Here is a 72089-nt window from a genome sequence, read left to right on the forward strand (position 1 = left end):
CCATAAGGGCAAATTGAGTCCGAGGTTCATCGGTCCGTATGAAGTATCTCGAACGAGTTGGGCCATGGCGCATCGATTAATTTTACCCCCGAGCTCGAAAAGATTCACAACGTTTTCCATGTTTCGATGCTTGACGATATAGGTCGACCGACGCACGTAATTACTCCATCCGAGGTCGAGGTTCACCTAATTTGAGTTATGAAGAAGAGAGCGGTTCGCATTCGATGAATGCGTGAAGTAAAAGAGCTACGAAACAAGAAAATCCCATTAGTGAAGGTGTTGTGGCATAAACACGTAATTGAAGAAGCCACTTGGGAACTTGAGGACTCTATGAGAGAGCAATACCGAGCCTATTTACAGTAAGATTTTCTGGGACGAAAATTTCTAAGTGGGGAGAGTTGTGACATCCCAAAATTTACCCTAGTCGGGATGTGGTTTGGGACCACAAAACCGAGGCATAAAAATAATTTATAATTTATTTTGATGCCTATAATATGTGTTAATTCATGTGTGACATTTTGATGTTTCGATTTAGAGTTATAAATGTGAATTTCACTAGAAAGGGCCTAGTAGTAAACATTGAAAGTATGATGGGGAAATGTGGGATGACTAGTTGATAATACATGCAAAAATAAGGATTTGCATGTCAAATTTCCCCTAACATGAAGTGGCCGGCCATGACAAGGAATCATGGGCTAAACATGTCATGAAACATGTTTTGTTGGTGCACTAGGAGAAACAATAAACAAATGAGTATGGGTAATAAAGAAAGAAAAAAAAAATGTGTGTGTGTGAGTGAAACCCCCCCTTGCCGTGCATTGTGGAAGAGAAAAGAAAAATTTTGTTCATCCATTTTCTCTTCTTTGGCCGAAAATACTAAGGAAAAGGGAGGATTTTTGCTTCATGCTTGGTTTAGAAGAGAACTAGAAGGATTTGGCTATACTTGCATCAAGATTAAGGTATGTTTGAGGTTGTGTCATGAGATTCATGCTTGTTTTGGTTGCTAACTTGATGTGCATGTTAGCCATGGTTCAAATCCTTATTATGCCATGGAAATGGTATTTGGCCAAGGTGGATTTTGTGTTAATGCCATTGCATGTTAAATATGAAGCTTGTTAATGGTGTACGTGATGGGGATTGATGGCTCTTGGACTTTCTTTTTAGTATTTTGAGTGAGACATTAAGTTCTTTGCTTAATCATGACCAAAATGATGGTGTTGTGATGTATTCGGTCATGGTATATCCACAAGTATGATTCATGCATGTTGCATGGTAGGTAAGATTTGAGCTTTGAATATGTGTTTGCACATGATGAATTGGTATGACATATATACTATTTCAAGGTATATATTTGCTTGGGATGATGTTTTCGGTTATGTAGTACATGAGAGATGTGTATTGAGCTACAATATGTAATGCGTTAGTTAGTAAAATGCATGCTGTTTTGTGTGGTATTAAGTGCATAATCGGCCTCAACATGGACATGCATATTCGGCCACATGAGGGGAAATTGGTGTGCATGCATTCAGTTAGAGGCAAGCATATTGATGCCTATTCTTGGCTTAGAAAATTCGCTAAGAGGAATACTAACTAAGGTGTTGAGTTCGATTCATGATTTTGTACATATGCGACTTTGATGCCTAATGAGTAGATATTTATATATTGGCTAGGCATCTTGAATTCCTCTTCCGATGCTCAAATGATAAAACCAATTTATTTGTTAAATTTAGCTCAAGAAGCTAGAGGTGGAGAATCAAGCAAAGGCAAAGGAAAGATAATCGAGTAGTCGATTGGAAATCGTTTCATCCAATATAAGGTAAGTCATTAAGCATATATTTGGTGTTGATGTAAATGACCATAATATATACACAATTGTGTTTAAATGAATTGATGTGTAAATGGAAATGTATGTGTATGGAATGATGCCATTGTTGAATGTATAAAGGCAGCAAAATGCATAAGGTATTGGTCTCGGCACTAAGTGTGCGGGTATAAATGGACACGGTGACAAGATTGGCACTAAGTGTGCGGGTTTAAATTGTACAGCACTAAGTGTGCGAGTTTGATTATATAGCACTAAGTGTGGGAGCTGAAAATTATATAGCACTAAGTGTGCGAGCTGAAAATATATAGCACTAAGTGTGCGGATTCACTATATGCTCTTGTATTACAATTGGCACTGAGTGTGCGACATTATCGAGTTAATCCCGGACAGCGGATCGGGTAAGTACCTCGAGCTCATGATGAATAGAGAATACGTTCATGCTTGGGGTTGAATTGGTAAGCCTTAAATCTATGTGATGATTGAAATTGTATGGTTGTGCTGGAAAATGAGTTAATGTGTAAAAATGCTTGATTATCTTGTTGTGTAGAATATGAAATGTGGATGTATGACTTGGTGCGAGATTGGACCGAAAGGTCCGAGGTATTATGGTATAGATTCGATATGGATGAGTACCTAGCCTCGCTTGTTGTACATGTTGTAGTGATGTAGGTGGATTGATGAATGCTTATGACTTACTGAGTTGTAAACTCACTCGGTGTTTTTTTCTTGTCACCCATTTTAGGTCTCTCGGATTCGTATTGCTTGCGTGATCGGGACCGTCGTTGAAGTCATCACACCGGCTGAAATCTTGTGGTATTGTTTTCGTTGTTGAAGAACATTTGGCATGTATAGGCTATTATATTTTGTCGAATTGTGGGTTGTAAACTTTAAGCCATGTGAAAATGGCCTATGTGGTCGTCGAGTGGGATGCTAGAACCTATAGCCACGAGTCTTAGAAACTCTAATTTTGATAAGGTGGCCACAATTTGTGTCATGTATGATGGATGATTAAGGCCAAGGAAAGATTCATGAAATTGGCATAGTCTACTGCAGTAACTGTTGCGGACAGCAGCAGTGAGATGAGATTGAAAAATCACTAAAAATAGTAGAAGTATAATTAAATAGTGAATAAATTATGAAATTGAACCTTGATGAATCTATTTTCATATGGATGAAACGAAACGACCATATGAGCAGTATACTGAGAAATATTAAAGTTCTCGTGAGACAGGGCCAGAACGGTTTCTGGGTCCCCTGACGCGACTTTGAAAATTTACCATAAATTATCCAGAAAGAATTAGGAGTCATGCCTTATATGTACAGATTCCATTTTGAGTCTAGTTTCATTAGAAACAAATGGCACCAGTATTAAAGCCCTGTACAGAGAGATATTCAAGTTGTAACGCGCAAAGGTCAGAGCAGTCGATCCCTGTAACATGGGTGACTTTAACTAATAAACTGTACCAATTGGCCCGACCAAAAATTCTAGAAATAAATCCATGGATGGGTATGTGAGTCTAAATTCAGGTAAAATTTACGAAACCAGTTTCCGAGTTTTGAAACTCGAGATATGATTTTTAAGGCGACGGTGACGCAGTTTTCCAGCCTGACTGGAAATGACAAATTGGTTGGTACCTTGAGAGGATTTGGCCGTTAACCTCTCGTGTCCGACACCGGCGACGGTCACGAGTTAGGGGTGTTACAGTGTGAGTCTAGCTATACATGCCAAATTGTTAGTGCTTAATAATGTGATGACTTCTGACGGTTGAAATTTTTGTTTTGATTAGCAATGGAACCCGGGGTAGAGAGACCCTTGGCGGATGACGTTGAAAGTGTAGCGGCTGCTCCCGCGCAAGGGACACCGCCCGTTGAGCCTCAGTCATCCACGAATAATCAAAATGAAGGGGCGAAACAAGCCTTCTTCACCATGATGAATGAGTGGGTCGCGCAATATGCCCGAACCAATCCGGCTGTCCAACCATTCCCGAATTTAAATACTCCACCCCAAGAGCTCGTAATGCCTCCAGCACGGATCCGTGAAGTGAGTAAACCACCGTGGACTTGATTAGGAAGCGTGGGGCGAGGAGTTCAAGGCCATAGTTACTTGATGATGCCGAAAAGGCCGAGTTCGGCTCGATAACACCATTAGAGTGTTAGATGAACTATCATGCACACCGATGAATGTCTTAAGTGTGCTATATCCTTGTTGAGACTCACTTACTATTGGTGGAGGACTTTAATTTCCATAGTCCCAAATGAACGAGTTACTTGGGATTTCTTTCAATCCAATTTGAAAGAAATACATTAGTCAACGGTTCATCGATCGAAGTGTAAGGAATTCTTGGAACTCAAGCAAGGCCGGATGATCAGATCGAATACGAACATGAGTTCGTAAGACTTAGTCGGTATGCTCTGGAGTGTGTGGTGATGAGGTTGCGATGTGCAAAAGATTTGAAGAAGGATTGAATGAAGAGTTAAAGTTACTAGTGGGAATTTTGGAGATAAAGGAGTTCGTGACACTAGTCGAACGAGCTCGCAAGGCGGAAGAACTTGGGAAGGAGAAGAAGAAGGCTGAATTTGAAGCAAGAGATTACCGTAAAAGATCGACGAGTAAAGCTCCGTTCTCTATCAGTAAAGAGGTTCGTGGAGGACACCAAGAAGTCGAGGACGATCGCGGGAATTTCCATTAGAGCCCGACCATTGACGGACTCGAGCTACTTGGTAGCTAGTGTGGGCAATAATCGTCAAGAGAGACTGAATGCCCCCAATGTGGAAGACGACACCTAGGTGAATGTTGGGGTAAGTCTCGTTAATAGGGCATGTTATGGATGCGGTTCAAGGACCACTTCATTAGAGATTGCACGGAGCTATATGAGAGGAATAAGACGCAAGGTGCAAGACCTAGTGGAACGACATTTGGAGGTAGGCCCCGAGAATCTCTGGAGGTAGGGGTGGTAATCGAGAGGAGCCTCTAATACGATTGTCCGATCCGAGACCCTTGCTCTGCTAGAGCATATGCCATCCGCGCACGAGAGGAGGCATCCTCCCCGACGTTATCTTTGGTACTTTTACTCTCTTTGATACTAGTGTGATTGCATTGATTGACCCGGCTCTACTCACTCATATGTATGTGAAACCTTAGCATCCAAAGAAGACTCTACCGTTGAGTCTATCGAGTTCGTAATTCGAGTGTCAAACCCTTTGGGTCAATACATGCTCGTTGATAAAGTGTGCAAGAGATGCCCCTAATAATTCGAGAATCTGTTTTCCTACCGATCCGATGCTTCTACCATTTAATGAATTCGATGTTATTCTTGGTATGGATTGGTGACCGTACATGATGCGGTGGTGGATCGCAAAGGAAAACCATTGATTTGAGGAGTGCAAATAATGAGGTAGTCCGAGTCGAGTCTCATCGATTTAAAAGGAGCGCCAATGATAATATCTTCTATGACCGCCGGAGGTATGTGAAAAGGCGTGTGAAACATACCTTGCGTATGTGTTTGAAAGTAAAGAGACGTAAAGGAAACTCGAATCGGTACCGATGGTTTGTGAGTATTCAGATGTTTTTCCGAGGAGTTACCGGATTGCCATTGGTTCGAGAAGTTGAATTCGACATCGGTTGTACCGGTACTACGCCGATTTCAATAGCCCGCATCGTATGGCATTAACGGAATTAAAGGAATTGAAGGTTCAATTGCAAGAATTGACGGATAGAGGTTTCGCTCGACCGAGTTTTTCTCCATGGGGCGACTGTATTGTTTGTGAAAAGAAGGACGGAACCATGAGGTTGTGCATCGACTATCGTCAACTCAATAAAGTGACGATAAAGAATAAATATCCATTGCCACGAATTGACGATTTGTTTGATCAATTAAAGGGAGCCTCAGTGTTTTCAAAGATAGATTTGAGGTCGGGGTACTATCAGTTGAGGGTCCGAGAATCGGACATACCCAAAACCGCTTTTAGAATGAGGTACGGTCACTACGAATTCTTGGTGATGCCGTTTGGGCTTACTAATGCCCCTGCGGTATTTATGGATTTAATGAATAGAATTTTCAGGCCATACTTGGATCGGTTCGTAGTTGTATTTATCAATGACATTTTGGTCTATTTCGAGAGATGAAACCGAACATGCTGAGCACCTGAGGCTAATGTTGCAAATTTTACGAGATAAGCAGTTATACGCAAAGTTCAGTAAATGTGAATTTTGGTTGAAAGAGGTTAGCTTTTTGGGGCACGTGGTGTCCGCATCGGGTGTCAGGGTGGACCCGAACAAAATTTCGGCCATAGTCGATTGGAAACCTCCAAGGAATGTTATCGAGGTTAGGAGCTTTTTGGGGCTTGCCGGATACTATCGACGATTTGTGAAAGGTTTTTCGATGATAGTTGCACCGATGACAAAACTACTTCAAAAAGATGTTAAGTTCGAGTGGTGAACAATTGTCAAGAAAGTTTTGATCGACTAAAAACCCATCAAAAAGGTTGTGTGTTGATGCAAGAAGGTCGAGTTGTGGCTTACGGCGTCGAGACAACTAAAGCCGCATGAGAGAAACTATCCCACCCATGACCTTGAACTAGCGACCATAGTGTTCGCCTTGAAGATATGGAGGCATTACTTGTTTGGAGAAAGGTGTCACATTTATTCGGACCACAAGAGTCTAAAATATTTGATGACTCAGAGAGATTTAAACCTGCGACAAAGACGTTGGCTTGAGTTGTTGAAAGACTATGAACTCATCATTGATTATCACCCGGGAAAGGCCAACGTGGTGGCCGATGCTTTAAGTCGCAAGGCTTTGTTTGCTTTGAGAGCGATGGATGCTCATCTATCCGTTTCACTCGATGAGGTGCTAGTAGTCGAATTAGAGACCAAACCAATGGTCAATCCGAACGGATAATTCAAATACTCGAGGATATGTTGAGATGTTGCATCCTTGAGTTTAGTGGTTCATGGAAGCAGTATTTACCCTTGATTGAATTCGCCTACAACAATAGTTTTCAATCAAGCATTAAGATGGCGCCTTACGAGGCTTTATATCGTCGTAAATGCCGTACCCCATTATTTTGGACTGAACTTAGTGAAAGTAAAATCTTGAGGTTGATTTGATTAAGGATGCCGGCGAAAGTTCGAGTAATCCGTGAAAGTTTGAAAGCTACTTGGATCGCCAAAAGTTGTATGCGGATTTGAGAAGAAAAGACATTGAATATCGTGGGAGACAAGGTATTTCTCAAAGTCTCACCGAAGAAGGTGTTTAGATTTGGTCGTAAGGGCAAATTGGGTCCAAGGTTCATCGGGCAGATGAAGTATCCGAACGAGTCGGACCGATCGCATACCGATTAATCACCTTCGAGCTCGAAAAGATTCTAACGTTTTCCATGTCTCGATGCTTGACGATATAGATCCGACCGTCGCCGCACGTAATCGCTCCATCCGAGATTGAGATTTAGCCTAATTTGAGCTATGAAGAGGAGCCAGTTAGATTCGATGCATGAAGTAAAAGAGTTGCGAAATAAGAAAATCCCACTAGTGAAGGTGATGTGGCATAAACACGAATTGAAGAAGCCACTTGGGAACCCGAGAACTCTATGAAAGAGCGATACCCAAACCTATTTACGGTAAGATTTTCGGGACGAAAATTTCTTAAGTGGGGAGAGTTGTGACATCCCTAAAGTGACCCTAGTCGGAAAGCGGTTTGGAGCGCTAAACCGAGTCACTAAATTATTTGAGTATGATAGTTCTTGTCTAAATATGTGAAAATGCATGTGTGAATTTTTTTAATTCTTTTATTTAGTTAATTTGAAGGTGAATTGAAAGAAAAAGGACTCATGTGAAAGGATTTAATTATATGTGGCTAATTTTAAGAGGTTAATAAAGGAATGATGTAAAATAAATGGAGTTGCATGTCAAATAACCCATTTGACAAGGTTAGTGGCCGGCCATGACAAAATTATGGGCAAGGGAACATGTTTCCAACATGTTATGCTAGTGGTGTATGTAGGAAGCCATAAAATAATAGCTAGCATTAAAGAAATGAACAAAAAAATGAGCATGGATGCCCCCCCATTGTACCGTAACTAGAGAGAAAAAACAAAAAAAAAAGAAGGAAAATGCTCATTCTATTCTCCATTGCCGTGGCTTGAAGGAGGAAGAAGAAGGAATTCTTTTGTGCATGATTTGGCTTGGTTGATGCTTAGGAAGAGGTAAGCACTTTGAAACCCTTGGAAATTTAGATGTAAATGAGGTGATTAGTTCAAGTTCTATTCATTCCATGGATTAAATTTGGTTGTTTGGAGGTTTGGTATTTGGCCAAGTAGTTGAAGCTCTTGGTACATATATTTTTCATGAAAGTTGAAATTGGTTTGTTCATAAGGGAGGGTGCGAATGTGGCCAATGAAAGGCCTTGATGAACTATATATGTGGCTTGGGTTTATGATATTCGGTTAAGGGATATTGTGCTAGCAAGGTTGGTTTTATATATACATGTAAGTTACTTTGTATATGATGTTTAAAAAAAAAAATAGTGAAGGGCAAGTTAATGATGTTGGATAAATTTTTAGTAGAGTTGTGCTTAGGCATTCGGTCATTGATGAGCATTGTGGTAACCTAGTTGTAGTTGCAACTCCTAATTTTGAGATGGAATTTGTACACATCGTTAAGTAAATGGTTAGGGCGAATGGGGACTATGTGTTTGAAAGAATAAAATCGATACTATAATTGATAGTATAAGTATTCGCCATTCAATCAAGGGTATAGGTGATGTTAGATCAATTTTAGCACATTCGCTATTTAGGTATACCCAATCATGATATTGCCTTTGATTGTATAAAATCAACTAAAATGGGTGGTTAGTGAGGGTGGCTATTTAATATACGAATATGTATATGTGTATGTGTGATAGGATTATTGATAGAATAGTAAATTGCATAAGGCTATTGGCCGAATAGCCAAGAACATAAGGTAGCAAGATAAAAATTTTACCATGTCGTTCCGTATGTTATATGATCATTAGAATGTGGATACCAACATATGTACCAAAGCGATTGAATGAGTTAATTTGTTTGTTTAAGCTCAAGATCCTAATGGAGGCGTCCAACAAGGGGAAATCGAAGGTCAACGAGTAGCCGACTTAGAATTATTTGCCCAACACAAGGTAAGTCATTAAGCACATATGTTTGATATTGCTTAAATGATTGTAAAATCTATGCAATTGTGTTTAATGGGATGCTATATATATATAAATGAAATTGTATGTGTATGGAGTGATGACAATTGTTGAATGTAAAAGAAATAGTGAAATGTGTAGAAAGTTTGCTTTCGGCACTAAGTGTCTTGGGCAATACGTGTGTACGGTGCGAGATTGGCACTAAGTGTGCGTGTTGGAAATATATGGCACTAAGTGTGCATGCTGGAAATATATGGCACTAAGTGTGCGAGCTCAAGGGTATGGCACTATGTGTGCGGGCTTAAATCGCATGGCACTAAGTGTGCGAAATCGAGTACTAAGCACTGTGTGCGTATCTCTCTATATATATAAATATCTCCGATCGAACAATTATATGGAGGGTGTGTCTCCATCGAGTTGAGTATGGACAGTGGATCGGGTAAGTACCTTGAGCTCATGACGAATAGGTAATATGTTCATGCTCGGGGTTGAGCTTGGTAAGCTTTAAATCTATGTGATGATTGCAATTGTATGATTGTGGTGAGAATGAGTTGGTGTGTAAAATGCCTCAAATATCTTATTGTATAGAATATGAAATGTGGATGTATGACTTGGTATGAGATTGAACCGAAGGTCCAAGGAACTATGATATAGTTCGATATGGATGGAGTACTTAGCCTCGTTCATTATTTCATGTTGTAATAATTTTGTTAATGGATGGTTGTGGAATGCTTATGGCTTCTTGAGTTATAAACTCACTCGGTGTTTTCTTGTCACCCATTTTAGGTCTCTTGGACTCGTCTCTTGTGTACTCGGAACCGTCGTCAAGTCATCACACCGGCGAACAATCTTTTGGTATTGTCTCCTTAGTCGATCTAGGAGAACATTTGGCATGTATAGGCTATTTTGTTTTGTTGAATTTTGGGTTGTAAACCTTAAGCCATCTGAAAATGGCCTATGTGGTCGGTTGAGTGTGATTCTAAAACCTATAGTCACAAGTCTTAGAAACCTTAATTTTGATAAGGTGGCCATAGCTTGTGTTATGTATGATGAATTATAGTTGGCCATGGAAGAATTATGAAATAGTCATTGTTTGCTTTAGTAACAGATGCTGCCAGCAGCAGTGAGGTGAGATTGAAAAATCACTAAAAATAGTAGAAGTAGAATTAAATAGTGAATAAATTATGAAATTTAACCTTGATGAATCTACTTTCATATGGAAGAAACGAAACGGTCATATGAGTCAGATTTTAAGAGATATTCAGGTTTTCGTGAAACAGGGCCAGAACGGTTTCTGGATCCCCTGCTCCAAATTTGAAAATTTACCATAAATTATCCAGAAACAATTAGAAGTCATGCCTTATATTCATAGATTCCCCTTTTAGTCTAGTTTCATTAGAAACAAACGGTATGAGCATTGGAGCTCTGTACGAGATGATATCCAGGTCGTAATGTGCAAAGGTCAGTGTAGTCGAACCCTGAAACAGGGGTGCCTTTAACTAATAAACTGTACCAATTGCCCCGACCAAAAATTCTAGAAAAAAATGTGTAGATGGAATTATGAGTCTAGTTTCAGGGAAAATTTACAGAACTGGTTTTTGAGTTCGGGAACTCGAGGTATGATTTTTAAGGTAACAGTGACGCAGTTAGCTAGCCTGCCTGGAACAGAAATTCATAATTTCCAAGAGAGAAATAAGGGAAGTAAGCCCGGTAACACCTCGTGGTCAAATCCGGTGACGGTCACAGGTTTGGGGTGTTACACTATACATGCCATTTCAAAGTTCAACCAAAATTATACCAAAATGGAGGCTTTGATAGTGTGGATGACTTCGACTTCAATGATCCCGTATCCGATCGCTAACGAACAAAATCTATAAAGCAGAGAGCCAAAGCAACGGGGTAAGCATTTTTATGCTTAGTAAGTCTCAAGCAATAAAATCAGCTTTAACTAAAGCATTACATTCACATAGCCAAATGAATCATTTCATTAATACACATTCACATAATCATACTTACTTCACACTTCATCATTGTATACTTTCACAAGATATCAACCAATTCAATAGCTGAAAATTCGTTAGTCGATTGAACGAATGTTACTCAAACATATCGACTTTTCCAATGCACATATAAACATACCTTATCCTTTGGGCTTTTCGAGCGTACTAATTAAATTTATTACAGCAACCAACGCTCACCTTCAGCCCAAGCTTCTTCGGAATACAACCGGATATAACCACATGCACGAATGCCTTCGGGTCTTAGCCCGGATAGAACGACTTGCACAAATGCCTTCGGGTATTAGTCCGGATTTAACAACTTGCACGAATGCCTTGGTCTTAGCCCGGATTTAGTCACTAGCATAATTGCCTTCGGTCTTAACCGGATTTAACTACTAGCATAAATGTCTTGGGACTTAGCCGGATATCATTTAATTGCTCATGCACACACATACATCAATAGTCATTACACATCCATGTTTCGTTTTCGTTACTAAGGCTCAAACACAAACATATCACTAGCATAATTGCCTTCGGGACTTAGCCCGGGTATCATTCAAATACTCATACACACATAAATCAATAATCATTACACATCCATATTTCATTTCACATAATTCGAGTAGGGTCATTTCTTGAGGACTTACCTCGGATGTTGTCGAACGGCTTCAACGGCTATTCGATCATTTTTTCCTTCCCTTTATCGGATTTAGCTCCCCTTTGCTCTTGAGCTTAATCTTGATGCAAGTTTAGCCAAATCTCCTTCTAGATCTCTTCTAAACAAAGAAAATGAAGCAAAAATCTCTTCTTCCTCTTAGAATTTTCGGCCAAAAGAAGGAGAGAACAAGGATGAACAATTTTTTTTTTGTTTTTCTTTCACTTGCACGGCAATGGGGGATTGCTACACTCTCACACACATTTTTTTTATTTCTCTTCCCACATCTAATTATTTTATCACTTAATACATCATGTCTTAACAAAACATGTCATAACATGTTTTCTTTGCCCATAATTCCTTGCCATGGCCGGCCACCACCTATAAAAAGGGGAATTTGACATGCAAGTCCATTGTTTTGCATACATGCTTTAATTAGTCATCACACAATTCCCTATCGTACTTTCAAAGTTCACTACTAAGTCCTTTCTAGTGAAATTCACCTTTATAACACTAAATCAATCACCAAAAAATGTCACACATGAGCACACACATATTATAGGCATCAAAATAAATTTTAAATTATTTTTATGCCTCGCTTTGTGGTCCCGAAACCACATTCCGACTAGGGTCAATTTTGGGCTGTCACAACTCTCCCCACTTAAGAAATTTTCGTCCCGAAAATCTTACCGTAAATAGGGTTGGGTATCGCTCTTTCATATAGTTCTCGGTTTCCCAAGTAGCTTCTTCTATCCGTGTTTGAGCCATAACACTTTCACTAGCGGAACCCGCTTGTTTCGCAACTCTTTCACTTCACGTGATAGGATACGAATCGGTTCTTCCTCATAACTCATATTGGCTTGAATTTCAACCTCCGATGGACTAATCACGTCGATGGATCGATCTATAGCGTCAAGCATCGAAACATGAAATACATCGTGAATCTTTTCGAGTTCGGGGGCAAAATTAGACGATATGCCACCGACCGACTCGCTCGGATATCTCATATGGCCCAATGAACCTCAGCTCAACTTGCCCTTACTACCGAATCGAGTATCTTTATCCAAGGTGAAACCTTGAGAAACACTTTATCTCCCACCGATGCTCGATGTCTTTACGCTTCAGATCCGCGTCGACTCGACGATCGGAGGCTATCTTCGAACTTTCACGGATTACTTTCACTTTCATTCAAGATCTCTAATCAAATCCACCCCAAAATTTTGCTTTCACCGAGCTCACCAAAACAATGGTGTACGGCATTTACGACCGCACAAAGCCTCGTAAGGTGCCATCCTAATACTTGATTGAAAACTATTGTTATAAGCGAATTCAATCAAAGGCAAATACCGCTCCCATGAACCATCGAACTCGAGGATGCAACATCTCAACATATCCTCAAGTATCCGAATTATCCGCCGGATTGACCATCGGTTTGGGGGTGAAAGGCGGTCTGAAATGCAACTTGGTACCCAAAGCTTCTTGCAACTTCTTCCAAAATTGCGAGGAAAATCTCGGATCTCTATCCGACACGATAGAAATAGGCACCCGTGTAATCTCACAACTCGAGAACGTACAATTCGGCTAATTTGTCCATTGAAAATCCGACGACGGGACAAAGTGAGCCAACTTAGTCACCTATCTACCACGACCCAAATCGCATCCTTCTTGCTTGTCGACAATGGCGGTCCGGATACAAAGTCCATTGTGACTCGATCCCATTTCCACTCGGGTATCATGATCGGTCAAGTAATCTCGAAGGCACTTGATGTTCCGCTTTCACTTGTTGACATATTAAACATCTCAAACAAAGTCGGAGATGTCTCGTTTCATACCATGCCACCAAAACCGACGTTTCAAATCGTTGTACATCTTCGTACTCCCCGGGTGGATTGCCATTCGGCTACAATGGGCTTCGTTCAGAATTATCGAAATAAGTTTCGAATTCTTTGGAACACACAGACGAATCCTGAACCTCAAACAATCGTCATCATCGATCTGAAACTCCGATTCCCTGTTCGGAACACACTCAGCCCGTTTTGCAACCAACTCATCGTCGACCTTCTGAGCTTCACAAATTTGATGTATCAATAATGGTTTGGCTTTCAATTCAGCTACTAACACGTTGTCGGATCAAACGGACAAGTGCACATTCATTGCTCGTAAAGCGAATAATGATTTACGACTCAAGGCATCCGCAACCACATTCGCCTTTCCCGGGTGATAGTTAATGACCAGCTCATAATCCTTTAACAGCTCGAGCCAACGTCTTTGTCGCAGATTTAAGTCTCTTTGAGTCATCAAATATTTGAGACATTTGTGATCCGAATACACATGGCACTTCTCACCAAATAAGTAATGTCGCCAAATCTTTAAGGCGAATACGATAGCAGCCAATTCGAGATCATGGGTCGGATAATTTTTCTCATGTGGCTTTAATTGCCTCGACGATAGGCCACAACTCGACCTTCTTGCATCAATACGCAACCTAACCCAAGTAGGGAGGCGTCACTATAGGTGACAAACTCTTTGCCAGATTCGGGTTGCACTAGAATTGGGGCTTCGGTCAAATAAGTTTTAGTTGATCGAAACTTTTCGACATTTCTCCGACCATTCAAACCTTACGTCCTTTTGGAGAAGCCGTCATTGGCGTGGCTATCGTTGAGAAGCCTTTTACAAATCGTCGGTAATAACCGCCAGCCCAAAAGCTCGAACCTCGGTAATATTCCCTGAGGCTTCCAGTTAAGTATGGCTGAAATTTTGTTCGGGTCGACTCGAATGCCCGATGCCGATATCACATGCCCCAAGAAGCTAACCTCTCTTAACCAGAACTCACACTTGCTGAACTTAGCATATAATTGCTTATCCCGTAGAATTTGCAAAGACTAACCTCGGTGTTCAGCATGTTCGGTCTCATTTCTTGAATAGACCAAGATGTCATCAATGAACACGACTACGAACCGATCCAAATATGGTCTGAAGATCCGATTCATTAAATCCATAAATACCGCAGGGGCATTAGTAAGTCCAAACGGCATCACTAGGAACTCGTAGTGACCATATCTCGCTCAAGGCGTCTTGGGTATGTCCGAATCTCGAATTCAGAATCGATAATAGCCCGATCTCAAATCTATTTTCGAGAACACCGAGGTTCTTCGCTTGATCGAACAAATCGTCGATACGTGTAACGGATATTTGTTCTTTATCGTCGCTTTATTGTCGACGATAGTCGATGTCTGACCTCATGGTTCCATCCTTCTTTTCACAAACAACACCGGCGCACCCTAAGGCGAAAAACTCCAAGGCAAAACCTCTATCCACCAATTCTTGCAATCGAGCTTTCAACTCCTTTAATTCCGTCGATTGCCATATGATACGGAGCTATCGAAATTGGAGTGGTACCGGTACCAATTCGACGCCAAACTCTATTTCCGAACAGTGGTAAACCCGCAATTCTTCGTGGAAAACATCCGGTATTCACAAACCACTAGCATGATTCGGGTTTCTTTTTCGACTCCTTGTCATCGAGCACATACGCAAGGTACGCCGCACCCTTTTCTTACATATTTCCGGCCAACATTGCGATATTACGGTGGCAACCCTTTAAGTCCGTAGACTCAACCCGAATTATCTCGTTATTCGCGCACCTCAGATCGATAGTCTTGCTTTTGCAATTTACAACCGCATCGTGAATGGTCAACCAATCCAAACCAAGAATAGCGTCGAATTCATCGAACGGCAAAAGCATCAAGTCCACCGGAAAACAAGAACCTCGGAATACTAGGGGACTTTTCTTGCACACTTTGTTGACAAGCACGTAATGACCCAAGGGTTTGACACCGAATTACAAACTCAGAGACTCAATAGGCAAAGTCTTTTTGGATGCTAAGGTTTCACATATATAAGAATGAGTAGAACCAGGTCAATCAAAGCAATCACATTAGTATCGAAAAGAGTGAAAGTACGGTAATAACATCCGGTGAGGCAAGATCCTCGCGTGCCAGATGGCATAAGTCCTAGCAGAGCACGAGCCTCGAGTCTTGTTGTAGCATCTCTCGGCCTCTCTCGATCGCCACTAGCATTGTTCGCATTTGGATGGCCTACCTCGAGCAAATGGTGGCTTTCGGGTTTCCACTTTGACTTACATTTTGTTCAAGCAACCTCTGACATCCTTGATAAAGTGGTCACCGATCCACACTTATAACAGAGCGATCACGGAACCTACAGACTCCTCGAATGCCATTTGCCACAATGCGAGACACTCCGCTCTCTCGGCGATCATTTCCACCACTGGCGATCAAAGTGACTCGTGTGGTCACAGGGGGTCGATCGCGATCTCGTCTAGAAAAGCCCGAAGCGCCTCTAGACCGGCTCACATCATCTCGAGATCTCTTCGATGCCTGTTGAAGAGACTTTCCCGAGGACCTCTTTTGAAATTCTCCAGTTCCCACATCAACTTTTTGTTTCTCCTTTCTAAGCTCTTCGGCTTTACAAGCTCGCTCAACAAGTACTACGAACTCTCATATTTTGAGAATGCCAACGAACATCCTTATATCATCATTCAGCCCATCCTCGAAGCGCTTACACATAATAGCTTCGGACGAAATGCATTCTCGCGCGTACCGGCTAAGCCTCACAAATTTTCGTTCGTAGTCGGTAACTGACATAGAGCCTTGCTTAAGATCAAGAAATTCCCTTCACTTTTGGTCGATGAATCTCTGACTGATATACTTTTTTCGGAACTCGGTTTGAAAGAATTCCCAAGTCACTTGCTCTCTAGGCACCACAGAAGTCAGAGTACTCCACCAATAGTAGGCGGAATCGCGTAGCAAGGAGATGGTACACTTTAAGCACTCATCGGGTGTACAAGATAGCTCATCGAGCACCCGGATAGTGTTGTCCAACCAAAATTCAGCTTGCTCGGCATCGTCGCTATCCGTAGCCTTGAATTCAGTGGCCCCATGTTTACGAATTCTGTCGACTGGGGGCTTACTTGACCTTATTTGGTCAGTTACCGGAGGTATTGTAGGTGCGGGGGTTGCATTAGTCGGAAAAGGAGGTTGTGGAACAGCCATGTTAGTTCGAATGTATTGGTTGAACCAATCATTCATCACGCTATAAAAGGCTTGCCTAGCCCCATCATTCGGGTTGCTGGCCATAGGTTGAGAGTCTGCCGGCGCTGTCCCTTGCGCGAGAGCAGGCGCTACACTCTCCACATCATCAGCTATTGCTCGGTTGGGATCGGGATCCATTGCTATAAACAAACACAAAGTCAAATTGTCAGAAATCACCACACTATCAATTCATCATTTAATGGCATGTATAGCTAGACCCCAAACATATCACGGTAGTCCTAGAATCGACTAAACTGTAGCTCTGATACCAATAAAATTGTAACACCCGGAACCCGAGACCGTTTCCGGTGTCGGACACGAGGGGTTAACAAGCCAAAACCACTTATGGCACCGACCAATTTGACATTCCAGGCAAGCTGGAAAACTGCATTGCTGTCGCCTTAAAAAGAATATCTCGAGTTTCACAACTCGGAAACTGATTCCGTAAATTTTCTCTGAATTTAGACTCATATATCCATCCATGGATTTATTTTTAGAATTTTTAGTCGGGCCAATTGGTACAGTTTATTAGTTAAAGTCACCCATGTTACAGGGGTCGACTACACTGACCTTTGTGCGATACAACTTGAATATCTCTCTGTACAGGGTTTCAATACTGATACCGTTTGTTTCTAATGAAACTAGACTCAGAAAGGAATCTTAACATATTAGGCATGACTTCTAATTCATTCTGTATAATTTATGGTAAATTTTCAAAGTCGCGACAGGGGACCCAGAAACCGTTCTGGCCCTGTCTCACGATAACTTTAATATCTCTTAACACGTAACTCCCATGACCGTTTCGTTTCTTCCATATGAAAGTAGACTCATCAAGGTTCATTTACATAATTCTTTCACTATTTAATACCATCCCTACAATTTTTGGTGATTTTTCACATTCCCGTCACTGCAGCTGGCAGCACCTGTTTTTAAGGTAGGTCTTACCTATTTTGTAGTCTCCATGAACCAACTAGTCTTGCCATACATAGGTTCACCTATGATCATTTTTCGCCATTCCAATGGCTGATCATGTGACCAACACTCCCATTTCCAATCCATAATCACATCATGAAACCATATATATATATATACAAATCACGAATGGTCTAAGTTCGTACTTTACTTCACGAGCCATTTTCGCATGGCCGTACACATGTACATCACAACACATTTGAACCAACAAGGGGTAGTCCTATACATGCCATTTCAAAGTTCAACCAAAATTATACCAAAATGGAGGCTTTGATAGTGTGGATGACTTCGACTTCAATGATCCCGTATCCGATCGCTAACGAACAAAATCTATAAAGCAGAGAGCCAAAGCAACGGGGTAAGCATTTTTATGCTTAGTAAGTCTCAAGCAATAAAATCAGCTTTGACTAAAGCATTACATTCACATAGCCAAATGAATCATTTCATTAATACACATTCACATAATCATACTTACTTCACACTTCATCATTGTATACTTTCACAAGATATCAACCAATTCAATGGCTGAAAATTCGTTAGTCGATTGAACGAATGTTACTCAAACATATCGACTTTTCCAATGCACATATAAACATACCTTATCCTTTGGGCTTTTCGAGCGTACTAATTAAATTTATTACAGCAACCAACGCCACCTTCAGCCCAAGCTTCTTCGAATACAACCGGATATAACCACATGCACGAATGCCTTGGTCTTAGCCCGTATAGAACGACTTGCACAAATGCCTTTGGTATTAGCCCGGATTTAACAACTTGCACGAATGCCTTCGGGTCTTAGCCCGGATTTAGTCACTAGCATAATTGCCTTCGGGTCTTAATCCGGATTTAACTACTAGCATAAATGTCTTCGGGACTTAGCCCGGATATCATTTAATTGCTCATGCACACACATACATCAATAGTCATTACACATCCATGTTTCGTTTTCGTTACTAAGGCTCAAACACAAACATATCACTAGCATAATCGCTTGGGACTTAGCCCGGTATCATTCAAATACTCATACACACATAAATCAATAATCATTACACATCCATATTTCATTTCACATAATCCGAGTAGGGTCATTTCTTGAGGACTTACCTCGGATGTTGTCGAACGGCTTCAACGGCTATTCGATCACTTTTTCCTTCCCTTTATCGGATTTAGCTCCCCTTTGCTCTTGAGCTTAATCTTGATGCAAGTTTAGCCAAATCTCCTTCTAGATCTCTTCTAAACAAAGAAAATGAAGCAAAAATCTCTTCTTCCTCTTAGAATTTTCGACCAAAAGAAGGAGAGAACAAGGATGAACAATTTTTTTTTTGTTTTTCTTTCACTTGCACGGCAATGGGGGATTGCTACACTCTCACACACATTTTTTTTATTTCTCTTCCCACATCTAATTATTTTATCACTTAATACATCATGTATTAACAAAACATGTCATAACATGTTTTTTTTGCCCATAATTCCTTGCCATGGCCGGCCACCACCTATAAAAAGGGGAATTTGACATGCAAGTCCATTGTTTTGCATGCATGCTTTAATTAGTCATCACACAATTCCCTATCGTACTTTCAAAGTTCACTACTAAGTCCTTTCTAGTGAAATTCACCTTTATAACACTAAATCAATCACCAAAAAATGTCACACATGAGCACACACATATTATAGGCATCAAAATAAATTTTAAATTATTTTTATGCCTCGGTTTTGTGGTCCCGAAACCACATTCCGACTAGGGTCAATTTTGGGCTGTCACACCACACCTATTTACCGGTAAGATTTTCGAGGACGAAAATCCTTAAAAGCGGGGGAGAGTTGTAATATCCTGAATTAGGGCTTAATCAGAATAGTGGTTTCGTGACCACAAATCCGAGATAGAAATAATTATTTTATAATTATTTTGATGATAGATATGATTGCATGATTGTGTGAAAATTTCGTGATGAAATTCTATGTCTAAAGTGTTTAAATTGAAAGTAAGGACTAAATCGAATAAGTTACAAAATTTGCATTCTAGAAGTTTTTAGTATGAAATTGCATTGAAATATTAATTAGGAGGTCTTAAATAGAAATTTTACCAATTTTAAGTTCATGGACAAAATTATGACATGGAAGGAATTTTTGAAAGTTTAGTAAGGAGGGGCATTTTGGTCATTTGGATATTAAATGAAATAAAATGGTAAAAATAACACAAAATTGGTCATCATCCTCCTTAGTTGCTGCCGAATTCTCCCTCTCTCCATAGCTAGGGTTTCTTCAACTTTCAAGCTCCATAGTAAGTGATTCCAAGCCCCGTTTTTAATGTTCTTTACGTTTTTAGAATCCCGGAAGCTCGATTAAGCTTATACTAGCAATAATTCAACCTAGGGTTTATATTTGGAAAAATACCCATAGGTGAAATTTTTGTATTTTTATGTTTTATGATAGAATATGGGGTTTTAAATTATGTTAGACAACTTGTGCTACTCAGTTTTGAGTGAAAACGAGTAAAAGGGCTTAATCGGCAAAAATACGTAATAGTCACAAGTATATGTTAGAGTGAGAATTTGATGTTGCCATAGAAGGGAAAAGTGATCAGCATGTTATAAAACATAAGAATAAGGAATAAAGTTTAATTCCCGAGCCTAGGGGCAAAAGTGTAATTATGCAAAACTTTAGGGGCAAAAGTGTAATTTTCCAAAGTTCATATTAAATGCTGTTTTGATGAATGTATGTATTAAATAAGATTAATTTGGTATTATAGATCAAGAGAAATGAGATTCAAGTCGCGATCGAGGAAAAGAAAAGATTGTGGACTAAATTGCAAAATCTTTATATTTTGGTACCAAGGTATGTTCATGTGTAAATAATCTAGCATAATTGTTATTTTTAAGTTATTGATGTTAATTATATGATATGCTGATTTTTAATCGTGAAATATTATGCTTTGTGGTTAATGTTGAGTAATATGCAAATTATGTTTACTACTTGATAAATATGAATTGCTACCGAGTATTATTCCATGGAAGACGGCAAATGTGAGATCGAGGGAAAAAGCCCGTTTGAACCTTAAGAATAGATTAGGATACAAGTGACATGTCACTAGGATGGTTGAGCATCCGAACTCGTTGAGTTGAGTCCGAGTTCACTCATGGATGCAAATGTCCGAACTCGTTGAGTTGAGTCCGAGTTCGTGAGATGTAACTTGTAACACCCCGAACCCGAGACCATCGCCGGTGTCGGACACGAGGGGTTAACAAGCCAAGTCCACATATTTTGCCCACCAATTTGACATTTCCAGTCAGGCTGGAAAACTGCGTCACCGTCGCCTTAAAAATCATATCTCGAGTTTCAAAACTCGGAAACTGGTTTCGTAAATTTTCCCTGAATTTAGACTCATATATCCATCCATGGATTTATTTCTAGAATTTTTGGTCGGGCCAATTGGTACAGTTTATTAGTTAAAGTCACCCATGTTACAGGGATCGACTGCTCTGACCTTCGCGCGTTACAACTTGAATATCTCTCTGTACAGGGCTTTAATACTGGTGCCATTTGTTTCTAATGAAACTAGACTCAAAATGGAATCTGTACATATAAGGCATGACTCCTAATTCTTTCTGGATAATTTATAGTAAATTTTTAAAGTTGCGACAGGGGACCCAGAAACCGTTCTGGCCCTGTCTCACAATAGCTTTAATATCTCTTAACATGTAACTCCTATGACCGTTTCGTTTCTTCCATATGAAAATAGACTCATCAAGGTTCATTTACATAGCTTATTCACTATTTAATACCATTCCTACAAATTTTGGTGGTTTTTCACGTTCACATCACTGCAGCTGGCAGCATCTATTTTTAAGGTAGGTCTTACCTAGTTTGTAGTCTCCATGAACCAACTAGTCTTGCCATACATAGGTTCACATATGATCATTTTAACCATACCAATGGCTGATCATGTGACCAACATTCCCATTTCAATCCATAATCACATCATGACACCATATATATATATACAAACCGCAAATAGTCTAAGTTCAGACTTCACTTTTACGAGCCATTTTCGCATGGCCGCATACATATACATCACAACATATTTAAACCAGCAAGGGTAGTCCTATACATGCCATTTCAAAGTTCAACCAAAATTTATACCAAAATGGAGGCTTTGATAGTGTGGATGACTTGACTTTAATGATCCCGAATCCGATTGCTATCGAGCAAAATCTATAAGACAGAGAGCCAAAGCAACGGGTAAGCATTTTTATGCTTAGTAAGTCTCAAGGAATAAAATCAGCTTTAATTAAAGTAATACATTCACATAGCCAAATGCATCATTTCATTAACACACATTCACAAAATCATTCTTACTTCTCACTTCATCATTATATACTTTCACAAGGTATCAACCAATTCAATAGCTGAATTTCGTTAGTCGATTGAGCGAATGTTGCTCAAACATGTCGACTTTCCAATGCACATATAAACATACCTTATTCTTTGGGCCTTTCGAGCGTACTAATTGAATTCATTACAGCAACCAACACTCACCTCCAGCCCAAGCTTCTTGAATACAACCGGATATAACCACGTGCACGAATGCCTTGGTCTTAGCCCGGATAGAACGACTCGCACGAATGCCTTGGTCTTAGCCGGATGTAGCCACTAGCACAATTGCCTTGGTCTTAACCGGATATAATTTCCAGCAATAACGTCTTGAGACTTAGCCGGATATCATTCAATTGCTCATGCACACATACATCAATAATCATTAGACATTTATATTTCATTTTCGTTACTAAGGCTCAAACACAAATATAATCACTAGCATAATCGCCGGGACTTAGCCCGGGTATCATTCAAATACTCATACACACATAAATCAATAATCAATACACATCCATATTTCATTTCACATAATTCAAGTAGGGTCACTTCTTGAGGACTTACCTCGGATGTTGTCGAACGGCTTTTACGGCTATTCGATCACTTTTTCCTTCCCCTTGTCCAATTGTGGCCCTCTAAGCTCTTGAGCTAATTCAAACAAATTTAATTTATTAAAACCTCATTATGCTAGCTTATGGCGAATATGACAAGGAGTCTAAATGGTCATATGGCCACCCTTTAGCTTGAGTACACAATGGTCATGCACATTTTATACTACATCAAGCAATTCAATACAATTCATTCAAGCATCAAGGAAAAGCTAAGGCCATCAATCGGCTACCTAAGGCCGAACATACATGTCCAATTTGAGGCCAATTATACACTTAACACCACACAAAAACAGCATGCATTTTACTAGTTAATGCTTTACATATTGTGGCTCAATACTTATAATACATCATCAAGCACTCATATGGCCGATTATACTTAGTCATACTTGCACCAAATCAACAATAAATTCCAAGATTTCCACATCATAGGTATTCTAGGCCGAATGTACTTGCAATTTCACAAACATTCTTCAACATTTTCTTCTTTAAACAAACATATTCATCACTTACTTCATAACCAAAACATCATGTGCAAACATATATATACATATATGTGCATGGCCGAATTTCAAGGTGTCCATAGCCATCCAAAACACAAATTTTAACTAACATGCAAGAAGCATGAACCATGCTCATGAATGCATCATGGCCGAATATACCACAATCATGCCCCTTTTAACTTCAATCATGGTTAAACAAAAAGAAAACTCAAAGTCTTACTCAAGATGGCTACAAAGAAATTTCAAGAGTAGACAATCCATCATTGCATGCATCATCACCAAGCTTCACACTTAGCATGCAATGGCTTTATCACAATACCAACTTTGACCAAATACCACTTCCATGGCATAACAAGGATTTGAACCATGGCTAACATGAACATCAAGTTGGCAACTAAAACATGCATGAATCTCATGACACAACCTCATACATACCTCAATCTTGATGCAAGTTTAGCCAAATATCCTTCTAGATCTCTTCTAAACAAAGGAAATGAAGCAAAAATCTCTTCTTCCTCTTAGTATTTTCGGCCAAAAAGGAGAGAACAAGGATGAACAAAATTTTTTTTGTTTTTTCTTCTTAGTTGCACGGCAATGGGGGGATGCTACTCTCTCACACACATTTTTTTTTGTTTCTCTTCCCACATTTAATTATTAATCATTTCTTTCATGCTCCATTAACAAAACATGTTTCAACATGTTTTCTTTGCCCATAACCCATGTCATGGCTGGCCACCACCTATAAAAGGGGAAATTTGACATGCAAGTCCATTATTTTGCATGCATGCTTTAATTAGTCATCACACATTTCCCTATCGTACTTTCAAAGTTCACTACTAAGTCCTTTCTAGCGGAATTCACCTTTATAACACTAAATCAATCATCAAAAAATGTCACACATGAGCACACACATATTATAGGCATCAAAATAAATTTTAAATTATTTTTATGCCTCGGTTTTGTGGTCCCGAAACCACATTCCGACTAGGGTCAATTTTGGGCTGTCACATAACTAGGCATCCGAACTCGTTGAGTTGAGTCCGAGTTCATTTATGGATGCGAACGCCCGAGCTTGTTGAGTTGAGTCCGAGTTCACTTAGGGGCGGGTTACATGATTTCTTGATTACATATGTGGCACTTATGTGCAATTTATCCATGTATTCGAGTTATATTCCGATGTGTTCAACGGGTGAAATTTCTAGTTGAATGGAAGAACACTTAAGATATAAGTGACGTTTTGGGTAAGTATTGTGAAATGGACACTTTGGACAGGTATGTTCTTAACCCTTGGGTTGGAAATAGATACAACAACGATAAGATCGTAAGATGATGAATGATATTTAGAAATGTGATAAATGTTTTGGTGATACCATGTTAAGGTTGTTTGGTATGATTGTATTGTTATGTTACTTGTTATTTGCATATGAACTTACTAAGCATTTATGCTTACTCCTTCCTTTTCATTCACTGTAGTTTTGAACAAGCCGGCTCAGGAATCGGGACAGGTCGAAAGTTCGATCACACTATCCAAAGAACTTTTATCTTGGTAAATGGTTTGTACAACTACTTAAGTATGGCATGTATAGCAATATACCTATTTTGTGTAAATAATTTTATGATATGGCCATGTTTGGTTGAGAAAATGTTTGATATTGATAAGTCATGGTGATGGTTAATTTAGATCATGTTTGATATCATGTAAGTTTAATAGGTTATCTAGTTCATAAAAATTCATGGAAAGATGAAACTTGCCTTAAAATAGAATATTGTTGTAGCAATGACATGAATTTGAAAAATCACTAAAAATAGTATAAGTGGAACTAAATGATGAGTAAGTTATGAAATTGAATCTTAATGAGTCTATTTTCCTGTGGATTGAACAAAACAGGCATATAAATTATATTTTATGAGATATTTAAACTTTTGGAAAATAGGGCCAGAGTGATTTTTGGATTCCCTCTTCTGACTTTAAAACTTCATAATAAATTTTACAAAAATAATTAGAAGTTGTTCTTTATATGTACAGATTCCTTATTGAGTCTAGTTTTAAGATAAACAAACCTCATAGTCATTGAAATTTTTTTATATAGAGATATCTGATTCATAATACACAGAGGTTAGAGCAGTCGAACCCTAAAACAGGGGAGACTTTAATTAATAAACTGTACTAATTGGCCCAACCAAAAATTCTAGAAAAAAATTAGTAAATATATATGAGTCTAGATTCAGGGAAAATTTACAGATCTTGATTTTGAGTTTTATAACTTGAGATATAATTTTTCTTATAACTGTGATGCGGGTAGCTAGAAAGATGTGAATGTAGAAACAAATGATTTGAAGTTCTTAATTTGATAAATTATGTTCGGTAACCCCTCAAGCTCGACTCCGGCGATGGTCTCAGGCATGGGGGCGTTACAGGGTACTTATTCTTGATGGTCAACTTATCCAGTTGCCGGTAGTCGATACACATAGGCATGGAGCTATCCTTCTTTTTTACAAACAAAACTGGTGCTCCCTAGAGAGACACACTAGGACGGATGAACCCATGATCTAATAACTCTTAAATCTGAGTCTTGAGCTCCACAAGTTCCTTCGGTGCCATTCTATACGGGGCGATGGACATCGGAGCTGTACCAGGAAGGAGCTCAATTCCAAACTCAACTTCACGGCTCGGAGGTAACTCAAGTAGCTATTCAGGAAAAATGTCCGGAAAGTCTTTAACTATCCTAATATCCTTAACCGAAAAATCCCTAAAATCTAAAACACTGATGTGGACTAGATATGCCTCACATCCCTTACGAACCAACTTTTCGGCCCTTAATGCAGAAATCACATTTGATAAGTAGTTTCGATGTTTCCAAATTAAGACTACCTCGCTGTCCTCCACAGTTCTCAGTACAACCTTTTTCATGGCACAATCTAAGCTCACTCGGTGTTTAACCCACCAGTCTATTCCTAGTATCAGATCAAATTCTCCAAAAGGCAATTCCATCAAATCAGCCAGGAAGATAGCCCATTGACCCTCCAAAAGAACGTCTCTAAACAACTTATTTACCCTTACCAATTGTCCTAGTAGACTCAGTACAGTGACCTCACTCGTAGCGCTCTCAACCAGTATACCCAAGTTTTCTGATACGGTACAGGCTATATAGGAGTGAGTAGATCCTATATCTATCAGTGCAGTATATGGTACATTATAAATGAAGAACGTACCCGTGATGACGTCTGGAACATCTCCCTTCTCTCGGTGACATGTAGCATAAACTAGAGCTGGCTGCCTCGCTTCAGTATGACTAGCACCTCTGCTCAGCGCTCTCTGACCATGGCCCAACCCGTTATCACCTCTAACCTGACCACGGCCTCTCGGTGGCTGCTGAACTACTCTCAGTGGTGGTGCAGTATCCATGCCAAAAGCTTACATCTGATCGGACCTCCGCGGATACTCTCTAATACAGTGCTCTAATGAACCGCACCTCAAACAAGCCCCAGTTCTTTTCCAACACTCGCCCTGATGGCGTCTACCATAGTCAGTACATGACGGCTATTCAGTAGCAGCAATATGAGTCCCAACTCTGATCGGCCCATCCACTCTGGCCTTTTTCTTAGGCCTCTAAACGGAACTCGAAGGCGTTGATTATCTCTTATTCCTACCTCTCTATATGTTCTGGCGCTTAGCACGCTTCACTTCTTTGGCGATTTTCACTTTATCTACCAATGCAGCAAAGTCTCACTCCCTCTGTGGAGCTATGAGAACCCTCAGATTATCCCTAAGGCCTCCTTGAAGCAAACAAATTGCTCGCATTCAGTCGCCACCATTCCTTGCACATAGCGGCTCAGTCGTAGGAATTCAGCCTCGTACTCGGCCACTGATCTATCCCCGTAAGTTAGATTCAGAAACTCTCTTCTACGGGAATCCACATAACTAGCACCTATATACTTCCCCTTGAAAGCGGTCTTAAAGAGCTCTCAGGTTAGTCGATCGGGCTGAATGCCCTCCTTAACCATCAGCCACCATTGGTAAGCCTCCTCTCTCAGCAGTGACATTGCACCCTTTTTTTTCTGCTCAGAGGTGCAGTCCAAATCGTCCATAATCTTTTCTGTGGCCTCGATCTAGTACCTAGCCATGTTAGGGGTAACTCTAGCAATAGCCCTAAAAATCTCAACTCCATTAGACTGGAGTTGTTTTGTAACCGACCCTCAGCCTTCAGCTCCAGTATTGGGCCCAACGACTCTCTCCAAAATTCGTAACATAGCTTGGGACAATGCGTCGTCCCCAGCCGCACGATCATGAGACTCAAATCCAGTCTCAGTCATCGGTGAAATAGGCGTCTCACTAGTATCCAGATTAGGCAGGTTACCAGAAGATGAAGACCCAGCTAGGGCCCCTCTACGGCCTCTACGACGACCTCTTGTACCCCGTCCGCAGGTACCTCTGGTGCTCATTGTCTAATTGTGCTTTATCTGTATTAATAGTTTTATGTATCAATTTATAGTTTTAGTATTTTATTAACAAATAAAATACCCCTAACGCTTCAACTCGATTTTCTCATGTAGTAGCACGAATAAGGTCTCGATCACACACAATTTGCTGCTGCCAACAAAACATAATCACTAACGGAAAGACAAGAAACAAAAAGAAACGATTTTGCACCAAGTAACGACTACCCCAAACCATCGTACTTACCCCTTACTTACCAACGTATGAGCAGCAAAGAAGGAATGCACTCCTCGACTTGAACGATCGAAAAGGATGCACAAATATGAGAAAAATTCAAAGGGCAAAACGGCAGCACAAGGAAAAGATAGACAAAAAAAAATAGTAGGGATAAAGAGAAACAAATCGACAGAGAGAGCAAAGGAGACGAGTGCGGCAGAAAAATTGAAAAAATGTCAGAAAACTGAGAGAGTGAAGCCGAACTTGAAACTACAATTTGGATGTACTCAAACTCCTCACTCTTTAATTTTCTCACCAAATCCCTTAATCCACTCAAACTCTTCAGTATTTTGGTTAAACTACGACACCCACACGGCACAAGTAGAAAAATAAAACACTCCATTGCGCCTACCAGGACTCAAACTCAAGACCACCAACAATTTGCCACTCTACTTAACCACCAGACCAGCAGGTCCATTCTGACATATTTTATCAATATTTATTTTTAAGCCTACTGGCTAGAGATAGGGGTTTATTCAATTAAAAACAAAAATTTGGCCCAAGCTAAGGCTTGAACACAAGACTTCTCAGACACTTCCCAGAACACTTAACCACTAAAGCAGATACACAATTGTGTCACAAACATATGAAAAAATATATAAGGGATTTTTTTAGGGCGTTATAGAATAAACATAACCAATACACAAACAAATATATATATTCATCATTTTACTTTATTACCAAGAAAATTTGACCACTTTTTATACTTCCAAAATGAGTTAACTATAAAGCCGGTTATACATCATACTTACAATTTCTCATTGCCGAATCATATAACCAACATCTCAAACATATTTACCATGAAATATACTTCCAAAATAAGTGTAAGACATGACCAATTACACACAAGCATTAACATCATGTTCAAGCCATTTTCGCATGGCTATATATGTACACAATTTCAAAACCTATTATATTAAAAACTAGCCTATACATGCCATATACCATAAATTCAAGCTTTCAAAGTACCGAAATAGCAATCGATAGTGTGACGATGTTCCAAGATGATACCCGAGCTTGTAGCTAGCTTCCAAAATCTATAAAACATCGAGTAAACACACAAAGTAAGCTTGAAAAGCTTAGTAAGCCATAAACAAATAAATCATCAAAAGAACATTTACATTTTTATTCTAGTTGGCCAGATATAACCAATATCACATACATGTATAATCACCTTTTATCATGTAAAATTCATATTACCACATCAAGTACTATACTTACCTTAATCTTTCATGAACATATAAACTTCACACTTACCTGAATCATGTAGCTCAATTTCACATTCAATCTCGACTCAACATTGCCCATTGTGTAACACCTCTAACCCGTATCCGTCGACGGAAAGGAGTTACGAGGTATTACCAAACGAATTACAACTTTCGGACATTCATGGATATATATATATAGAAATTAATTATCTTAATACATCACATTTGAATAAATACTAAATCAAACTAAATTTTACAGGTTACACATAAATTAAATAACATTCCACCATAATCGTTATTAAAAGGCCGAATATAAGCATAAGGATTAAAACATCTCATTACACATTATTTAAGACCATACATACATGCAACCTTATTATAAGTTTTATCTCAACCAACTTACTCATTAAAAACCTAAGTTACTATTCATATGGTCATTTATTAAAACTATAGTCGAATATATATATAACATGCAAAATACATATGCTTTATTTGATGTCAACTTCATTATACTCTCACTTTACATGCATAAAACATTTCCAAGGACTAAACCAAATAATCACATATATTATTATCAGTTATCAAGCAAAGTAACAGTAGTCATGCTCCAAAACTAATTCAACATTCACATATTCGGCTAAATATGTATATATATGTATCCATATATTCAAAACAATCCACTTTTAATATCAAATACATGTTATCCCGATTGTCTAACATCCACCAAAAACTAATTCACCTTATTGCCGAATCAAAACATGTTTGTTTCAGATGCTATTCACACACCTAAAGTCATATTTAAAATCAATGATCAAAGCCATATATATATTATCCTTACCTACTTCATCACATAACCAAATATCAATACTTAAAATCATAGCCATTTACCTAAAATATATCATTTATATATCAAGCATATCATTCAACAAAATATCTAACCACAATTTCACATCAAACCAATTATATCAATCACATATACTTTGGCATAACTTTATCAACATTAACAATATTTTTACCATGGTTCACATATAAACACATGTAATAGCCACAACTTCAAAACCACAATCAAACATGTCCATAGCATATTCAAAACTTAAAACCAAACTTATCGTGAATAAACAAGCCATTTTCGCATGGCTTATATACCTACAAACCAAAATCCAACATTTAAAAAGTATATTCTAGCCTATACATAGCCATAGTTTAAGTTCAACTATAAAAATACCGAAGCTGTGGATAGTGTGATGAAATTCGCTGACGATCCCCGAGCTTGTAACTTGAATCCAAAATCTATAAAACAAGGTAAAACGAAAATACACAGAGTAAGCTAACTTAGCTTAGTAAGCCTTAAGCAAATTAAACAATTAATGCATAATATCATCTCAATACTACATCATTTCAATCAAATAATTCAACTTATACATTTGTAATCACATTTAATTTCAAGCTTTTAATTCCATACATATATAACATATAATTTCATTGAACAATTCCTCCTTCACCGAATGCTCATATAATTAAAATAATTAATTATCACCCAACCTTTAAAATCAAGCTGTCAATATATAACTAAATGTACATACACTCATATACACAAACTCAAAAATCATAACATAACATCACGTACATGAACTATCCATATGGCCGAATATACATGGTCTTGTATACACATATTCAAAGACCAAGTCCATAATATTCATATCATTCGATCATAAGACTAAATACACATACCATAATCACATATATATTTCATTTGCATCAGACATGATTTGTAACAAATAATCAAGTTACTTACTTACTTTATTTTAAGTAGGTAACAAGTTAATTCATACTTGGCCATTTAGCTCGTTTAACGTATTCAAATACCACATTAGCATGAAGTCTTTTAGGCATAAATTTATAAGTAATCACCGGCATAAAGCCTGCTAGGCATAAGCCTGTATTTTACACCGGCACAAAGCCTACTAAACTCAAGGTTTGATTTTATACACCGGCAATAAGCCTGCTAGGCATAAAGCCCTATTTAATTCACCAGCACAAGGCTTGCTAGGCTCAAAGCCCAAATATCACTATTAAAAAGTTATCTCATAAACAATTTATATATATATAAATTTCCAAATAAGCCATATAGTTCATATAGAATTTCAGATGTTATAACTCAGTCAAATTAGCTCAAATGCATTATTTCCATGCTTAATCATATTCGGCTAACTTTACTATAAATCTATAAATTCCAAATCAGCATATTAACTCATACATAATCGGAATTAACAATATCTATTTGCTTATAGACTTACCTCGGACGATGAAAATCGGTACGGATCGACTAGTCGACAACTTTATTTTTCCCCCGATCTAAATCCGATTTTCTCTTTTCTTAATCTAAATTAATATAAATTAAACTTATTAAATCAAATTTTCAACCAAATTCATCCAAAAACACACAAATAGAGAAATTACACTTTTACCCCTGACATTTCACATTTTTCACAATTTAGTCCATATTGCATAAAACACAAAATATGCACAATCTCACAACAACATAGTTAGGCCGAATATTCCTTATACTCATACTAGTCTATATATTTCATTTATTTCACATTTTAGGCCCTCAATTTATTATTTTTACAATTTAATCCTAATTACTCTAAATCATCAAAAACTCCAATACAAAACATATTAATCTAAAACATATCTTTAATATTTCATATCAAACATCACAAAACACAAATATTCATCAATGGCACAACTCAAAACATTCATTAAAATCAGAAATTCTAGCATAGGCCGGATAGTATTCGAAGCAACGATCTAAAAAACGTAAAAATTATCAAAAATCGAACACAAAATATACCTAAATCACTTTATGCAAGTGCCAAAACTAAGGAAGCTTCAATGGCTTTCTTTTTCTCATCAATATTCGGGCAAAAGATCAATTTGCATGGCCATTTTATGTTTTGTTTTTATTAATTATATTTCATTATACCATTTACCTTTTTATCCTTTATAATAATACATAATTTCATTTATGCCAAAACACCAATCTCCAATATAATAGAATAATGGTTTAATTAATAAATAGGGACTTCTATTTTAGTAGAACATAACAAATAAACACTTGAACAAAACTTTTCCATTTTACACGATTTAGTCCTTTTACTAAATCGAGTACTCAAACGATAAAATTTTTCATACGAAAATTTCACAAATATCAATTCACATATTTTAGACACGGAAAATAATACTAAATTTTTTTTTGACTCAAATCTGTGGTCTCAAAACCACCGTTCTGACTCGGGTTTAAATCGGGCTGTTACACGTTGAATCATTTGGAATCATAAAGGATACACGGAAATCATAAAAGCTCGTATAATGCCATATCCTGGATATGGTCTTACATGTTTTCACATATCGATGTCTCTGTCCTAGATAGGATCTTACATGAATCATATACAATGCCAATGTCCCAAACATGGTCTTGCACGAAATCACATCTCAAAAATCCTAATGTCATGACATATGTATCGTAACTATTCTTATGGTTTGTACGAGGCTTTCGGACATCGTAATTCAATCAATTCAAGCTCGAAACAAATCTTACCATGCTCAATTCAATTCGGTACATATATATTTAATTACAATTCCATTCGGCACATATAATATATATACATTTGAATTTAATAACATTTATTTACTTATGAACTTACCTCGTACGAAAACGAATGGACCAGAACAACTATTCAACAACTTTCGACTTCCCTCGATCCAAATCTGATTTCTTCCTTTCTTGATCTAAATTAATACAAATTTAACTTATTTAATTATATATTCATTCAATTTCATCCAAAAACACATAAATGGGCATTTTGTATTTTAACCCCTAACTTTTCACATTTTCACAATTTAGTCCCTATTTCAAAACAACACAAAATAATCAAAATTTAATTTAACCCATGTTTGGCCGAATATTCCTTAGATCCCTAGAAGCCCATTAATTTCATTTATTTCACATTTTGACTCCTAAGTTTTCAAATTTCACAATTTAATCCTAAAAAGCATTTTTATCAAAAATTACTTAATTAAACATAATAATCTATCAACAAATATTTATTTTTCATCATTAAAAAACAAAAACATCAAGCTATGATCAATGGAAAATCATTAATATATCAACAAATTCAAAAATTCAAGCATGGGCTGGCTAGTATTCGAAGCAACGATCTTGAAAACGTAAAAATCATCAAAAACCGAGCTCAAAACATACCTCAATCAAGCTCCCAAGTGTGCCGAACCTTAGAGCCTTCAAATGTTTTCTTTTTCTTTGAGTTTTGGCCAAAAATAAGATGAAGATGCATGGTTTTCTTTTTCTTTTTTTCTTTTTTCTTTATGTTTTATTTTATTAACATTTATTAATCATTTACCAAATTAACATTTATAATTTAATTATAAAACCATATAATGCATGCCATTATCGTCCATTAACTTTAATAGTGGCCTAATTTCATTTTAAGGACTTAACAATTAATAAACCATAGCAAATTAGTACTTTAACCAATAGAATGCCACTTTTACATTTTACGCGATTAAATCCTTTTTATCAAATTAAGCATACAAACGGTAAAATTAAATTACAAAATTTTCACACATATCAATTAACATGCTGTAAACAAAAAAAATAATATTAAAATAATTTTACGACATCGAATTTGTGGTTCCAAAACCACTATTTTGATTTTCGTCCCGAAAATCTTACCAGTGAGTAGGTTTGGGTATTGCTCTCTCATAGCATCCTTGGCTTCCCATGTAGCTTCTTTGACCTAGTGTCGATGCCATAAGACTTTCACTAAAGAAATTTTCTTATTTCTCAGTTCTTTGACCTCGTGAGCTAATATTTTGATCACTTCTTCATTGTACGTCATATTAGCCTGAATTTCAATCTGAGACGGAGAAATCACATGCGAGGGATCAGATCGATATCGTCGAAGCATCGATACATGGAAAACGTTTTGAATTTTCTCTAACTCATTCGGTAGAGCTAACTGATATGCCACTTGACCTATTCTCTTGGTGATCTCATATGGCCCGATGAATCTCGGACTCAACTTGCCTTTACAACCAAATCGATGTATTTTCTTTCATGGAGAAACTTTTAAAAACATTTTATCCCTGATCTGAAACTCAATATCTTTCCGTTTCAAGTCTGCATACGATTTCTTACGATCTGACATTACTTTCAGACTTTCACGAATCACTTTCACTTTTTGTTCAGTCTTTTTAATCAGGTCAACCCCATGAATCTTATTCTCGCTAAGCTCTATCCAGTACAAGGGTGTTCGGCATTTGCGACAATATAAAGCTTCATATGGTGCCATTTTTATACTCGATTAAAATCTGTTATTATACGCAAATTCAATCAATGGTAGGTATTGTTCCCACGTTCCTTCAAACTCAAGAATGCAACATCTTAATATATCTTTTAGTATCTTAATAATCTGCTCGGATTGACCATCTGTTTGTGGATGAAAAACAGTACTAAAGTGTAATTTTGTACCTAGTGCATCCTACAATTTCTTCCAAAATCGCGATGTGGATCTCAGATTTCTATCCGAAACAATAAAAATAGGCACTCTGTGTAATCTCACAACCTGAGAAATGTACAACTCAACAAGTTTATCAAGTGAATAATCCGTGCGAACCAAAATGAAATGAGTTGACTTCGTTAGTTTATCAACCACTACCTAGATCGCATCTTTCTTACTCGGTGACAGAGGTAAACTTGAAACAAAATCCATTGTGATTCTGTCCCATTTCCACTTGGGAATCATAATCGGATGCAATAACCCAGATTGTACCTGATGCTCAGCTTTGACTTGCTGACAGATTAAACATTTCAAAACAAATTCTAAGATATCACACTTCATACCAGGCCACCAGTAAAGATGTTTTAGATCGTTATACATTTTCGTACTTCCCGGATGAGCAGATAATCGATTTCTATGAGCTTCATTTAAAATCATCTGAATCAACTCTAAATTTCTCGGAACACATATTTGACCTTTGAATCTTAAACAATCATTAACATCAACTCGAAAGTTTGAATTAAAATTCAAATCACATTGAGCCTATTTTGCTAACAATTCATTATCAACTTTATAAGCTTCGCAAATCTGCTGTATAAATAACGGTCTCGCTTTCAACTCAGCTACAATTGAGCTGCCCTGGTTGAACTAACACTGGAGCTTCGGTCAATAAAGCTTTTAGCTGATCAAAACTTTTCTGGCACTTGTTCGACCACTCGAACTTAACATCTTTCTGAAGTAGTCTCGCCAACGAAGTTGTAGTCATTGAGAAACCTTTTACGAATCGTCTGTAATAACTGGCTAGTCCCAGAAAACTTTGGATGTTAGATACATTTCTTGAATGCTTCCAATCCAATATTGCCGAAATCTTACTCGGATCTACTCGAATACCCGATGCGGACACAATATGCCCCAGAAAACTGACTTCGCGCAACCAAAATTGACACTGAACTTTGCAAATAGCTGCTTATCTCACAAAGTTTGTAACACTACTCTCAGGTGTTCAGCATGCTCGGATTCATCACGGGAATAAATCAAGATGTCATCAATAAACACAACAACAAATTGATCCAAATATGGTCTGAAGATCTGATTCATGAGGTCTATAAAAATAGTAGGTGCATTCGTTAATCCGAAAGACATAACTAAAAACTCATAATGTCCATACCTCGTTTGAAAAGCAGTTTTCGGCACATCATAGTCTTTAACTCGCAACTGATAGCAACCTGATCTCAAATCTATCTTTGAAAACAATGTAGCCCCTTTCAACTGATCAAAAAAATCGTCTATTATGGTAGAGGATATTTATTCTTGATAGTTGCTTTATTGAACTGTCGATAATCGATGCACATTCTCATAGTTTCGTCTTTCTTTTTCACAAAATAATCGGTGCACCCTAGGGAGAAAAACTCGGTCGTGCAAAACCTCTATCTGTCAACTATTGCAACTGAGCTTTCAACTCTTTTAATTCGGTCAGTGCCATTCTGTACGTAGCTATTGATATCGGCATTGTTCCCGGCACTAACTCAATACGAAACTCTATCTCTCGGATCAGCGGAAAACCTGATAACTCTTCAGGAAACACATCCAGATATTCACACACAACTAGTACTAATTCAATCTTCTTTTCGGTCACTTTAGAGTCGAGCACATAGGCAAATTAAGCTTCATAACCCTTTCTCATATATTTCTGAGCTAACATCGAAGAAATCACTGCCGGTAAACCATTCAAATCATCTAATTCAATCTGGATAATCTCATTATTCTGGTATCTCTAATCAATCGTCTTTCGTTTTCAGTTTACAATAGTATCATGCAATGTTAACCAATACATACCCAGAATTATATCAAATTCGTTGAATGGCAACAATATCAGATCAGCCAAAAAACAGAAATCCCAAATCATCAACGGACAATTCTTGCATACTTTATCAACCAAAACACACCGTCCTATGGGGTTCGATACACTAACCACAAATTCAGTAAACTCTACAGGCAAAGTCTTATTGGATACTAAAGTTTCACATACATAAGAATGAGTTGATCTTGGATCTATCAATGCAATTACAGTAGTATCACAGAGAGTGAAAGTACCGGTAATAACATCTAGAGATGAAGTTTCTTCACGAGTACGAATAGCATAAGCTCTAGCAGGTGCGCAAGCCTGAAATCTAACAGCAGTGTCTTTAGTTCCCCTCTGGCTACTACTCACATTACCTGTGTTTCTGGGTGGTCTACCTCGAGCTTCCGTGTTACTCGACCTCAAATTCTACACCATCTCTTGCTCAACCAACACAGGGTATTCATGAATGAAGTGATCCAATGATCCACATTTGAAACAGGCCCGATCATTCAATCTACAGTCGCTGGGATGTTTTTTACCATAATGTTTGCACTCAGGTCGGTTAGGCTTGATGTTACCAACACTATCTTCTGAGATAGCTTTCGAACTCACAGGTGGTCTATCTCGATCACGTTTAGAATAACCCGTTGTAGCCTTTGAATGGCTAAAGTCATCTCGAAACTTCTTGGATGCCAACTAAAATGACTTACTCAGTGATCTTTTTTGCGAATCTCTAGCTTCAAAATCAACTTTTCTTTTCTCTTTCCTGAGTTCTTCAACTTTGCATGCTCGCTTGACGAGTATCACAAACTCTTTTATTTCTAGAGTCCCAACTAACAGCTTAATGTCTTCATTCAAATCGTCTTCAAATCTTTTACACATTATAGCTTCATTCGAAACACATTCTCGTGCATATTGACTTAATCTCACAAATTTTTGTTTGTATTTCGTAATAGACATACGACCCTATTTCAGTTTAAGAAACTCTTTGCGTTTCTGATCTATGAATCTGTGACTGATGTACTTCTTTCTAAACTCAGTCTGAAAGAACTCCCAAGTGACTTGTTCTTTCAGAGCCATGGATATCAATGTTTTCCACCAATGATACGCTGTATCTCTCAAAAGTGAAACAACATATTTAAAACATTCTTCAGGAGTATATGACATTTCATCAAACACTCGTATCGTATTCTCGAGCCAAAACTCAGCTCTCTCAGCATCATCATCAGTAGTAGCACGAAACTCTTTAGCCTCATATTTTCTAATTTTATCAACCGGAGGCTTACTCAATTGAATCGGATTCACAGCTTGTGGCATGACAGGGACTTGTGGAGGATTAGACAGGGGTGGAAATTGTGGAGTAGCCGGATTAGTTCTAATATATTGAGTGAACCACTCATTCATCATTTGGAAGAAGGCTTGTTTAGCCTCTCCCTTGTGACTACTCATAACAAGTCTAGAATCAGATTGCACTGCCCATTGAGCGGGAGCGGGTGCACTACTTTCCACGTCATCAACTATTGCTCGGTCGGGATCCATTTACTATACAAAAACACATTTTAATTGTCAAGAATCATCACACTATCGCAGTTTACAAATATGGCATGTATAGCTAGACTCACACGCGCTACGTGAGTCTTAGAACCGACTAAACCGTAGCTCTAATACTAATCAAATGTAACACCCCTAACCCGTATTCGTCTCCGGATTAGGGTTGCAAGGTATTACCGACCAAAACACAGCTCAAAATAATCTTTCAAATTAAATCATGCACACAATTATACTAACTTAATCATGAAATTTTTAAAACTCGAATAGTAACTAGCAGCTCAATAATATAAATCACATTCGCACATATAACCACATAACCAACTAACAACCAAACATGATTTACTACTTATAATACATAAGCAATTCATATTTTAAAACTTAAACATGTTAATACTATTAACTATATTCGGTCACAAATAGGCAAATCATATTACACCCAATTCACATGCTCAAAATCGATCCAAATTTCATTTACATATCCATTCATCTCATCACCTATTTGGCTAGCAAATTAACCTACAAAATTTTTACCCATTTATTCATAGTAATATTTATCAATTAAGCACAATTGAAGATTCAAGCATACCTATTTCACATGCAAATTATCATATTTAAACCCCATATGCCAGCCATTCAAACAACCACCTATTCGATCATCAATACAAAATTAAAAAATTCATACCATTTCCATCTTTCAATCTTAAGCTTAACATCAAAACAGTTATATCACTTATAGCTATTCAAATGTCCATCAAACATACTTAAAATATAATCATCATTTTCCATCATGAATCGTACCTAAAAATTGAACCATTCAAGGATAATATATGTGTATATTTTGCCATACAAATCGAATCAATATAACCAATACATAATCAAATATATATATTCATCATTTTACCTTATTACAAAGCCAAATTATACCACTTTTCATACTTCCAAAATGAGCTAACTATAAAGCCGATTATACATCATACTTACCATTTCTCATTGCCGAATCATATAACCAACATCACAAACATATTTACCATGAAATATACTTCCAAAATAAGCTTAAGACATGACCGATTACACACAAGCATTAACATCATCTTTGAGCCATTTTCGCATGGCTATATATGTACACAATTTCAAAACCAATTATATTAAAAACTAGCCAATACATGCCATATACCATAAATTCAAGCTTTCAAAGTACCGAAATAGTGATCGATAGTGTGATGATGTTCCAAGGAGATCCCCGAGCTTGTAAGTAGCTTCCAAAATCTATAAAACATCGAGTAAGCACAAAAAGTAAGCTTGAAAAGCTTAGTAAGCCATAAGCAAATAAATCATCAAAATAACATTTACATTTTAACTTTAGTTGGCCGAATATAACCAATATCACATACATATATAATCACCTTTTATCATGTAAAATTCATATTACCACATCAAGTACGATACTTACCTTAATCTTTCATGAACATATAAACTTCAGACTTACCTGAATCATTTAGCTCAATTTCACATTCGATCTTGACTCGACATTGCCCGTTGAACCATTCAGAATAATAAAGGATACAAAAAAATCATATAAGCTTGTACAACGCCATATCTCAGATATGGTCTTACATGTTTTCACATATCGATGTCTCTGTCCCAGACAGGGTCTTACACAAATCATATATGATGCCAATGTCCCAGACATGGTCTTACATGTAATCTCATATCGATGCCAATGTCCCAGACATTGTTTTACATGAAATCACACATCGAAAATCCTAATTTTATTACATGCGTATCCTATACTATTCCTATGGTTCGTACGGGGCTTTCAGACGTCGTAATTTAATCAATTCAAGCTCGAAACAAATCTTCCCATGCTCAATTCAATTCGGCACATATGTATTTAATTACAATTCCATTCGGCACATATAATATATATACATTTGAATTTAATAACATTTATTTACTTATGAACTTACCTCGTACGAAACGAACGGATCGGAACGACTATTCAACAACTTTTGACTTCCCCCGATTCAAATCCGATTTCTTCCTTTGTTGATCTAAATTAATACAAATTTAACTTATTTAATTATATATTCATTCAATTTCATCCAAAAACACATAAATGGGCATTTTTCATTTTTACCCTAACTTTTCACATTTTCACAATTTAGTCCCTATTTCAAAACAACACAAAATACTCAAAATTTCATTTAACTCATGTTTGGCCGAATATTCCTTAGGTCCCTAGCAGCCCGTTAATTTCATTTATCTCACATTTTGACCCCTAAATTTTCAATTTTCACAATTTAATCCTAAATAAGCATTTTTATCAAAAACCACTTAATTAAACATAATAATCTATCAACAAATATTTATTTTTCATCATTAAACTACAAAAACATCAAGCTATCATCAATGGCAAATCATGAATACATCAACAAATTCAAAAATTGAAGCATGGGCTAGCTAGTATTCGAAGCAATGATATAAAAAACTGAGCTCAAAACATACCTAAATCAAGCTCCCAAGTGTGTCAAACTTAAAGCCTTCAAATGTTTTCTTTGTCTTTGAGTTTCGGCCAAAAATAAGATGAACATGCATGGTTTTTTTTACTTTATGTTTTATTTTATTAACATTTATTAATCATTTACCAAATTAACCTTTATAATTTAATTGTAAAACCATATAATGCATTCCATTACCGTCCATTAACTTTAATAGTGGCATAATTTCATTTTAAGGACTTAACAATCAATAAACCATAGCAAATTAGTACTTTACAAATAGAACGCCACTTTTACATTTTACAGGATTAAGTCCTTTTTATCAAATTAAGCATACAAATGTTAAAATTAAATTACGAAAATTTCACACATATCAATTAACATGCTGTAAACACCAAAAATATTATTAAAATAATTCTACGACTTCAGATTTGTGGTTCTGAAACCATTATTCTGATTAAGCTAAAATCGGGCTGTTACAATGGATTTATTATTCTAGTATTTTTTTTTGAAATTGATCTATGTACTACTAAATCCGACCAAATATTAGATTAGGAACTCACCTAATTAATCCCCAAAATGAGTAACCACAAAACGAGTAATAATGGGTTTCATTTTGTGGGGGGTTCATATTAGTAATCCCATGTTTACACTTTTATCATTTTCTAGTATTTATTTACTATGTAGTTTTTATTAAATAAAAAAGAGCAAATAGTGGCTAAGGTCAAACACCCTTTGTTAATGGAAAAGGGAAAGAGAAAGTGATAGTAAACATATAATTATTAATTTAAATATTGAGTCAAAATAGATGAAAAATTAACAAATATTAATTTTATTAACATATAATTATTAATTTGTTAAATTTTGTCTTTTAAGTATAGTAAACATAAAGGTGATAAAAAAACAAATTTATAAATTAAAAGAGTATAATTAAAGGGTCAAAATTTAAAGGTAAAATTTAAAGATGATAATCATAACTTACATAAACATTTAAAGAATAGAAAAAAACTTTGGATCATAACTTACATAACTTATATAGCTTACATAACTTACTTAATACGTAAATATATATCATATCATAACTTACATAACTTACATAACTTACATAAATATATATCATATCATAACTTACATACTTAATTATACTTATATATAAACAACAAACCTGAATTAGTTTACACCCATTAGATGCTTGATACTTGATATGTATTATCTATTTTAGTACAATGACATGATTTAAATCAATTTAGAACACTTAAGTAACTGTAATTTATTGGAAACTTTAGACTTCAAGAACGACGAAATGGATAATAGTTGGACAAATTTGTTAAGGGTAAGCAACAACTATTGAAATAGAGTACAAACTTTTCTAAATTTTTCATTTCAAAATGCATGCCAAGAGAATATGGGTCTTTGCCTGTGTAAGAAGTGTGACAACATCAATTGGAATATTCGTGAAGTTGTCTACGAACATCTAATTGTTGATGGCTTTATTCGAGGGTATAAAAAATAGATTTTCCATAGAGAGTGTACACCTCGTAGAACCTCTTCAACGATTAACCCGACTTATCCTCATGATGCTTAACATCTGTCTGTTAGAGAAGACGACATGGAAGGTAAGTTGTGGGATGCATTTAATATGTGTAGTCATGGTTTGCAATCATTTCCACCTAAAATTATTGCATCTGATGATTATGATATTAGTGGAAATGCTTTTATCGAAACGAGAAAAAGTGTACCTGATGAAGAGTCAAATGGTGAAGCAACGAAGTTCTACAAGTTACTTAATGAAATGAATGAAAAAATTTATGAGGGATTGAAATTTTCAAAAATGTCCTGCATTCGTTTTTTTCACTTAAAATGTTTGAGAGGGTGGACCGAAGACTCTTTGATACTACTATTAGAGTTTTTGAAAGATATGTTTCCATTTGCAAAAATCCTTCATTCATGCAAAGCTATGAAGAAACTAATAAAATATTTAGGCCTTGGGAACGACAAAATTCATAATTGCCCAAATGACTGTATGTTGTATTGTGGTGATTGAAAAAACCAACGGTCTTGTAATGTTTGTAGTAAATATCGTTGGATGAGTAGGAATACAGAAGATGTGAATGAGGATGAAGGTGAGGCAGAGTAAGAAATAAGCCAATAAAGATTTTGCAATATTTTCCACTAATACCAAGGCTTCAAAGGCTTTTCACGTCGTCAAAGATAGCCGAGCCTATGAGGTGGCATCATGATCAATGAATCGATGATGGATTATGAAAGCCTCCTACGGATTCTTTAGCTCAGCAATCATTTGACAGTAAATTTCCATGCTTTGTAAGCTATCCTCAAAATGTGAGGCTTGGGCTAGCATCTGATGGATTTAATCCTTTAAAAATCATGAGTACTTCGAACAGTACTTAGCTTGTAGTGATTGTTCCTTACCATTTGCCTCCGTGGACTTGGATGAAGCAATATTCTTTTATCTTATCTATGATCATCCCTAGAGAGAAAGGTCCTGAAAATGATATTGACATTTATATGCAGCCACTTATTGAAAAGTTGAAATAGTTATGGGTAGGTGTTAAAACAGATGATGTCTTGAGAAAGGAGAACTTTTATTTACGTACAACTTTGTTGTGGACTATTAATGAATTTCCCAACTTATGCCAATTTATCTGGTTGGATTACCAAATGACATTATGCTTGTCCTTGTTGTGTGGCACAAACATGTTCGAAGTGGTTATGTAATGTGAAGAAGTTCTCTTATATGGGGCATCGTCGGTGGTTAGATGGAAATCATAGATTTAGATTTCAGAGGGCTCTATTTGATGGTATTGAAGAGTTTAGAGAAGCTCCTGAGCATACCATTGGATCTAAAATCTTGTTCATGTTAAAAGATATCAATTTTAGTTATGGGAAGATGAATCAACCACCAAACATGTAAACAAGGAGAAGACTGAGGGAGGCATATGTTGGCGATGTTGACTGGAAGATTGATGATGAATCTAATGAAGAGGATGAGCCTAATGAGGTGGACTTGTGAAAAAAAAAGATGTATTTTTTTTATTTGCCTTATTTATAACATCACATTTTGTGACACAATCTTGATGTCATGCATATTGAAAAGAATGTTTGTGAGAACATCATTGGGACAATTCTGAATGTCGATAGAAAATCAAAAGACAATCTTCAGAGTCAACTTGATCTAGTTGACATGGGAATTTGGCATGACCCTCATCCCCAAGTACTTCCAAATGGGAAATATCGGTTGCCGCTTATATTTTTGCAATGTCAAAAACGAAAAAGAAGTATTCTACACGGTGTTGAAGGATATAAAGGTCCCAGATGTGTATGCATCAAATATACCTCAATGTTTGAGTCTTAAAGATCGAAGATTATATTCCCTAAAATCACATGATTATCACATCTTGATACAAGATTTACTGCCAATTGCTTTATGGTGTTGTATGTCAAAAAAGGTGACGTCTTGTATAATTGAACTATCCAATATGATGAAAGCTATTTGTTGCAAAGTTTTGATTGTTGAAAAACTTGAACAAGTACAAGATTGAGCTGCCTTGACTTTATGCAATTTGGAGAAGATCTTTCCACCTTCCTTCTTCACTATTATGGTGCATTTGCTAATCCATCTATCTCATGAAGCAAAACTTGGTGGACCGATTTTCTATCGGTGGATGTATCCTATAGAGAGGTGCTAATTTATTTTGTAAAGTTTTCATTCATTCATAATATACCTCTAGTTACAACTTTTGATACTGTTGTATATCGTGTTTAGGTTCCCATGCAAATTGAAGTCTTATTGTCACAGTAAGCATTATCCAGAAGGATCAATTGCTGAAGGTTACTTGGTAGAGGAGTGTATGACTTTCTACTCTAGATATTTAGAAGATGTTGAAACAAAATTGAATAGACCAAGTAGAAATGCTGGACTCACTAATCATAGCTTATCCGAAACTTATTTATTTTAAAGTTATGGAGAACTAATTGGTAAATTTGAAATTGCACACTTAGATGATAGATCTTGGGTATAGGCACACCAATATGTACTTTTTCACCACGATTCAATTGAACCATTACGCAAGTAAGTTTTAGAATTTGATAAATATTCATCTTTTTAATTTGTTTATCTTCTAACCAAGTAATCCACTTTTTAATATAGTGACTACAAACAAGTCTTGAGATCTTGTTCACGCTCCTGAAGATTACAACATAGAGAGATTCACAATTTATTCACAGAATCTTTCCATGAATGGTTAGGGCAAATGGTATGCAATTGAAGCTTTCATTGATATAATGTTTTTGTATAACATTTATAATTAATTAATTTCCTTTTGATTCAATAGGTTTGGAGTGGAAAGGATGTCAATGAGGAAGTTAAATGGCTTTTCTAAGGTCTGAATAGAGTAGTAAAAAGATGTACTACCTTCCTCATCAATGGATTCAGGTTTTATACAAAATCTCGCGAAAGATTGATGAGGACTCAAAATTGTGGAATAGTTGTTAATTCTTCAATTACAAGTTATGCTAGTACTAGGGACATTAATCCTGTTGAGGGAAATGTGGAGTATTACAGACTTCTTATTGACATTATTGAGTTGGATTACTATGGCAAATGGAAGGTTGTAACACCCCGAATTTGGGCCTAGAAGGAATGGGCCTTGAGTGTGGGAATGCATAAAAGTTTAGGTGTGCGAGAAATATCACAAATTAGGTGTAGCTTTAGTGGCTAAGTATTTGGGCATATTTGGAAGTGCTTGAGAAGCCTGGGTTCAAGTTTGGGTGTTTACAAAATTCTAAGTTTTGGGCTCTTAGGTGAACCTGGATGTTAGCTTATAGGACTTATAGGACTTATAATAATTAGCGGTTGTTTTATGTCATAAAGAGAGAAGGGATCTAGTGGCAAAGTGGAGCTACATGTGTGGCAAGAAGTCTGAGGTTCGAGGCATGGCGTGCGCAATTGTATGTTTATTTTGCTGCTTGAGCTAGGGAGGTGTTGGAACTGAGTTGGAACTCTGTGGTTGAATTGGTGATAAGAATTTGAATTGAATTTGAATGGGGAGTTGGAGTAAATCAAGCAGAAAATTCGGTGGAGGAGATAAAGAAGGAGTTTTAGGAGGAGATTGGGGAGAAAATCAAGGGGTTTGGAATGAGGGGGAAAAGCTAGTGCTGTTTGTGATCACTAATTCAGCTTTGAGGGAGCAGTTTCCCATTTTTCGGGATTATGAGCATTTTGGGAGTTCTCTGTTGCACTTCTTAGCCAATTCTTGCTAGGGGTCTTTCGGGTTTCCTTTTTTTCTTTTAATTTTATTTTTTGGAGTAGCCGAATTGTTACCATTCGGGTATTTTTTTCGTGTTGGCTTGTAACCTTTTCTTCCCTCTTTCAAGAGTTTCCTCGTGGATGAAATACTCTCCTTTCTCCTCCTTAATCCCTTCACATTTTTGATTGGCCAATTCTTTGCTCTCCTCTCATTCTCTCAACCTAGCCGAATACATATTTCTTTACTTCTTCTCTATTTCCTTTTTGGTTTTTTTTCTTCCAGTTGACTTCCTCTTCTTTATTTTCTCCATTTCCTTTTGGCTTTTAGTTCTTAATCCTTGTGACAGATTTCTGGATTCTTCTCCCTCTCTTTGTTCTATTTACGGTTTGGTAGTGGTTCCTTAACAATTGGTACTTGTTTTCTCTATTCTTGCAATATGTTTAAGTCTATTCCTTCTTACACTTTTCTAAAGCCGATTGCCCTTTTCTCCTTGTGTTCTCTTATAGCCGAACCTCTCTCTCCATTTCTATTCTCGATTTGGCAAGTAATCTCTGTTAATCGAACTTGCGATGAGCAAATAGGGTTTTAGCAATAAAGTGATGACAGTGGTGCCGAATGAGAGTGGACGCGTAGCCTCTGCCCTTAAGTTTAAGCAACGTAGGGCATCGGTGGTTCGGGACTTTTCACAAGGTTGTAGACGGGTGACTGTACCAAACTTTGGATTAAGTAGGGAAATCACAGTTGACCGTTCGAGTCAAGGCAAGTGGTAGTCGATCCTTCGGCTAGGGGTTTTGTTAAGATTCTTTTAACTGTGTTGAAAAGTGATTAACTGTTGTTATGTTTGAATAGGTTTTGGCGCTCGGGAATTCTGAGTACTCTACGTGATCAGATGTGTAACTGTATGCCTTGTTTTGATAATCGGCTGAAAAGCCGAAAATATGTGTGTTGTTTACTCTGCTATGATTGTAGATCGACGAAATGCCGAAAAGCCAGAAATATGGCGTATGATGCCACATGAGTGTGTGATCGCACGTGTGGTGAACTGTGCTCACAGAACATGGGCATACGATGAGGAAGGCCACCATGAGCGAATTCGTGGGCTTAGGCCGTAGTGGGCCACTTGGGCCACGAAATGGGTCAAGTAGGCCCAATGTCCTGTGGTTGGGCTTGTCATGTCGTGTACATGGCATAGTTCGTTCTAGGCCACGTTGGGCCAGGCTGGGCCGTGTGGGCCCAATGGGCTTGTGGGCCCACACGGATAAAATGTATGTTATGTGGTATGTTTTGGATTGGGCTACGTCGTTTGTACAGCCGTGAATAGTTATAGGTAAAATGGGCCATATGGGCCCAATGGTCGCATGGGCTCGAGTTGGTAAATTTCGCTGTTAAGCGGGAAGTAGATAGACTTGTTATGTCGCGCACATGACTTAGGTTGTTTTGGGCCTCGATGGGCCATTTGGGCCCAATGGGCTCGTAAGCCCACACAGATAAAATTTGCGGTAAGTAGCTATTAATGAACTGGGCTATGGTGTGCACATACTCGTACCTTAATTTGGCTAAATAGGCCACACGAGCGTGTGGGCCCAGTTGGGCCGAGTAATGGGCCTTAGGCCTATTTACACCGTGAGGTCTGTTTAGGTTACTTAAGTCACTCGAGGTGACGGCAGACCTTCTGTTGGGTCGTTAAGACCCTCAAATTGTAAAATTACCAAAATACCCTCGATTTGTAAATTACCGAAATACCTTTGTAGTGTAAAATTACTAAAATACCATTGTAGTGTAAAATTACTGAAATACCCTTGTAGTGTAAAATTACCAAAATAACCTTGTTGTGTAAGATTATCGAAATACCCTTGTGGTGTAAAATTATCGAAATACCCCTATAGGGCAAAATAACTGTTTTGCCCTTGTGGGTAAATGACCGGCTTAGATTATGAATTTGACTGATTTGACTGTGATTGTATGACTGTGTTTAACTGACTTGACTGTGGTTGTAAAACTGATATACTTTTAATATATGTTTAAATGACTGTTTATGAGCATGGCCATTTTGCATACACGTGTGATGATTGAGCATGATATACACGACATATTGCATGGGGTTGGGACATTGATATGAAAGAAGTTCTGCTAGATTGAATAGGTCGCATGAGACGACTGTGGATCCAGTATTGATTTGTTAAGGTCGCACGGGTTGCACAAGACGACTGTGGACCGATGGACAGCTTAGTGCCGCTTAATCTGATTATGGCTCTGTGCCAACCTAAAAATGGCTTTGTGCCATTGTGACTATGGATTTGTCCCAAACGTATTTACCTGTCTCGTGGCTATGTGCCTAACATACTTATTGATGACTGTGTGTCGATCATATTTGCCTAAGGCTGTTTGCCGATTATATTACCGTCGCTGATGGCTATGTGCCAAACATAACACATTTACCGATGGCTTTGTGCCAATTATAATACCGCTACTGAAGGCTTAGAGTCGCATATATACTAACAGCTTTGCTGCGATTTTGGTTAGTCCGTAACCGGTGTTAATTCTAGAGTGTAGGGATGGGTGCGTCGATTTTATCTCCACATACGTGTAGGGTTGGTACGGGTGGTGTGTTGGCTGGATCGGGATGGGATGCATCCTCATACTATTGCATATCTATTTATGAGATCTGTAACTGTATTGGCTTAGGACACTTGTTCTGTTATTGGTTTGGGCTAGGCCTAATTGATTCTGTTATGGACTGTGACCCAAATGATATTGTAATGGGCTTTGGCCCACATATACCCTGAACTGGACTGTACTGTTACTATTAAAAGGGCTTTGGCTCAGACCGTTTCGGTTTCTATTTCTGTGTGCTGATTGCTACTCTAGGAAGGGGATTACACACTGAGTTTTCTTAAACTCACCCCGTTTATTAACTGTGCAAGTAATCCTCAGCAATAGGAGGACTGGGGCTGCGAGGACTCGGAGATGGCCACACGATTGCTGTTGGACTTTATTTATGTTTTAGATTCCATTTTGAGTTTTCTACTATGGCCTCTCAAAGTTTTTGGATTTTAACTTTGGTTTTTATTTACTTCAATTTATAACTATTTTTAAACAACACTATGTTTTCGCAACATTCTCGGAACAGTTTCGCAACTTAGTTTTTTAACATCACGTTTTCGTAAATCAGTTACTTTTAAAATTAGCTTTCGCAACTTAAAAGAAAATTTGATAATAGAATTAATAACTTTTCAATGTATCGCTTTATAAAATAAACTAACGCAATTGGAATTTTATGCAAGTTTTCAAATAAGAAGAATGTGACACACCAGATTCGGGCCTAACTTCTAGGTCGATTTGGGGTGTTACAAAGGTTGTTTTATTTCAATGTGATTAGGCTAATGTTAATACTACTCGTGGAATTAGAAAAGATCAATTTGGTTTTATAATGGTGAACTTCTCTCAATTAATTACACAGGACAACAATTGATAGACGAGTCGTATGTATTTTCTTCTCAAGTCAAACAAGTTTTTTACTCAAAAGATCCAACTGATGAGGTTTGGTACGTTGTGCTCCGTAACACCCCTAAAGACCTGTTTGACATGGGCAATGGGAGTAGAGATGATGTCACAACTCGTTTTTAGTCAAATCAAAATAGTGGTTTTGAGACCACAAATTTGAGGATGAAATAATTATTTTATTATTATTTTAAGGTCTACAGTATGATAGTATGATCGTGTAAAATTTTGTTAAGAAATTTTATCGTTTAAGTGCTTAATTTGATAAAAAGGATTAAATCGCGTAAAGTGTAAAACTTGAGTTCTATTAGCTAAAGGTGTCTAATAGCTATGGAATATTAAAGTGAAGGTCCTTATGTAGTAATGAGCCCATTTTTAATATGGGTGGACAAATATGGGCATTAATTAGGTGAATTTAATGGTTTATTAATAAGGTTAAAAAGGTAATTCGGTAAAATAAATAAGTAAAGTAATAAAACAACAAAAGCTATCATCTTTTAGTCATCTCTCACACTGAAATTAAGAAGATAGAAACCTCCACAGAAGCTTTCTAGGGTTCAGCTACTTTATTATTAAATTGGTGAGTGATTTTTGTCCCATTTTTAATGTTTTCTATGTTTTTGATATCGTTGTAGCTTAATCAAGCTAGCCCAGGGACTAATTTGCAAAATTGTTAACGGTTTAGGGTTTTTCCATTGATGAATGTATATGTATTTTGATGTTTAGTGATAGAAAATGTATGCTGCTTGTTAGACAAACAACATTTGTAAAGTGATTTTTGGTGAAATTGCCATTTAGGGATTAAATTGAGAAATGTGTAAATTTTGTTGTAGAAATGTGAAATAAATGAAAATTTTGGGCAGGGACCTAATTGATATTCGACTATGATGGGTTGAAATTGAATTGCATGAATTTGTATTTCTATGAGATAAGGACTAAATTGTAAAAATGTTGAAATATTAGGGGCAAAAGTGTAAAGTTGCCATAATGTGAATTTTGGGCTAAATTGAATAGAATGATAATTAAATAAGTTAAATTTGATTACATATAGATCAAGAAAAGTGAAGTTTGGATCTAGATTGAGGAAAGAATAATGTATCGGACTAGTCGATTTGTTTCGTCGTTTTTGGAATCGAAGTAAGTTCGTATGTTAATAAGCATTAATATATTTGTATTTTAAATGGTTTGTAACACCTGAAATCCAGCCTAGACGTCATGGCTGAATTTGGAGATGTCATGTTGAAGTGTTTTTTTACGAAATCTAAGACTTCATCGTTTTTAAAAAAACCTTTCTTTGACTAGCCTCTTCGTATAGGTTGGAAAGCTGACTTAAAGTCTTATTGCTCATTCATAATGTGGTTGTAATGTGGTTGTACTTTTAAAGGTTGCTTTTAATAAAACATTATTAATTTTGAAAATGGTTTGTTATTCGCGGAAGCTTTGAAAACGAGTTATGTATCTGTGGTGGTTTCGAAAATGTTTGATTTTTTTTTAAAAACTCGCGTTTTTCCTACTACTAGCTGTTGTAAATCTTAATTATAATATTAAAAGAAACTTCGTCGAGTGGCCACCTCTAAGTCCTCCATCACCTCGATCCATCTAAACCTGGGGATTTCCTACACAGTTAAAAGATGGGTGAGTTTACAAAAACTCAGCGTGTGAAATCCCATAAAAGCATACATTCAGAGTAAACACAATTTGGGCCTAAGCCCTCAGTTTCAGTTAAGGCCCCTCTTTCAGTGGCAGTAATAGTCTAGGCCTGAGCCCATTTTAGTATCAGTGGCAGTCTGGGCCTTAGCCCATTTTAGTATAGTATGCAAACACAGAATCCTACCCAATCCAACCGCTACACACCATCTCTATACCATCCCTTCACACCATGTGGGGATAAAATCAACCCGCCCAACCCTACACACCAAGTCGTACTGGTTACGACACTAAAACAATATTTGTAGTAGAGCTGCCAATAATAAGCTTATAGCCTTTCAGTACACTTCCTTTAAAATCCTATATCCCACCCCATGTAATGCAACATGATATAAATGTACATACAGTATGGCATGCTTAAACAGTCATACATCACATAGGGTAAAACAATCATATTACCAAAAATAAGTGTCCAGGTTCACTTACCGGCCCAACAGTAGGTCCACAGTCGTCTTGGGCGACCCGTGCAACCTTAATAGTCAATCGATGATCCTATATTGCAGGCCCATGTGGGCCTAGACGCTCGTATAGCCCACATAGCCCAAATTGGCCTTAGCCGTGTAGTTTACACAGCCTAGCCCAATAGTAACCACACTTTTATGTGATTGATTTCGTGTGGGGTCTACAAGTCTATTGGGCCTACACGGCCCAGTTTGGCCCAAAATGGCCCAGTATCGTTTCGGCCTATGAAGATGCTCATGGCCATCTCGTTGACCATACGGCCATGTTTTGTCACACAGCCTGTCACACGGGCACCCACACGCCTGTGTGGTGTCGTGAACCCACTTTTCGGCTTTTTAGCCTTTCGACTTTTTGGCTTTTTAGCCTTTTGGATTTTTGGTTTTCAGCCTTTGCTATTTCACATCCAATGGCAGTGTTACACACATCTGTTTACGAGAACACGCTGAAAAGTCCACGAGTACTCCAACCTACACTCATTCACAAGATCTAGTTAACCTCATACCAACTAACCTATCCAAAACTTCCACCAAGATGACTTGCTCAAAAACTTACCCTTCACTAGAACCAATCAACTGATTATGGCGCACTCCTTGACTCCGCTATAAAAGACCAATCAAAAGGCTTTAGGCTATCTGCATTCCAAACCACACTTATCAAGTATTAATCTTTGAACAGTTTGCACTAGTCAAGAAGTCACTTATCGAAAATGCAACGTCCAGATACAAAAAAAAGTACAATCAGCCACACTCACCCAATGCCGAAACTACAGAGAGTAAATAGAGTTGAAGTGTAACAATCGCTTTCCCCTATCAACAATCAGCAGAAAGAAAGAGATGTTCAAAAGAAAAGATCTCAATGGTAGACAGAAGCAAAAAGGGAAATATGAGCACTTATCGATCGACAGAGCACTCCTACAAACTAAAAATAAAACACCAACAATTGACTTAAGGGAGATGGTGTTTTCGACTAAATGAACCAACAAGAGAAATGGTGATTAATGGAAACTGAATGAGAGGAGAAGAATGGTATTCTACCGAGAAACAACAACCGATTGGAAGAGCGAAGGAGAAAATGTTCGGTCTTAAGTCAAAGGCTAGCTATAAGAGTATGCCCAAAGATCAATCATGAGATGGTTGTAATAACATACTTTATTTATCATGTTTTAATATAAGGCATTTCCATTATTATTTCAATTTTTCTTTCTATATGTATAAATAAACTGTTTTATAATAATGTCTTGAGAATAATATGATTGTTCTTAAAAGATCCTTAGTCAAGTATTATTGTTGACTAGGACAACAATAATGCATTCAGACTAACATGTAGTTGATTGATGATAAAGAGTTGTCATTGATATGAAGTGTCAAAATCAATGCATGAATATGTGTGTTAGAGAACAACATATTGGACTGACCCGCTATGAGTATGTTTCTTGGATTATTATGTAATTGTCACAACATTACTCATAGTGATTAATATGTATATGATCCTCAGACTTGAGATCATCATTATCCTAACATTGTGAGTTGTATATTTTGATACAATCAAATGTACACCGTAACTGGTTGTTCTATAAAGGCTGATGTTGGATATACCACAATCTGTGTAGAGGGATATGGTTGATCAATATAGAATAGGTCCCTCCTACATAAAGGGAGTAATATCTTAGGCAACTTGATTGAGTGAGACTAGAAATGCATGGCCATGCTCAAATAAGTTGATATGAGATGTCATACTTATTTGTACATCATAGTCTACTCAAGATATCAAGAAACATGAGATGTACTATTCAAGTGTGACTATTCCATGACTTGTGTTCATTCCAAAGATAAAGGACTTAAGGATTAATGCATGAAAGATAAATCACAAAAGGTTATGTCGAATCATGACTTCTTGTAACTTAGATAGAAATGATGCATTGCTAGATGCCACTCATTGTATGTAACATTAGAATCATTCTAGTATTAGTGCTAACGTTACAAGAGCCTACAGGGTCACACCATATGGTTGAGATGATCGGAATAAAACATAGTTGGTATTGTTTTTGGTTGTCACATGCATTAAATTAATTATAGAATTAATTTAATTGGGCAATCAAATATCGAACATATTATATGTACAAGAATGTTGTACACATAATGAGAACATAATTCTATTAATATATGAAGTTGGTTCAGTATATAAATTTAAATAAATATAGTTTATCAAATCTTTGTTATAATTAATGTAAATATAATTTTCAGTTAAAACATTATTATATTTATTTATTTATTTTAAAATATTCAATATAAATATACCAAATTTAAAAGGGGAGTTATATATATAGATAATAACCCTAAAAAGAAAACCTAGTTTTTTTGGAGTGGTCTAGCAACCGTCAAAATAAAGAAATCTCTAAAATTGTTTTGGGGACTTCTTCCGTTCATTGTTAATTGGGTGGACTACGTAGAGGTTGGCATCTGAAAAGTTGCAACTTGGTTCGATAGTGGTTCGGAATTCTCGTTGCTGAGGCGTCGCTGTCTACTCAGATTGAAGTTTCGGTAATTTCAAAACCATTTTCATTATTTCAATTTTCTCGATTCGTTCCTCGTACATGGATCCATGATTGGATTGCCGAAATTTTATTTTTTCACTGCGCCTTGGGGGTACCGGCATTCCAGCATTAGCAACCCAAAAGAATAGAAGAGGGCAATAGGATATTCGGCTACAATAGTTATAATGAAGAAAGGGAGAGGGCAAGAAACAATCGATCCAATAAAAAGCACAGTTGCGAAAGAGGGGGAAAAAGAAAGAGTTCGCCCAACACACACAAAAAAAGAAGGAAACAAAAGCTGAATTGATTGCCAAAAACAAAGTAACAAAGCACAAACTACCCTAAAGAACTCTATCATATTCGACCACCAAGCAAAAAAACCCCGAAGTAAACAAAAAACCAGAACTTGTAATAAAGTAGCCAACCTCAGCTGAAACTCTGTGTGCCTATAGTCCAATTTCGGCACAACACCTTCAAACCACTCAAAATCCCCTATTTCCTCCACAATTTTCTCCCCACTATCTGCTTAGATTCGGCTAACAACCAATCCATTCAAACCTGTTCAAACTGTTAGTGTTTCGGTCAAACACAACTTCCTCCTACGGCTAGTAGCAAAAACAACCTCTATTTGCACAAACAGGGATTCAAACCTCAGACCACTAGGACACTCCACACTCCACTGACCACTAGACCAGCAGGCCCATTCTGTCATGTTTTTACCAAAATAAACTTATAACCCTACTGGCCAAAGATAGGGGTTTTATCCTTAAAAAGCAAAATTTTGTGGAAGCCAAGGCTTGAACCCATGGCTTCCCAGACACTTCTAGAGTACACAACCACTAAGCCAAACATACATTTGTGTCACTTCCTTGCACAACTAAATATCTATGAGCAACTTCCTAACTGTTTCCATACTCAAGACCTAATACTTTTAGGCCCAAAATTCAGGGTGTTACATGGTTTATATTTAAATTGTTGATGAATACGATGGTACGAAAATGTTTGACAAAGATTCAAAAATGAGAAATCCTAGTTGAACCTTAGGAATAGATTAGGATACAAATGACATGTCATTAGGGTTATGTGATTTGGGTGCTGGTCCGTACGTCCTACCGGTGGCTGAGTTATCCGGCATGTGTTGTGCATTCTTATCAGCTTGTGTGAGCAGCATCGTGTAACTAAGTCATGACCGTCAGCTTGTGTGAGCAAACCCATTGATAGCTCGAGAGTGAGCATTACATGAGATATGACATTTAGATAGCTTTAGCTATGTATTGGCACTTAGGGTGCGAGATTCCCAAGCATCTGATAGTATTCCAAATGGTTCAATGGGTATATCAAGGATATGAAATGGTGAGAAATAGATATGTATCAGTACATATATGTACGAAAACTTTATGATTATTGAATCTATGAAAGTTGTGAGTTTATAGTTACTTATGTGATTAAATATATGTTAACCTCATAATTTAATGATTTTGCAATAAATTATGTTCATACAACTTGATTTGTGAATGAATGGTGAGCTTTACTTATTAACTATACGAGCTTATTAAGTTTTATAGCTTACTCTATTTACTTTTCTGTGTTTTATAGTGTTTATCAAAGCTAGCTCGGATTTGGAATCGTCGGAGATCTCATCACACTATCAAGCTTTCACTTTGGCACTTTTGAACTTATGTATTTGGTTATATGGCATGTATAGGATCTATGGTCATTTTGATATATGTTAGTAATGGATTTAGCCATTTGAGTTGGCTTGTAATTGATGAATGGTTAGTTATATATATTTTGGCTTATTTAGGTTGATTTGGTTGTGTATATATATATATATATATATATATATGCAAATGGCCTTTGTTATGCATTTGGTAATTGCTATGTAAATGCTTGTAGTGGAAGGCTGTTCGTGAATTGGTAATTTGAGTATCAAATAGTTGATAATTGAGAATTGGTATGCTTGTGATTTTAGGCAAAGTGATGCATAAATGAAAGTGACCATTTAGGTGAATTGAGAATGTGAAATTGGCATGAATTAAATAGCATATTGTGGTACTTGTGTGCCTTTGTGACACCCCTAATTTGACCCTAGTCGAAAAGTGGTTTCGGGACCATAAGACCGAGTCATAAAAATAATTAGCTGTCATATTTGATGCTCATTATATGTACATATGCATGTGTGAAAATTTCATGTTTGAATTTTGTTAATTGTGAGTGAATTTTATTAAATAGGACTTATGTGAGAAAATTTAGAAATGTGCTAGGCAAATGTAAGTGGCCTATTTATGCATGTTGCAAAATAATTGTACTTGCATGTCAAATTCCCCACTCTAGAGGAAGTGGCGGCCATGATGGTATGGGATACAAAAAATATGCATTTTGTATTAATATTATAATGACTACATGGTTTTATAATAGGAAATAAGTATTAGAAAAAATAAAAGAAAGGAAAGCCATACATTCTCACCTTGTTCTTGCCGAATGTTGGAGAAAGAAAGAAGAAATATGCTTTGAGGATTTCAGCAAGATAGCAAACTAAAATCCAAGGTATGTGCATTGGGTCATAGAGGAAATTGAATCAAAATTGGTTGATCTTTGTCCTCCATTGCCGTAGCCTAAAGGGAGGGAGAGGAAAGTTTGGTTGCTTTGATTTTTGGCTTAGAAGATGGCTAGAGTAAGGTATGTGTTGAACGATTCTTGAAAATCTATGCATGTTTGAGATGATTAGTTCAAACTCTACTTGTCCCATAGATTAAACTTAGAATTTTGAGGTTTGAGATTCGGTCAATAAGCTTGAAACTCATAGTAGTTTGTTTTGGTAAGCTTGGTATATGGATGTTATATGTTTTGGTATTAGATGGGAAATGGTTGATGTAATGATCATTATGTGTATACATTTTCATAGCATGTTTAATCGGTTCGGCTAAGGTTTTGTATAGGTAAAACATATATGAATTGGTTGTTGTGTTTAATACGGTTAGTAATATGTGAACTAGCGTTCAATGATATATATCGTGTTCGAATGTGATTAAGTTAATGACATTCGGTTATGAGATGGATGACATGAATTATATTTATGAGCTACATTGTGATTCGACACTTACGAATATATGCATATATTGAATTGGTTTGATGTATTAGTTGAATTATATGTTATAAGACAAAACGATTGGAATAAGGTAATTGAAAATTTGGTTGTGGTCTGTGTTCGTTGGTAAGTATAAAATATATGCATTTGGTTGTAAGTATTCAGTTACCATGATAAGACACTCGTTTATGTCATAAAAGTTAGTTTCATAAGCGAACTATTACATGGTATTAGCATACATAAGTGTTTGGCATTATTGTGTGACTTATGTAGTTGTCTTGAATTTGATATCCGGTGTTGATTTGATTAATCACTTTGTAAATATTTATAAAAATATTAGTTTGAATAAAGTATCGATATGTGATTGCCAAATGTGATTGTTAAGTGAATAATATTGGTTAAGTACTTAAGCAAATCTATCGTTTTAATTAAGCTTAAGAGCAAAGAGGATCAAAGTCGGATAGGGGAAAAGAGGAAGTAAACGAATAGCCGTGGATATCTAGTCGTCGACCACTTTTGAGGTAAGTTTTAAGTGATTAAATGTTGAGTAAATTCAATCATAATAGGACATAATGAGTTGATTTAATAAGATATGATGTGGCCATGATATGTCTTAAACCCAAATGGTAAGTTCATAAGTGTTTGGACTTGGAAATTTAAGAGCAAATTGTAATAATTTGCTTGGACAGTAGCAGTAATGTGATTTTAGAAAATCACTATAAATTGTTGGTGTGGAATTATAGGCTGAATAAAATATGTAATCAAAGCTTAGTTGGTCTAGTTACTTATAAAAGAGACCGTGGAAGCAAAGAAATTTCCTATAAAGAGATATTTAAAGTTGTGCGGGACAGTGTCGGAATGACTCCGAAATCCCCTGTTTTGTTTTTGGAAAATCATTATAATTTGTACAAAAATGGTTATAAGATAATATTTATATGCTTAGACTCCTTAATGAGTCTAGTTACAAATGGAATCAAATAGAACACATTATGAGTTCTGTACAATGAAAAATTTGATTCGTAGCGAAGAGTGGTCAGATTAGTTAAACAGTGAAACAGGGGAAATTTTAAGAAAAATCTGGTATTGATTGGCCAAACCAAAATTCTGAAAATTTCATGGATGGAAGATATATGAGTCTATATTCTGAGAAAATTAACGGCAAGTGATTTGGAGTCTTGTAGCTCCGGGTATAAATAATTTAGTGACCATTGCTCAAGAAAACAGCTCGTAGCGAATATGTGATTTTGTTGTAAACATGGATAAAAACTTGTTTTAGTTGCTCATAAGCTATTGATTGATCCCATACTTGAATTCTAAATTGTGATATTGTAAAATGATACATGGGTGTTAGATGGATCTTTGATATCAAAATTTGTGAAATTGTAAGTTTATGAGTATTCGAATATGAAATGATAGTATGCCGTGAAATTGAATTATTCGTTGGAAAATGATTGATGTAGATTCGGTCAATACCAAGTCTGTACATAATAATATATGTGATAAGGCCTAATGGCCGATGTGATGAATGTGAAAATGTATATATATGTGATAAGGCCTAATGGCAGATGTGATGAATGTGAAAATGTATATATATGTGATAAGGCCTAATGGCCGGTGTGATGAATGTGAAAATATATATATATATGTGATAAGGCCTAATGGCCGGTGTGATGAATGTGAAAATGTATATATATGTGATAAGGCCTAATGGCCGATGTGATGAATGTGAAAATGTATATATATGTGATAAGGCCTAATGGCCGACGTGATGAATGTGAAAGTGTATATATATATGTGGTAAAGCCGAATGGCTAATGTGAATGTTGTAACATGTGATTAAGTGTACATGAAACTTAGAAATATGTTCCGGGTGAGACCCGATGACTACGTGTGGAGATTATGTCCGGGTAAGACTTCGTAATAAGAATTGCTTATAAATATACGCAATGCGAAAGGTTAAACAGGTATGTACTCCAAGTTTATTTATGATGCATACGAGAGCAATCTATGGGACTATTCCTATGATTATGTGACATCGGATTAGTGTGAGAGGTTATGTGAAATCATACGATATATCTATGTCACATGAGCTCACTTTTATGTGAGAGTTTATCTGCCTATTGTATATGATGATATGTGCATATTCGGTAAAGGGATGGTATGCCCGAAGGAAGAGTGAAATAAAATACGAACAACTATGTTATAATTTGATTGTTATCTGTTGACCTTGCTTAAAACTTACTAAGCATTGTAATGCTTACTCCGTTTACTCTGTTTCCTCCGCCTTATAGGTCTCATTCTTGAAGCTACAGTGCTCGGGATCGTCAAGAACTAGTCACACTATCACTATCCACTGTTTGGTACTGCTATGTTTTGGAATATCTTATGGCATGTATAGAATAGGCTAGTAGTGAGACGATATTTTGGTTAATGTATAGGACTACTCTTTCATTTGTTGGTCATAGACCCTTTGATTTTGTATAAATTTGGATAGCCATGCGAAAATGGCTTGTATACACTTTGGCATGGTATCATAATCATTTTGTATGTTGTTCATTAAGAGATGTGGAAATGTTTGGAATCGATTAGCCTTTGGAATGGTTAATCGTGATCATCTTTTGTGCCATGTATGCTAGAAGGGCTAGTTGAATCAAGGAAATTATGAAGTAGATAAAATCTACCTTAAGGACAGAGGTTGACAGCTGCAGTGATGTGGATGTGAAAAATCACTATAAATAGTAGGAATGGAATTTAATAGTGAATAAATTATCTAAATGAACCTTGATGAATATACTTTCATATGGAAGAAACAAAATGGTCATATGAGTTGTATGTTAAGAGATATTTAGGTTTTCGTGAAACAGGGCAAGAACGGTTTCTGGATTCCCTGTTCTAACTTTGGAAATTCATTGTAAATTAACCAGAGATGATTATGAGTCATGCCATATTTGTATAGATTCCTCTTTGAGTCTAGTTTCTATAGAAACAAATGGCATCAGTATTGAAGCCCTGTACAGGGAGATATCCAGGTCGTAATGCATGAAGGTCAGTGTAGTCGCACCCTGTAACAGTGGAGACTTTAACTAATAAACTGTACTAATTGGCCCGACCAAAAATTCTAGAAAAAAATTTGTAGATGCATATATGAGTCTAGTTTCAGGGAAAAATTACGAAACTGGTTTTCGAGTTTTGGAACTTAAGATATGATTTTTAAAGCAACAGTGATGCAGTAACCAGCTTGCCTGGAAAATTTTAAATGGACTGCGAAAGTGAATGGTTTAAGCCGTTAGCCCCTCGTGTCCGACTCCGGCAGCGGACTCGGGTACGGGGTGTTACAATTTTATTGGTATCAGAGCCACGGTTTAGTCGATTCTAGGACTAACGTAGCACGCGTGAGTCTATTTATACATGCCATAAAGTGATAAAATGATAGTGTGATGATTTTGACTATTAAAAGGTGGTTCTTTGTATTGTAATGAATCTTGATCCCGATCGAGCTGTAGCAAGCTTCTGACTATGAGAATTTGCGATATAACTTCACTTAGATATGCCTAAATTATTAAGTTGATCAGGTACATATCATGTACTCGTATTTGAATTTCGATTCGGATTGAATTAAGGGTATAAGTGATGCAATTTTGAAAGAGTGTTATGACTATAAATGTGATTTTTGTATGTGGCTATGGAACTGGAAGTTGAATGGTCGATAGGCATGTTGTGTTTGTAATCAAGTAATGTAAATGATATACTAATGTGTATTGCTATATGTGTATATGTACATGAGAATTGAGCATTCGTGCTAATGATGTATCCGGACTAAGTTCCGAAGAGCATTCGTGCTAATGATGTATCCGGACTAAGTTCCGAAGAGCATTCGTGCTAATGATGTATCCGGACTAAGTTCGAAGAGTATTCGTGCTAATGATATATCCGGGCTAAATTCCGAAGAGCATTCGTGCTAATGATATATCCGGGCTAAATTCCGAAGAGCATTCGTGCTAGTGATGTATCCGGATTAAGTTCCGAAGAGCATTCGTGCTAGTGATGTATCCGGGCTAGGTCCCGAAGAGCAATCATGCTGGTGACGTGTATTCGGGCCTTCGTGCCTAGTAGGCTTCGTGCCGGTAATTTGAGCAAAGTTTAAGTGTTCATTACTATACGAATTCAAATTTAAATGAGATGATATGTTTAAAAGTGTACATACATGATGTTTATCGACTTGGTTAAGTCATTTCAATTTGTAATGACGAATGAATAAGAGCACTATGTGTGTGAATGATTGGAGGCATTGTGTGTGTGTAAATCCCTTTAACCGAGCACTATGAGTGCGAGATCGGTCAGTGGGCACTAAGTGTGTAAAATGGAATTCAAGTAAGACCTCGTCTGGGACAAAGGCATTGATTTGAGATAATGTGTAAGACCATGTCTGGGACATGGCATCGGCTCGATATGTGAGCATATGTAAGACCATATCTAGGATATGGCATTGTAAGAGCCATATGTGCTATTGCTGAATGACCCCTATTTTTTTGTTAATCATATTCAAGAAATTATTTCGATTAAGTTCGACATTTGAAAGTCTGTAAGAGTTTTTGATGAATCTGATAATTTTGGATATATGGGTTATGTGCTAAAATAAATCCCATGCCGGTATACTATATGAGGCTTTATGCCAAATCGGTTGTATCTGGTATCGTTAATGTGATTAAATGTGCTAAATGAATTCAATGTTCGGTATGTGGAAGTTGATTTTCTGTTGGAAATAGGTGAGGTTGAATAGTGAGATATGATGGAGTTATAAAGGATATTTATTGGGATGTTTGAGTATATGTGTACTTTCGGTCAAAGTTACTGACTTATACATGAATGAAAATGTGGGTTGATGATGTGAATTATACATGTTAATATGTGCATACTTGTAGAAATGTTTATGTATTTGTTTTAAGATAAGAAAATGATTTTATAGATCGATCTGAAATCAATAATGAATTACAATTGCTATCGATGAGCTAATGTTTATATGAATATAATTCAATAAGAGGACGTTATCCTAAACTATGCATCGGTAGAAATTTTGGGGACGAAAATCCTAAAGGGGAAGAGTTGTGACACCCTAATTTGACCCTAGTCGAAAAGTGGTTTCGGGACCACAAGACCGAGTCATAAAAATAATTAGCTGTCATATTTGATGCTCATTATATGTACATATGCATGTGTGAAATTTTCATGTTTGAATTTTGTTAATTGTGAGTGAATTTTATTAAATAGGACTTATGTGAGAAAATTTAGAAATGTGCTAGGCAAATGTAAGTGGCCTATTTATGCATGTTGCAAAATAATTGTACTTGCATGTCAAATTCCCCACTCTAGAGGAAGTGGCGGCCATGATGGTATGGGATACAAAAAATATGCATTTTGTATTAATATTATAATGACTACATGGTTTTATAATAGGAAATAAGTATTAGAAAAAATAAAAGAAAGGAAAGCCATACATTCTCACCTTGTTCTTGCCGAATGTTGGAGAAAGAAAGAAGAAATATGCTTTGAGGATTTCAGCAAGATAGCAAACTAAAAATCCAAGGTATGTGCATTGGGTCATAGAGGAAATTGAATCAAAAATTGGTTGATCTTTGTCCTCCATTGCCGTAGCCTAAAGGGAGGGAGAGGATGTGACAGCCCAAAATTGACCCTAGACGGGATGTGGTTTCGGGACCACAAAACCGAGGCATAAAAATAATTTAAAATTTATTTTGTTGCCTATGATATGTGTTAATTCATGTGTGACATTTTTGATGTTTCGATTTAGGGTTATAAATGTGAATTTCACTAGAAGGGACCTAGTAGTAAACTTTGAAAGTATGATGGGGAAATGTGTGATGACTAGTTGATAATGCATGCAAAAATAAAGGATTTGCATGTCAAATTTCCCCAAAGGAAGCTTAGTGGCCGGCCATGACATGGTTTATGGGCAAAGAAAACATGTTGAAACATGTTTTGTTAATGGATGATGAGGGAAATGATAAAAAAATTAAGCATGTAGGAAGAGAAACAAAAAAATCAAAAATTTGCTCATCCTTCCCCCCCTTTGTGCCGTGAGTGAAAGAAAAGCAAAGAAAAAAATTTGTTCATCCTTGTTCTTTCCTTTTTGGCCGAAAATACTAAGGAAGAAGATAGGATTTTTGCTCCATTTTTTTTGGTTTAGAAGAGATCTAGAAGGAGATTTGGCTATACATGCATCAAGATTAAGGTATGTATAAGGTTGTGTCATGAGATTCATGTATGTTATAGTTGCTAACTTGATGTTCATGATTAGCCATGGTTCAAATCCTTGTTATGCCATAGAAATGGTATTTGGCCAAGGTTGATATTGTGCTGAAGCCATTGCATGCTAAGTGTGAAGCTTGCTAATGATGCATGCAATGATGGATTGACTACTCTTGAAAATTTCTTTTTAGTATTCTTGAGTAGGGCATTGAGTCCTTTGTGTAACCATGACCAAAATTATAAGGAGTATGGTGTGTGATGTATTCGGCCATGGCATGCTCATGAGCATGGTTTATGCTTCTTGCATGATAGTTAAATTTTGTGTTTTGGATGGTTATGGACACCTTGAAATTCGGCCTTTCCCCTATATGAGTTATATGTGATTTTACATGATGATACAATGGATGTGAAAATATATGCTAGATTAGGAAAAAAAATTGATTAAGTGTTCATAAGGTGAAATTAGGTGTTTAAAAGATGTTATAGTTGACATTGTATATATATACATATATACATACATTCGGCCATATGGGGTATAAATGGGCATAGGTGTTAAATACCTTGTATTGGAAATTTTGATAAATAAGTAGCAATAAATTAAGATGAGATTGAGTAAATTTCAGCTTAGTTGTGTTAAGTATTCGCAATAATCATAATAATGTATGTGAATGCCGTATGTTTGTGTTTGATGGAGAGGTAAATTGTTTGATTTAGCTCAAGAGCAAAGGGAACTAAATCGGACAAAGGAAAGGAGAAAGCAAACGAGTAGCCGAATTGGAACCGTTCTACCCAAAACAAGGTAAGTCATTAAGCACATATGTTTGATATTGCTTAAATGATTGTAAAATCTATGCAATTGTGTTTAATGGGATGCTATATATATGTAAATGAAATTGTATGTTTATGGAGTGATGACAATTGTTGAATGTAAAAGAAATAGTGAAATGTGTTGAAAGTTTGCTTTCGGCACTAAGTGTGTGGGCAACGTGTATACGGTGACGAGATTGGCACTAAGTGTGCGTGTTGGAAATATATGGCACTAAGTGTGCATGCTGGAAATATACTGACCTTTGGGTGTGCGAGCTCAAGGGTATGGCACTATGTGTGCGGGCTTAAATCGCATGGCACTAAGTGTGCGAAATCGAGTATTAAGCACTGTGTGTGCGTACTCTATATGTATGGAGGGTGTGTCTCCATCGAGTTGAGTATGGACAGCGGGTCGGGTAAGTACCTTGAGCTCATGACGATTAGGAAATACGTTCATGCTCGGGTTTGAGCTTGGTAAGCTTTAGATCTATGTGATGATTGCAATTGTATAATTGTGGTGTGAATGAGTTGGTGTGTAAAGTGCCTCAAATATCTTATTGTATAGAATATGAAATGTGGATGTATGACTTGGTATGAGATTGAACCGAAAGGTCCGAGGATTTATGGTATAGTTTCGATATGGATGAGTACCTAGCCTCGTTTATTGTTTCATGTTGTGATAACTTTATCAATGGGTGGTTGTTGAATGCTTATGACTTACTGAGTTATAAACTCACTCGGTCTTTTCTTGTCACCCATTTTAGGTCTTTTGGACTCGTATTGTTGCGTGCTCGGAACCGTCGTTGAAGTCATCACACCGGCTGGAAATCTTTTGGTATTGTCTTCGTAGTTGAACTAGGAGAACATTTGGCATGTATAGGCTATTTTGTTTTGTTGAATCTCGGGTTGTAAACTTTAAGCCATGTGAAAATGGCCTATGTGGTCGTCGAGTGGGATGCTAGAACCTATAGCCACGAGTCTTAGAAACTTTAAATTTTGATAAGGTGGCCATAATTTGTGTCATGTATGATGGATGATTAAGGCCAAGGAAAGATTCATGAAATTGGCATAGTCTACTGCAGTAACTGTTGCGGACAGCAGCAGTGAGATGAGATTGAAAAATCACTAAAAATAGTATAAGTAGAATTAAATAGTGAATAAATTATGAAATTGAACCTTGATGAATCTATTTTTATATGGACGAAACGAAACGACCATATGAGCAGTATACTTAGAGATATTAAAGTTCTCGTGAGACAGGGCCAGAACGGTTTCTGGGTCCCCTGTTGCAACTTTGAAAATTTACTATAAATTATCCAGAAAGAATTTGAAGTCATGCCTTATATGTGCAGATTCCATTTTGAGTCTAGTTTCATTAGAAACAATCGGCACCAGTATTAAAGCCCTGTACAGAGAGATATTTAAGTTGTAACATGCGAAGGTCAGTGTAGTCGACCCCTGTAACATGGGTGAGTTTAACTAATAAACTGTACTAATTGACCTGACCAAAAATTCTAGAAATAAATCCATAGATGGATATATGGGTCTAAATTCAGGGAAAATTTACGGAATCAGTTTCTGAGTTTTGGAACTCGAGATATGATTTTTAAGGCGACAGTGACGTAGTTTTCCAGCCTGTCTGGAAATGCCAAATTGGTTGGTACTTTGAGAGGATTTGGCCCGTTAACCCCTCGTGTCCGACACCAGCGACGGTCACGGGCTCGGGGTGTTACATTTAATTGGTATCAGAGCTATGGTTTAGTCGGTTCTAGGACTACCATAGAGCGTGTGAGTCTAGCTATACGTGCCAAATTGTTAGTGCTTAATAATGTGATGACTTCTGACTGTTGAAATTTTTGTTTTGATTAGCGATGGAACCCGAGATAGAGAGACCCTTGGCGGATGATGTTGAAAGTGTAGCGGCTGCTCCGCGCAAGGGACGCCGCTGTTGAGCCTCACCATCCGCGAATAATCAAAATGAAGGGGCGAAACAAGCCTTCTTCACCATGATGAATGAGTGGGTCGCGAATATGCCCGAACCAACCCTACTGTCCAACCATTCCGAATTTAAATACTCCACCCCAAGAGCCCGCAATGCCTCCGATTCATCGATCCCGTGAGGCTGAGTAAACCACCGTGGACTTGATTAGGAAGCGTGGGGCGAGGAGTTTAATGCCATAGTTCTTGATGATGCCGAAGGGCCGAAGTTCGCTTGATAACACCATTAGAGTGTTCGATGAACTGTCATGCACACCGATGAATGTCTTAAGTGTGCTATATCCTTGTTGCGAGACTCGGGCTACTATTGGTGGAGGACCTTGATTTCCATAGTCCCAAAGGAACAAGTTACTTGGGATTTCTTTCAAACGAATTTGAAAGAAATATATTAGTCAACAGTTCATCGATCGAAGCGTAAGGAATTTTTGGAGCTCAAGCAAGGCCGTATGACAAGATGTCGAATACGAACATGAGTTCGTAAGACTCGATCGGTATGCCCGGGAGTGTGTGGCTGATGAGGTTGCTATGTGCAAAAGATTTGAAGAAGGATTGAATGAAGAGTTAAAGTTACTAGTGGGAATTTTGGAGATAAAGGAGTTCGTAACACTAGTCGAACGAGCCTGCAAGGCGGAAGAACTTGGAAAGGAGAAGAAGAAGGCTGAATTTGAAGCAAGAGATTATCGTAAAAGATCAGCGAGTAAAGCTCTATTCTCGACCGTAAAGAAATTCAGGGAGGGCACTAGTAAGTCGAGGGCGACTGCGGGAATTTCCATCAGAGCCCGACCATCGACGGACTCCCGAGCTACTTCGATAGCTAGTGTGGGCAATAATCGTCAAGAGAAACCTGAATGCCCCCAATGTGGAAGACGACACCTAGGTGAATGTTGGGGTAAGTCTGTTAATAGGGCCTGTTACGGATGTGGTTCGAAGGACCACTTCATTAGAGATTGCACGGAGCTAGATGAGAAGAATAAGATGCAAGGTGCAAGATCTAGTGGGGCGACGGCTAGAGGTAGACCCCCGAGGATTTCAGGAGGTGGGGGTGGTAATCAGAGAGGAGCCACTGATACGGCTGTTCGATCCGAGACCCGTGCTCCTGCTAGAGCATATGGCATCCGCGCACGTGAGGAGGCATCCTCCCCTAACGTTATCACTGGTACTTTTACTCTCTTTGATACTAGTGTGATTGCATTGATTGACCCCGGCTCTACTCATTCATATGTATGTGAAACTTTAGCATCTAGTAAGACTCTACCTGTTGAGTCTACTGAGTTCGTAATTCGAGTGTCAAACCCTTTGGGTCAATACGTACTCGTTGATAAAGTGTACAAGAGATGCCCCTAATAATTCGAGAATCTGTTTTCCTACCGATCCGATGCTTCTACCATTTGATGAATTCGATGTTATTCTTGGTATGGATTGGTGATCGTACATGATGCAAAGGTGGACTGCAAAAGGAAAACCATTGATTTGAGGAGTGCAAATAATGAGGTAGTCCGAGTCGAGTCTACTGATTTAAAAGGAGTGCCAGCGATAATATCTTCTATGACCACTCGGAGATATGTGAAAAAGGGTTGTGAAACATACCTTGCGTATGTGTTTGAAAGTACAGAGACGGAAAAGAAACTCGAATCAGTACCAGTGGTTTGTGAGTATTCAGATGTTTTTCCGGAGGAGTTACCGGGATTGCCACCGGTTCGAGAAGTGGAATTGACATCGGTTGTACCGGTACTATGCCAATCTCAATAGCTCCGTATCGTATGGCATTAACGGAGTTAAAGGAATTGAAGGTTCAATTGCAAGAATTGACGGATAGAGGTTTCGCTCGACGAGTTTTTCTCCATGGGGCGCACCGGTATTGTTTGTGAAAAAGAAGGACGGAAGCATGAGGTTGTGCATCGACTATCGCCAACTCAATAAAGTGACGATAAAGAATAAATATTCGTTGCCACGAATTGATGATTTGTTTGATCAATTAAAGGGAGCCTCGGTGTTTTCAAAGATAGATTTGAGGTCGGGTACTATCGGTTGAGGGTCCAGAATCGGACATACCCAAAACCGCTTTTAGAACGAGGTACGGTCACTACGAATTCTTGGTGATGCCGTTTGGGCTCACTAATGCCCCCGTGGTATTTATGGATTTAATGAATAGAATTTTCAGGCCATACTTGGATCGGTTCGTAGTTGTATTTATCGATGACATTTTGGTCTATTCGAGATGAAATCGAACATCTTTGAACACCGAGGCTAGTGTTGCAAATCTTACGAGATAAGCGATTATACGCAAAGTTCAATAAATGTGAATTTTGGTTGAAAGAGGTTAGCTTTTGGGGCACGTGGTGTCCGTGATCGGTGTCGGTGGACCCGAACAAAATTTCGACCATAGTCGATTGGAAACCACCAAGGAATGTTACCGAAGTTAGGAGCTTTTTGGGGCTTGCGGTTATTACCGACGATTTGTAAAGGTTTCTCAATGATAGCCACGCCAATGACGGCTACTCCAAAAGGATGTTAAGTTCGAATGGACGGAGAAATGTCGAAAAGTTTCGATCAACTGAAAACTTATTTGGTGAAGCCCCGTTCTAGTGCAACCCGAATCGGCAAAAGTTTGTCATCTATAGTGACGCCTCCCTACTTGGGTTAGGTTGCGTATTGATGCAAGAAGGTCGAGTTGTGGCCTATGCATCGAGGCAATTAAAGCCACATGAGAAAAATTATCCGACCCATGATCTCGAATTGGCTGCCATCGTATTCGCCTTAAAGATATGGCGACATTACTTAGTTGGTGAGAAGTGCCATGTGTATTCGGATCACAAAAGTCTCAAATATTTGATGACTCAAAGAGACTTAAATCTGCGACAAAGACGTTGGCTCGAGTTGTTAAAAGATTATGAGCTCGTCATTGACTATCACCCGGGAAAGGCTAATATGGTTGCGGACGCCTTAAGCTGGAAAATCACTGTTTGCTTTACAAGCGATGAATGTACACCTGTCTATTCTACCCGACAATGTGTTAGTAGCCGAATTAAAGGCCAAACCATTGTTGACTCATCAAATTCGTGAAGCTCAGAAAGTTGACGATGAGTTGGTCGCAAAACGGGCTGAGTGTGTTCCGAACAAGGAATCGGAGTTTCAAATAGATGATGACGATTGTTTGAGGTTCAGAAGTCATCTGTGTGTTCCAAAGAAATCGGAACTTATTTCGATAATTCTGAACGAAGCCCATTGTAGCCGAATGGCAATCCACCCGGGGAGTACGAAGATGTACAACGATTTGAAACGTCAGTTTTGGTGGCATGGTATGAAACGAGACATCTCCGACTTTGTTTCGAGATGTTTAATATGTCAACAAGTGAAAGCAGAGCATCAAGTGCCTTCAGGATTACTTCAGCCGATTACGAAACCCGAGTGGAAATGGGATCGAGTCACAATGGACTTTGTATCCGGACTGCCATTATCAGCAAGTAAGAAGGATGCGATTTGAGTCGTTGTAGATAGATTGACTAAGTTGGCTCACTTTGTCCCCGTACGTACGGATTTTTCAATGGACAAACTAGCCGAATTGTACGTTTCTCAGATTGTGAGATTACACGGGGTGCCTATTTCCATCGTGTCAGATAGAGATCCGAGATTTACCTCGCGATTTTGGAAGAAGTTGCAAGAAGCTTTGGGTACCAAGTTGCATTTCAGCACCGCCTTTCACCCCCAAACCGATGGTCAATCCGAACGGATAATTCAAATACTCGAGGACATGTTGAGATGTTGCATCCTTGAGTTTAGTGGTTCATGGGAACGGTATTTACCTTTGGTTGAATTCGCTTACAACAATAGCTTTCAATCAAGTATTAAGATGGCGCCTTACGAGGCTTTATACGGACGTAAATGCCGCACCCCACTATTCTGGACTGAACTTAGTGAAGGAAAAATCTTCGGGGTTGATTTGGTTAAGGATGCCGAGCAAAAAGTTCAAGTAATTCGTGAAAGTTTGAAGGCTGCTTCGGATCGCCAAAAGTCGTATGCGGATTTGAAAAAGAAAGACATTGAATATCAGGTTGGAGACAAGGTATTTCTCAAAGTCTCACCCTGAAAGAAGGTGCTTAGATTTGGCCGTAAGGGAAAATTGAATCCGAGGTTCATCGGTCCGTATGAAGTATCCGAACGAGTTGGACTAGTAGCGTACCGATTAATTTTACCCCCTGAGCTTGAAAGGATCCACAACGTTTTCCATGTCTCGATGCTTCGACGATATAGGTCTGATCCATCGCACGTAATCGCTCCGTCTGAGATTGAGATTCAGCCTAATTTGAGCTATGAAGAGGAATCGGTTCGCATTCTGATGCGTGAAGTAAAAGAGTTGCGCAATAAGAAAATCCCATTAGTGAAGGTGTTGTGGCATAAACACGAATTGAAGAAGCCACTTAGGAACTCAAGACTCTATGAAAGAGCGATACCCAAACCTATTTACGGTAAGATTTTCGGGACGAAAATTTCTTAAGTGGGGAGAGTTGTGACACCCAAAATTGACCCTAGGCGGATGTGGTTTGGGACCACAAAACCGAGGCATAAAAATAATTTAAAATTTATTTTGATGCCTATGATATGTGTTAATTCATGTGTGACATTTTTGATGTTTCGATTTAGGGTTATAAATGTGAATTTCACTAGAAGGGACCTAGTAGCAAACTTTGAAAGTATGATGGGGAAATGTGTGATGACTAGTTGATAATGCATGCAAAAATAAAGGATTTGCATGTCAAATTTCCCAAAGGAAGCTTAGTGGCCGCCATGACATGGTTTATGGGCAAAGAAAACATGTTGAAACATGTTTTGTTAATGGATGATGAGGAAATGATAAAAAATTAAGCATGTAGGAAGAGAAACAAAAAAATCAAAATTTGCTCATCCTTTCCCCCCCTTTGTGCCGTGAGTGAAAGAAAAGCAAAGAAAAAAATTTGTTCATCCTTGTTCTTTCCTTTTTGGCCGAAAATACTAAGGAAGAAGATAGGATTTTTGCTCCATTTTTTGGTTTAGAAGAGATCTAGAAGGAGATTTGGCTATACATGCATCAAGATTAAGGTATGTATAAGGTTGTGTCATGAGATTCATGTATGTTATAGTTGCTAACTTGATGTTCATGATTAGCCATGGTTCAAATCCTTGTTATGCCATAGAAATGGTATTTGGCCAAGGTTGATATTGTGTTGAAGCCATTGCATGCTAAGTGTGAAGCTTGCTAATGATGCATGCAATGATGGATTGACTACTCTTGAACATTTCTTTTTAGTATTCTTGAGTAGGGCATTGAGTCCTTTGTGTAACCATGACCAAAATTATAAGGAGTATGGTGTGTGATGTATTCGGCCATGGCATGCTCATGAGCATGGTTTATGCTTCTTGCATGATAGTTAAATTTTGTGTTTTGGATGGTTATGGACACCTTGAAATTCGGCCTTGCCCCTATATGAGTTATATGTGATTTTACATGATGATACAATGGATGTGAAAATATATGCTAGATTAGGAAAAAAATTGATTAAGTGTTCATAAGGTGAAATTAGGTGTTTAAAAGATGTTATAGTTGACATTGTATATATATACATATATACATACATTCGGCCATATGGGGTATAAATGGGCATAGGTGTTAAATACCTTGTATTGGAAATTTTGATAAATAAGTAGCAATAAATTAAGATGAGATTGAGTAAATTTTCAGCTTAGTTGTGTTAAGTATTCGGCAATAATCATAATAATGTATGTGAATGCCGTATGTTTGTGTTTGATGGAGAGGTAAATTGTTTGATTTAGCTCAAGAGCAAAGGGGAACTAAATCGGACAAAGGAAAGGAGAAAGCA

At 37.3% G+C, this 72089-nt stretch overlaps 1 protein-coding gene across 1 annotated transcript; it reads right to left on the minus strand.

Annotated features, from left to right (window-relative positions):
* Window positions 1-25771: 25771 nt before the first annotated feature.
* LOC108487926 (uncharacterized) lies at window positions 25772-26617 on the minus strand. The gene is made up of 2 exons (XM_017792260.1): window positions 26084-26617; window positions 25772-25900 (listed from the first exon to the last, which is right to left on the minus strand). Exons 1-2 carry the CDS (start codon window positions 26615-26617, stop codon window positions 25772-25774), a joined length of 663 nt encoding a protein of 220 aa, XP_017647749.1.
* Between the last annotated feature and the right edge of the window lie 45472 nt (window positions 26618-72089).

This window comes from Gossypium arboreum, chromosome 10 (assembly GCF_025698485.1).
Source record: "Gossypium arboreum isolate Shixiya-1 chromosome 10, ASM2569848v2, whole genome shotgun sequence".
In the NCBI taxonomy this organism is placed as follows: Eukaryota; Viridiplantae; Streptophyta; class Magnoliopsida; order Malvales; family Malvaceae; genus Gossypium; species Gossypium arboreum.

Excerpts from the sequence above, each read along its gene's own strand:
- LOC108487926 (XM_017792260.1), bottom strand. The coding sequence starts at position 26,617 with ATGGATACTGCACCACCACTGAGAGTAGTTCAGCAGCCACCGAGAGGC. Across the intron at positions 25,901-26,083 it reads GAACTGTGGAGGACAGCGAG|CTACTTGAGTTACCTCCGAG; the intron begins GTAGTCTTAATT and ends TTTCCTGAATAG.